Consider the following 72,089-nt stretch of genomic DNA (forward strand, 5'->3'; position numbering starts at 1 on the left):
TTATCAAACTCAATCTTCGAACTGGGCCATGTCTCTCAAGTACTGGGTGTCTAACTTCTTCCTAATGGAGTAGTCAAGACCCCCTCCTACTAGTTCGACCAACTCATGTTTTGGCACTTGTGTAAAACATCTCACTTTCAAGGTTATAAACCTATTAAGATAATCATAGATACTTTCATCCACCTTTAACCTCACAATGGCTAACTCCTTGAGACTAATCTTACATTGTCCCATGTAGAGTTACTCATGGATTCTCTCTCTAACTGGGCCTATGTAAAGATGGAATTTCGGGGAAGGATGGTGAACCATGTGAAACCTTTCTTTGTCAATGAGTATGGAAAATACTTTATTTTTAGATTCTCATTGTTGTCTAGATCTCCATATTTAATCTAGTACCAGGAGATGTGTTCAATGGTGGATTTATTAGTATCACCGATGAACTTGGTGAATTTTGGGACCTTCTAGCCCCTAGGAAATTCAATTTTCCTTACATCCTAATACAATAGGGATATATAGTTTGGCCTAGGGAGGCCTACGTTGAGGCCATTCTGGACCAAAACACATTCGACGACGTTAGTGATATTATCATGTACCCCTACATTGTCTTGTTGGGCTTATCTCACGACTTGATCAGCATCTTGAACCAGAACCATGTCAAGGCCTTCTGGACCTTGATTGTTTTTGACAACCTTATTCTCCAGGGGGTTATCCCCTTAAGGAAAGTTAGGACTAGAGTCGGTGGCGCTGGTGGTGCGGTAGAAAAATCTGAAATCCTACCCATTTGGTGGGTTAACTATTGATAACTCCAATTCGTGTTTTCTATAACTTGGCTAAACATGTAGTATATCTGTTGTGTAAGTGTGTGAACTGTATCATGGTTTCTTTCATTCATTAACTGCCTCATGACTTGAAGAAAGTTAGTGGTTAGGGACAAAGCCCACTGGGGAGGAAAATACCTCATACCTCTTGGTGGTTGTCTTAACTAGCCAAAGTTACCCATGGTGGACGATGAGGGCAAATATGGATTAAAGGGAAATGACTTTGCTATCACATTTTTCAGAATACATTGATGTACTAGGGTGCAGGCTTGCCATCATTGTAATCGGCATGCCAAATGGTTATTCTTTATGAGGTAACAAGAAACCTAAACAATGAGGCCTCTAGTCTCCTAAAATCCGTAGTTCCCTAGAAAAGGTTGGTGTAGTTGACGCTTGTGGTGATGAAACTCCCACATCCGATAGAAGAGAATACGCCTCTACTTGGCTTATGGCAGTGGGCGTTTCCTCAACAAAGGTTGTAGTTGCAAAACTGTCGACAGTAATAATCGTTGGTTGTCCTCCTAGGTTTGGAGTATTACTTTTGGAAGGGGTTTAGTTTTTTTTAGACATTTCGAAAAGTCACTTACCACTCCTCAAGTGTATACAACACAAAGAACCATAGAAATGGAAAACACTACAAAGAAAATAACGTAAGATGCCTCTTTTCTGCAAAAATACTCGCACAAAAGGGTCTCACTAGGCGTGCCAATTTGTTTACCGATGTTTTTAATAAACAATCACGAGTTTGAAAGTCTGTGAGATTACCTTGAAAAATCTCCAAAGTAATTTGTTCAAATGATTTGTGTAAACACACGTGCATGTGAGTTGAATGCAATTGTCGCGTGAATGATAACGGTGTATAAAAAGACTTTAAATGAAGCCAGGTTGTGATAAATGATAAAGTAAATGCAATAAATAACATTGAACAAAGAAAAAGTAAAAGTACATGTTCCGTTTAAGGAGACAAAAGACTAATGGAAAGAACGGGACGCAAACACATACATATTTCTCACTCAAGTGTTTCGCTCATTGACTCGGGTACTCCAGTGGTATGGTGAGTATGTATGAAATTTTTTGATCCTTGATCCCATGTATGAGTCTAAAATTTATTCTTATTACAAACTAACCGTCGAAAACGATTATGAACACTAAGGGATTACTACATTTACTCCACGTTCAATCTTCAAGTTCTCACTAGTGTGTTTACGTGTCACCCTTGACACTTTCTGTTCATAACCTACGTTTAAGTTGTAATTGCTTCCCACTTCTTCATGGACCCTCGATGGTAATTGCTCTAACATATTGCGACGCTGCCTATCAAGGAATCAAGGCTTGTAAATATACCATATTATTTCCTTTACGTCGTTTAGTCGATTGGTCCTCTTGATGGAATACAGGCTTCTATCGAATTCCCTTCTTGAGATTCTGGACATGTTTCCCATTGGTCCCGACCTTAGAGATATATCCCTAAGAGTCTTCCAAACCATATATTCCTATGTTGATGGCTTGGTGGATCCCTTATCATTTGTCTATCGACGCTTTATCATTAATGTTCTTTAAGACACTTCATTAATGCTTTCTCACAGTAAATGTCTTCCCATTGATATTCTTTGTTGACTTTCTACTAGCTGAACAATCCAAGTGTAACAACCCCTTATCATCAAATCTCATTAATACTTTCTGGTTAATATTCTGGAACATGGTATTACAATCTTCCCCCCTTAAAAGAAATGGAAGAATAGATAAATAAAAGGCCGGCAATTTGGAAGAATAGATTATTAAGTATTACTGGGCATAACTACCTTAGTTACATATGTTGGGATGTCAATTAAACTTATCCTCAGTGGGTACCCGCAAAAATTACTCTTAATGGGTAGGGTAAAAACGTATAAAATAGATACGGGTATGGGTACGAGCAATTACATGTTGAATTATAATTCCTTGTGTCGAATCAAGTTGCTCGACGGAAGTAATGAAGTGTTGAATCACTTACGTGTCAAAATGTCGAAGAGTATCTCGACAGTGATGTTAGACTTATCTTTATTTGTTTGTTTAGCTGAGTTAGCTAGGTTAGTTTTTTCCCTGCTTGAGAAGCAAGCAATCCCAAAATCTATAAATAGGGAGCAACCTCTATTATTGTATATACTTGAATTTAGCAGTTGCAAAAGGAATAAAGAATCACAGTTTGTGAGCAAAGAAACTTTGCGTATTCAATTCATTTTCTTCCCTCTCTCGATAAACCCTAACCCTTTTATTTCCCAATTCAATTTTCTTTTCTTGTTTTCATCATCATTGTGCATTGATAAAATCTTGCAACCAAGGTTGGTTAATTCACTAGAGTCAAGAGTGAAGAACAAGAGGGAATTTGATCGGTGCGATTGAATCTTGTTCATCAAGATTGACTCGGAATTCCTTAAAGTTTTTGGTGTAATTCCAACACCTGGTATCTAGAGCATTGGTTGAGTGATTCTTGGAAGCATAACATGATGAATCATTCGAACGAGCATTTTCTGACGAGTCTCCCAATTCTGAAGAATCAGAATTACAAGAATTGGTGCAAGCAGATAAAATGTTAACTTTTGCTATCAAGATCTTTGAGATCTTATGAAATAGGGAGTGACACAACTTGCAACAAATGTGATGGATGAAGAAAAAGTTGCACATAAATAATCGAAGAAGAAAGATTATAAAGCTCTCTTTATAATCCATCAACATGTTGATTCTGGTAATTTTGAAAAGGTTATTTATGTTGAATCAACAAAAGAAGCATGGGAAATTCTTAAAAAACCATTTGGAGGCGGAGAGAATGTGAAAGAGGTGAGGTTAGAAACTCACAAAAGAACCTATGAATTGCTTCAGATGGAAGACAATGAAAGCATAACTGATTTTTTCACTATAGTTACAAGACTGGTGAATCAAATCATATTATGTGGAGAAGTGTTGACATTAAGATAATTTGTTTCAAAGATCTTGAGGTCATTGGCTCCAAAGTTCGACCACATGGTAGTAGTCGTAAAAGAGTCGAAAGATTTGTCACCATTGACAAAGGAAGAGTTTAAAGGGATGCTTGAATCTCATGAACAAAGAAAGGTTGAAGGAGTTGTAGGCAAGTATCATAGTGATATGGCTTTGAAGGAACAATCAATAAGAGAAAAGAAAGGAAAATGGAATTGGCTCGACAATAAAGGTAGAGGAGACTACAACAATTTGACTGGTCGAAATCAGCAAGAAGGAGGCTGGTTGAATCAGAGAAGACCCTCATACCAAAGTAACCAAAGAGGTGGTACTGGTAGTAGAGGAAGAGGAGATGGTCGAAAACCTGACAAAAGTCACATATAATGTTTCAATTGTCTGAAGTATGGTCACTACTCTAGTGATTATCCTGAAAAACAAAAGAATCAAGACAATGATGCAAAGTTTGCAAAGCATGAAGAAGAAGAGATATTGTTGACGATCGCAACAAGAGATGAAGAAAGATTCCATAACTAATGGTACTTAGACTCAGGATGCTCATCACACATGACTGGTAGGAAATATTGGTTTGTCAACATGAAACCCTCAATGAAGAACATGGTAAAATTTACAAATGACAATACTCTAGCAACTGGAGGTATTAGTGATGTTCTGATTATGACGAAAGATGGCAAAAGGTCAGTAATTTCCAATGTATTATATATACCAGGCATGAAAAGCAATTTGCTAAGCATAGGGAAGTTGGTATAAAAGAACTACAAAGTGTCAATCACAGACAAGATGATGAGAGTTATTGACTTAGGTGGAAGGTTAATCTTGAAGGCACCTATGTCTTAGAATAGAACCTTCAAGGTTGAACTTAATGTGATTGAGCACAAGTTCCTTGCAACTATAGATAGAAGGAATGAATGGATATGACACTGTAGACTTGGCCATCTAAATTTCAAAGACATCAGAGATCTGAAGAGAAGAAATATGGTTTCAGGGTTACCAGAAATCGACATTCCAAATGAAGTGTGTGAAGAATGTGCACAGGCCAAGCAACACGAGAACATCTTCAGCAAGGATGCAGGAGGCAAGTCGAATGCAATTCTTGAAGTCATATACTCTGATGTGTGTGGTCCTATCCAGGTGGATTCGATTGGAGGTAACAGATACTTTGTCACATTCATAGATGATTTCAGTTGAAAAATATGTACTTACCTGATCAATAAGAAAAGTGAAGTGATCGAGGTATTTTTCCAAGTTTAAATCTATGGTCGAAAGACAAAGAGGTTGAAAGCTCAAGATTTTGAGAACTGATGGTGGTGGAGAGTATGTGTCGAAAGACTTCGACAAGTTATGTGAGAAAGAAGGGATTATGCATGAGGTGGTGCCACCCTATACTCCACAACATAATGGAATATCATAAAGGAAGAATAGAACCATCATGAATATGGTGAGAAGTATGTTAAAAGGCAAGCATCTACCCAAAGAATTATGGGGAGAAGCTGTGTTGACTGCAACATACATTCTGAACAGATGTTCGACGAAGAAGCTAGAAGGAATCACATCAAAAGAATGTTGGTATGGTGTCAATCCTAGCTTGAGTCATCTAAAGGTATTTGGATATATTGCACATAGACATCTGCAGATTAGTTGAGAAGAAAACTTGATGACAAGTCGAGTCAGATGATCATAATATGATATCATTCGACTAGAGGTTATTGTTAGACGATAGGCCTAGATCTAGAGGGGGGGTGAATAGACCCCAAGTTAAAAATTTATCTTAAAATTTGGCATAGTAAAATTTATGGTGCGGAAGGAAGTTTTAAATATTTCCCGGATAAAAAATCATCTAGCCGAACTTACTATTGAATAGCCTAGATATGCGTAAAAGTGTCAATGGTATGATAATAATCCACAATTTGATTAACAACACTTTAAACAATAAATTGATTACTATACTAATTAAAGGTCTAACTCCAATGATAACAACACACAAAAATTAGTTGAAATAAATTGTCGAACACTTTGCGTGTGATTAACAAAGTTTGGATGTTTGTAAAGTGTTCGTAGTTCTTAGAAATCCAATAACTACCAAATTGTATGTGATGAAGATAATAACAACAGAAATTTCACAAATGAGTCAAAAATTATTATTCAAACAATATTGATCAAGAGATTAAAGTAATCAAAAATTTGATATATATATATATATATATATATATATAGAGAGAGAGAGAGAGAGAGAGAGAGAAAGAGAAAGAGAGAGTACACAAGGATTTGTTTAGGTAGTTCTCTGATCGACCTTGCTATGGGCATATTTGCCTTAATTCGAATTCGAATTGAGATATTAATATTATAAATCTTACTTTGCAAATGTATGTATACAAGAGACGAGAGATCAAATCCCACAAACCATATGCCTTGAACATCCGCTATCAAGATACCACATCTTTTCAGTAGATTCAAGACATTCAAATCTGTAGAATTAAACAAAGGAAATAGGTCCCCAATTTTCATTGGGTTCTTGTAAGTGAGTGAAATCAAGGTTACATTTAGGCAACCATTAAGAGGCTCCTTTAGAAACTAACATCTTACTAAATTTACACTTTTCAATGGTATGACCCTTTTTGCAACAATAATGACAAGATAGATTACGATGAGATATGCTCTTACCATTCAAATACACTCTTAGGTTTTAAGATATTGTCTAATTTGACTCGAAGAGCATTTATTTCTTCTTGCCAATAATGACAAGATTCACAACCAATTCCGTAAGACTTTTCATCCTAAATCTTGTCCTTTTGAACATCTAGCATGGATAGCTTAATTGCTTCCAAATTTCTTTCGGACTCTAAGACCTTAGCTTCTAATTGCAAAAATATATTTTCATGTGAAGCTAATTTCTTAAAAGCATTTAATGATTCTCTATGAAGATTATCAAAATCGTCTTGTAATTGAGAATAAGATAAATCACTAGTAAGCTCAAGTTTAGAAGTATTTACTTGTTTTTTCTTCTTTCCACTAGCTATAAGACAAATCTGGGTCGATTCTACACTTGAAGTGGAACTTTCATCACTTGAGAAATCACTTGCACTCTTACAAACTACATAAGCTCTTCTAGATTTGCTAGACTTCTTATAATGTCGTATTTCTTTGTCTTTCTTAATCATGGGACATTTTGGTCTATAATGACCAATTTCACCATAATTACAACAAGAGCTTCTAAATTTACCTTTTTTATTCTCACAATCTTTTGAAGAATTGGACTCCTTTCTAAATTTGGCTAAGTTTTCTTTAGAGTGTTTGACTTTATTCTTCTTAATATACCTTTAAATCTCTTAACAAATAGCCCAACATCATCATCATCAGAGTTTTTGTCATCCTTTTATTCACACTCACTAGGCTCATTCTTTGAGGACTTGAAACTAGAAGTCTTTAGAGCAATGAACTTCTTCACCATTTCCTTGTCTTTACCTTTCTCTTTCTTCACCTTTTTTTCATACTCTTTTTCATGTTTCTCCAAGCAAGAGAGTTCTTGCTCATGCTCAATTCCAATTTTCCGAACAAGGTAGTGAGATCAAGTGCTTTAAGATCATTCACCTCTTTAATCACGGCGATCTTGGGTTGCCATTCCCTATTAAGACATCTTAAAACCTTGTTAGTAGAAATAAAATTGGAGATAGGATTACCTAGAGCATTCAATCTATTAATAAGATGTGTGAATCTCTTTTGCATGTTGGCAATGGTTTCACAATGCTTCATACGAAAGAGTTAAAACTCTTGGTTTAATGTGTTTACTCTAGATTACTTGACCTCATTAGTTCCCTCATGGGAAACTTCTAATGCATCCCACATAGTTTTGGAAGTTTCACAATGAGAAACATGATAATACTCATCAACACCTAATGCAAATATGAGAATATTTTGTGCTTTCCAGTCATGAGACCACAACTTCCTATCATTATCATTCCATTGAGTTTCAGGTTTTGGTATGGTGACACCTTCACCATTTATCATAGTATTTTCTATTGGACCATTGATAATTGCATCCCATATTCCCTTGTAAATGAAGTTGGCATGGATACGTATACAAGCTTTCCAATAGCCATAATTTTCGCCGGTGAAAATAGGTGCTATATTATACGCCCCTTTAGGTTCAATAGCCATTATCTAATAAGAAAATCTTAAGATCGAAAATAACTAGAGCTCATGATACCACTTGTTAGACGATAGTCCTAGATCTAAAGAGGGGTGAATAGATCCCAAGTTAAAAATTTATCACAAAATTTGACTTAGAAAACTTATGGCGCGAAAGCAAGTTTCAAATATTTCCCGGATCAAAAATCGTCTAACTGAACCTACTATTGCATTACCCAGATATGCGTAAAAGTGCCAATGGTATGATAATAATCCACAAGTTGATTAACAACACTTTAAACAATAAATTGAATACTCCAGTAAGTAAAGGTCTAACTCTAATGATAACAAAACACAAAAATTAGTTGAAAAAATTGTTGAACATTTTGCGCGCGATTAACAAAGTTTGGATGTTTGTACAATGTTTGTAGTTCTTAAAAATCCAATCACTACCAAATGGTATGTTATTACAATAATAACACAAATTTCACAACCGATTCAAAAATTATTATCCAAACAATGTTGATCAAAAGATCAAAGTAATCAATAATTACCGAACCGAAAAATAAAAGAGAGAGAGAGAGAGAGAGTACATAATAATTTGTTTAGGCAGTTTCCCAATCGACCTCTCTATGGGTACGTCTTCTCTCAATTCGAATTCGAATTGAGATATTAATATTATAAATCTTACTTTGCAAATGTATGTATACTAGAGATGAGTGATCAAATCCCATACGTCCTAAGTTTGTTCTTGACTCTAAAACCTCCAAAAATCGTGATCAAATTGATCAAGACACTAACAATGCCGCTTTAATTCACCTATTGTTACTACATCCTTGCACGATCTCCTTGTCTCAAGGCTTTCACCCAGCTGAAATAATCCCAAGCTTTCACTTGTTGAGCCCAAGATTTGTCAACACGGTCCATAATTTCACACTAATCCCTTGCACGACACACCTAGTCCCAAGGCTTTTACTTGATCGGATCCGAATTGTAGAATCTTGACCAAAACCTTTAAACCCTAAAGATATTAAAGGAAAATCCCACCTCGGTTTTCTGATTTGAATCCCTCAAAGATCTCAACCCAATATTCTCGGTACAACAAACCTAATTGGAGGACACAAGAAATGCAAGACACCTTGAGAAAACAATGAAAATATGCAAGAAACAGTCGTATAGGTTGGTCTGTTTAAGTCATATGCCGACCTGTTCAAAGTAATGTGCCAGTCTGTCAAGGTCGTGGGCATCCTATGTGTCAGCCTGTTGAGTCGACGCATAAAACATTAGCCGCAAGCTTTAATACTGCAGTATACGTGCCGACTTATGGCACGGGTATGTCGACCTATAGCCTGAAAACTTTCACTATAGGTAGACCTGTCTTGGAATGTGTCGACCTGTCCTGCAATTTTTCATGAAACTCGATTTTTCATGCATGTTTAATACATGAGACATTTTCAAAGACGTTTCCAAAGACTTGTATGCTTCCTAATGATAAAATGCACATAGAGAATAGGAGGACATCGTCCAATGTACATAAACGCTAAAGAATCCTAATTTTGACATCATACAAAATACTCCTAATAGAACTTAAGGAAAGATGCACTCACTATTACAATTTGTTTGACCCAGTGAACAAACAAGTAGTGATAAGGAAGGACATGATCATGGATGAGCTTAAGGAATGAGATTGGACTAAAAATGTCAAGAAAGATTCAGTGATAATCTTATGTGAAGAACTAGTAAGTGAAGTCAAAATAGAATTTCGACAATAAGTAGTCAGAGGTCAAGCAAGCACAAGCAGACCTTAGAGAATAAGACACATGCATGCAAGGTTGCAAGAATGTGTGATCACATCAAATAATATGGTCGATGATGAAGGTGATCTGGTGCACTATACTTTCTATGCATATGTCGAACCAGTCAATGCAACTGAGGCATTGAAGAATTTGAAGTGGGTGAAAGTAATGAATGAGGAACTGGAGTCTATCGAAGTTAACAACACTTGGTCACTTTTTGAATTGCCTTAAGACAAGAAGGCAATCAATATGAAGTGGGTATACAAGGGGAAGTTGAATCCCAAAGGAGAAGTAACTCGACACAAGGAAAGAATTATGGTGAAAGGATTTCTTCAGAAAGAAGAAATTAACTTTGATGAAGTTTTTGCACCTGTTGCTAGAATTAAAAAAATCAGGTTGGTTGTTAGTTTAGTAAACATAAACAAATGGCGCACGTGTCAGATGGATGTGAAATTTGTATTCCTGAATGGCCCCTTAGATGAAGAAGTCTATGTTGCACAACCAGTTGGTTTGTGAAACATGGCGAAGAAAGCAAGGTATATAGGTGCATAAAACCTTGTATGGACTTAAGTAAGCTCAAAGAGCACTCACTATTACAATTTGTTTGACCTAATAAGAAAAATATACGGGTTCTTAAGGGAAAATGGATTTGTGAAGCGCACAACTGAGCATGGAGTATATGTAAGAAGAAGCAATAGTGAATTCTTATACTATGTCTCTATGTCGATGACCTGTTGATAACTGGAAGTTGCAAGAAGGAGACCGAAGACTTCAAACATGACCTAAGTCATACTTGGGAAATCTCTCATATTTCCCTGCCATCGAATTCTAAAAGAATGTTAGAGGTTTGATGAATGGTGAATATAAAATCCACAATTATCGTCGTGTGAAGCAGAGTACATAGTTGCTTCTCTTCGTGCATGTTATGCAACATGAATGGTGAATTTGTTCAAAGAGATTACATGGAAGAATCATGGAGAAATTACCATGAAGATCGACAACATGTCTGCTATCAATCTGGTGAAGAATCCGATAGCACATGGAAGAAGCAAACACATCGAAATAAGGTTCCATTATTTTCGAGAGCAAGTGGTAGAAGTGAAGTTGAACTTGGAACACTGCAGAACTGAGAATCAGATTGCGGACATAATGACGAAAGGATTGCATGTCGAAGTGTTCAAGAAGTTAAGGTCCATGATGAATGTAGATATATAGCTTAGAAATAATGAATTAGGCGATGCGTTAAATTGTAATTCCTTGTGTCGAAGCAGGTTGCTCGACAGAAGCAAGGAAGTGTCGAATCACTTAGGTGTCAAAATGTCAAAGAGTATTATTCGACAGTGATGTTAGACTTGACTTTATTTGTTTGTTTAGTTGAGTTAGTTAGGTTAGTTTTGGGCCTTGCTTGAGAAGGAGACAAGCCCAAAATCTATAAATAGGGAGTAACCCCTATTATTGTATATACTTGAATTTTGCAATTGCAAAAGAAATAAAGAATCACAGTTTATGAGCAGAGAGAAACTCTGCAGAATTAATTCATCTTCTTCCCTCTCTCGATAAACTCTAACCTTTTTATTTCCCAATTCAATTTTCTTTTCTTGTTTTCATCATCATTGTGCAGCGATACAATTTTGCTACCAATGTTGGTTAATTCACTCGAGTGAATAGTGAAGAACAAGAGGGAATTAGATCGGTGCGATTGAATCTTGTTCATCAAGATTGACTCAGAATTACTCAAACTTTTGAATTTAATTCCAACATTGCCCACTAAAATAAGCATGTATGGGCGCATGTACTTGTACTCTAATACCCACCATATGTCCACATAGTATATATTTATATTTTTTAAATTTTATTATTATATACACATGTAAGCTTTTAATTTTGTTAAATACATAACTATTAAATTTGTACGCATTTTAATATAAATGTTTCTAGATCTTTTAATTCAACAATAATATTCTTGATTTTTTTAAAATGTTATTAAAAATTTAAAATGATATGATAAATTACAATTATTGATAACTTTTTAGTTGAAATATGGATAAATGAGTATAAGTATCAATACTTAGATATTCATAGAATCTGATTACAAGTATAAATTTTGATGCTCATGCAGGTATGAATTCGAATACGGAGATTTTTCCAGATCGCAAATATAAGATCGAGTAGTATAGTATCTTGATCAAACTCACTTTTCCCACTTTTCTTATATGTCACGACTGTTTTCCCTAAAAAAAATTCATTTATTGTTCTTTAAGCTAATGGCATATTCTTTTCATCTAGTTTAATTTTTTATCTTTTTGATGAACAAAACTCATTTTCCATCTTTAGAGTTATTTGAACTTCTGAATAATTTTCCTATTATTTTAATTTTGTTATTTTATAAATTTTTGGAATTCCGATAGCGGGCCCGTTTGTTTTCGCTTTTTTTAAAAATGATTTTTATAGTGTTATATATTTTAGTGTAAAAAAAATTTACAAAGAAATTTTTCATAAAAGTTTCAAATGAAAATTTGGTTTGAATAGTTATTTTTAAAATGTTATTTTAGGTATTTCATCATTTTATCGAAACTTTTTTTGGATATCAAATTTTCAAAAAATTACTTAATTTTGAAGCTATTTCAAATAGCTTTTCATAAAAATCATTTTTAAGATACAACTTTTTGAAAAAATTGTGATTTTGACTATGTTTTAATCTTTAATAATGTATATTTATGTTATAAAATGAACAATTCAATCTTTTAATTTATAAAAAACAAATTTAGAAAAACTTATAATATTTTGAAAAACATTTTTTTAGAATCCATTTTCAAAAATACAAAAAAAAATCTATTTTTTTAAAGCTAAAACAAACTGGCTCAGTATCTGTGTAAAAAATTCATTCACTGCAGATAGCATGGTCATAGGCTCGTAGTAAATAACAGTCCACCATGTTGACATAGTGCCAACATCTTTATTTTACTATTACACATAGTGTCAACATCTTTTTGTTGTCCACATATGCTCTCTTCACTCAAGCAAATTGAAACTTTATTAAATATAGATAATATCTTTCAAGTTATAATTTACACTTTAATTTTTCAGAAAGTCTAACTCAATTCAATTGGTCACATGGTGTCAACATCTTAATCATATCCATAGAGAAAAAAGTAGGTGCACTGTTGGCACTCAAATCACAATAATTGACACTATGGGACCAATTATAACCTCAAATAAAAATAACTTAGAATTATTCGTACATAAAAATATAAATTATTATTTATTTTAAAATATTTTTATTATTTTTTTCATTCCTTTCTCTATCAAATGTTTATTAAACTTTGAACTTGCAAAATGCAGGTGTTTTTACACTTATTTATTTGATTAAATTATAATTTTTGTCCATTGTTTTGTCTAACTTATGAAATCATTTTTTCTATTTATTTTTTAAATAATTTTAGTCCCTCTTGTTTATTTATCACAAAAAAAATTTAATGTGTCACTTTTTTAAATATGTGACATATATTTGATTACGTGGCACTAAATAAAATGTAATTTTTTTTATTAATGTAAATTTTTCTTAATGAAATAAAATGAAAGTTATTTTTAGTTATATTTTGTTCATAAATTATATTATATTAATTAATATAATATTTAAATAACACGTGTGTTGAAATTAAATTGAGTATTTGTTCCATAATCAACAAAGAAGACAAAAAACACAGCGAAGAAGACGATGAGAGCACACCGACGACGACACGATAGGAGCATTTGATTTGAAACTCATAAAGATATAAAATTCTTACACATTTTGTGTTTTTTAATTTTGCATATCCATTGTTATTAAATCTTTTATGCTTTTATAGAGTTTGGTACCAACTATTGCTAACCTTGGACCACACGTAGAACACAAATTGTGTGTTAAGCATTTGTATGAAAATTGTTAAAAGAAATATTCATGTGTACACATGAAAGAATTACTTTGGCAGGAAGCTAGGGCAACAGTAGATTAGGATTGGGAAAGAGTTATGCAAAAAATAAAAGATATAAATTAAGATGCGTGGAAAGACATGATGGAATATGCACATTCCATGTGGGCTATGTCTGCATTCCGCACAGACAGTCATTATGATTTGCAAGTGAACAACATGTCTGAGGCGTTCAACATAGTAATATTAGAGTACATAGGCAAGCCCATCATTACTTTTCTTGAAGGACTGAAGCATTACATAACGGTTAGGATAGTCAAACAAAAGAATCTCATGAGTCGGTTCAAAAACACAATTTGTCTGAAGATTGAACAAACTATAGAGAGGTTAAAGAGGACAGTTGGAGGTTGGACACCAACTTGGCATAGAGATGATGATTTCAACCTCTTTAGTGTCACAAATGGTATGAACACTTATGAGGTGAACTTACAACGACATCATTATGCATGTCGTAAATGGGCTTTTAGTAGCATTCCTTATGCCAATCCATCGTTTGTATTTTACACAACAATGCTGAAGTTGACCCATATGTTTCGATTTATTATAAGTTTTGTTCTTGCTAAAAAACACTAAAATATTGACTTCCTTGTTATCACTCAATGATATGCTAAAATGATTGGTTGGAGTGTTTGTTATGTGTGTTAGTCTCATTTTTTCTTGTCCTTTACCCTCCAAATATCCTCATATTTATAGGTCTCCATCTCCCACTTTCCCTCCTTACCTGACTCTCCATAATCTTCAAAAATACATCTCTTAATAACGTCTCTCGTCCTTATAATTGCATTGTAACGTCCGCCTCTTCATTAATTATAACTCTCCTGCCATAATGTATAATCCTATAACCATTTTTATGTCCCTTCAAATGACATTTTATCCTTGTCATTGGATCCGACTTGTACTAACCGGATCATTCCTGACTTATAGGAGGTCGGCTCCTTCTTGCTCACTCTGATATCCTAACCGAATTCCGATTAGTGGATGACAACACGACTATCCGGTCTGCTAACCTCAACATACTCGGTTGTCATGCCTACTCGGCCTCAAAGAACTCATATACTCAAGTAGGCTTCGTCGATCTCATACCTAGGCTTGGTCAAACTAATTTCATGGGATGTACGTAAGCCTCCATAGCACGAGATCTGAAAGATCGAAGTGTTCAGACAAGAAAAGCCCATAACTTACCTTTCTACTTAGAGTCAAAGCCTTCTTATATTTTTATACACAGCTACTCTTTAATGATGACACGTTTTTCTCTCTCCTTTTCATGATGACTTTTATGGGAACTCCCACTTTATCATTTACCTTTTGATACAAATTATTGACCGTTATAACTCTATTTCTTTTAAAGGTTTGGCTCTTATTCAAACATCTTTTCCAAACAACTTTCTTCTTGAGCGTCTACTAACCGATCCTCCTTTCTTCAAGATTCAGGTATCATTACTTATCTGCTTCTTTTTTCTTCATTATTATTACGTCTTCATATTCAATCGTTCTTACTTCTAGCGATAGGAATATGATTTGGAATGTTTATTTGCGAGAATGTGAAGGTTATTTGAATATAGTGGATTTTGACCGAATTATTAGAGAAGTTTATAACGAAATTCCTTCACCCACTAGTAACACTAATTTGGAGTCTTCCTCCTCAGGTTTTTCGATATTCAAATGGAAGCAACAGGATCTTTGATAAACAAAGAGGTTTTAAGCTACAACCATAGTATTATCGATGAAAGCTATATCTCGAAGTTTCATTCCACTACTTTAATCTCTTCTACTAGAAATGAAGAAGATGAAATTTTGGAGCCCTATATAATTGGTGAAAAGGTGTGCACTATTCGTCCCTAAGAGGTGTTGGATGAATACTTTTATTTTTATTCAGGAGTCATTGAAGAGTTTCAAGTCTGCTTTCCATTTACCAACTTCGAATCTGACTAAACATAGCTACCTCACAATTACGCCCCAATGAATGGGCCTTTATTAAAGCTTTTGATATTGTTTACAACACAATGAACATAGCGCTAACATTAGGTGTATTCTTCTCATTCTTTGAGTTAAAGGGTGAAGAAAGAGGAGATTGGGTTTCCCTTAGTGGAATTCCGGGAATGATCTTTCTGCAAGCTTACACTACTAACTATAACAGATTTAAAGAAAATTCCCCCGAGTTAAAAATATGACAAGATGTCCCCATCTTATGTATGATTTGGATGGGAATCATAGTTTCCCAATCTACTGGTCGGACCACCCTTTACATGTTTTTGACTTTGACTATGATAAATTAAATGATTTGGAAATTAGATCTTTGGCCGTCTTGAATGCTTTCCGGGTAGTGAAAGTAAAATATCTTTTACAGATGCTTGATGACCCCAAACAAATTTCTAATTTTTTGGGTATTCGTCCACATGCTTACTTATTCCTCTAGTATGATATCATTAACCATCCTATTTACTGATCTTAACTTTTTATTTCAGTCGACATGACAAACCTTAAACTCCAAAAGCATTAGAAGCTGATGGTCGAGGCTAGAGCGAGGCATGGGGATCAATCTACTTCCAAGAGTGACCTTACGGGCCTTCAGACCCGTGCCCTCAAACGAAAGAAGTTGGATGTTGCTAAAGTGGCTTCCTTTACATCAGGCTCTCAACCAACATCTATCCCTACTTCTGAGGATTCAAAACCCACTTCCCAAAGAAAATGAAGACCCTGATAAGTGATGATGCCAGTCAAGCCGACCTGACATTTACCGGTCTTTTGCAAGATTCAGGTAGTAGTCATCAATCCAAACCTGCTTCCGAGTTTAAGTTTTGGTTCAACAGTTTTGATGGGTTAAGGTTCCTCTATAATCATTGATGACGGTCCGTCATTTCATATAAATAGGTGAAAAATCGGTGAAAAACAAGCGAAAGATGAGCCAACAGGAATAAGAATGATCCAAGAATGAGTGAAAAATAGCCAAGTATGGAAAAATGGGACTTTGGTGAAAAAGTTTTTTTTAGCGCAACTACTGGAACAATCACACGTGCCATCGCGCGACATTGCATGCGCGATAGAGATGTATGGTTACAACGCGCGTAATGCATCTATAATATGCACGATGGGCACTTTTCAGGGCTTTTTTTGACACGTTCTGAGCTCTTTTTAAGGGGGGATTTTAAGCAATTTGACGAGGGTTACGAATTTTGGCACTGTGAGCACGGTTTTACAGCATCAAAATGTGATTTTAGAGCATTGAAAGCCATTGGAGACCAATCCTTCAAGGGAATTCATATGGTATTTTTTTTTTATTAAATTGGTATTCTAATTTTAACTATGAGTAGCTAAGCTCCTCTATGTTAGGTTGTGTTATGGTGAACCTTATTCAATCTTGTTGGTATTATATGTTTGTTTGACTTTGTATGAAGCATTTGAGTTATAATCTTATTCAGTTGTTTCTTAATCTTAATTATTTTTATTTGAGATACTATGTTAATCTTATATTTGACACATATGGATTACTGACCCTTAGCCTATGTGTTGGACCTAAGGCAAATGTTCTACTTATGCTGGTTGAATATGGATAGGAGATCCCGAGTAGTGGCATATGGAATTAACGTTATGTATATTTCCTAATCCTGCTTATGCTGGTGGACTAGGAATAGGAAGCTTCGAGTAGTGATTAGTGAGTTATTTTGTGAGGGATCAGTTATTAAGGTTTTGTTAATTCACCGTGGAATTATAAGAATAAGATCATTCATACAAGGAATCATACATCAACAAGAGAGAAAAGGGGATTCGATATATAACCTAACTATCTTAATATTTTTGTTTTAAACTCGTAGTTTGTTTTTCATTCTGAAACCTGGACCCCCCATTTACTATTTTCCTTTACATTGCACAATTGTTGGCTTGTTCGAACACAGTCCCTATGGATTCAATCTTTTATTACTATGACACTATCAGTACACTTGACGAGAACTCATCAAATTTTTGTCGCCATTACCAGGGACTGTTGATTGCAACAGGGCAACTCTTTGTGCAACGTGTTTTTTTCATTGCTTTTTGTTTATTTTATTGTTTATCATAGAGCTACTGAGGTATTTTCTGTTTGTGCATGCGCAATTCAGGATCAACATTAATTCCATTTGATCCAGAAATTGAAAAAACCGCACGTGCTCTCAGAAAAGCAGTTAGAGAAGCAGCTCTGGATGACAGGATATCAGAAGACGAACAACTATCAAGTTCATATGACTCTGAAGAAGAAGTCATCATGGCAGTTGCCCAACCCCTCACTATGGGGGACTACTGTAAACTAACTGATGAATGATAGGTTTCTAGGGGGTTTGTACCAGCAGAACCTGTTAAATTTTATATTAACAATTTTGTGCTTTCAATTTAAGAGAAAATTCGTTCGATAAGAACGTGATTAGAGACCCATGGGCGCAACTTACATGCTTTTATGAAACAACTTCAATGTGAAAACCTACTGATGTCACTGAAGAACAGGTTAAATTGAGGTTGTTTGGGTTCTCACTTATTGGAAGGGCAAAAGGTTGGTTACTTTGCCTTCCGAATGGAACGATCCGGACTTGGAAGGAACTGGAGGAGAAATTCCTTGAAAGATTTTTTTACTACTAGTCAGTTTACCGAGCTTCGATCATAAATTGTCAATTTTGAGCACCCGGAAACTGAGTCACTTTATGAATCTTGGGAAAGATTCAAACTTTTGTTGCACAAATGCCCAAATCATAATATGAATAATATGGACCAGATGCTCATAAGATTCATTATGGTGCTTATATGTTGTCTGAAGAAGTAGAATATTGGTGGGATAATGCCAGACAGAGGTTTGAGGCTAATGGTAAAATGATTAATTGGGATGTTTTCAAGGGAGCATTCTTGGAAAAATATTTTCCAGTTGATGTGCGTGTCAGGAAATAGGTGGAATTCCTTGAGCTTAAGCAAGGAAATATGACAGTTGTAGATTATGCCGCCAAATTTAAAGAATTGTCCAGGTTTTGCCCTCACTATAATGGAGCAGAGGTTATGATGTCTAAGTGTATCAAGTTCGAAAATGGATTGTACCCAGAGATTAAGTAATTCATTGGGTATCAAGATATTCATCAGTTCTCCGTGATATTTAATAAGTGTCATATATATAATGAAGATAGTCGTGCTAGATCTTTCCATTATAAGAGTGTAAATGACAAGAGAAATGGTAACCTAAACTATATGGTGCTCCATCAGTTAAGGGGGAGTATGGGACTTCTGTTGAGAAAAAACCAAGTGAGGAAGGAGCTCCTAATTTTGTGAGGTGTTATAAATATGGTGAATTTGGGCATCACATCTCTGAGTGTAAGAGTACGACTATAAACTACTTCAAGTGTGGGAAGCTAGGGCATCGAGCTGCAGATTGAAGGGGTAATATTGTCACTTGCTACAATTATGGAGAGCAAGGTCACATCAATACCAATTGTCAGAAGCCTGAGAAGGATCAGTCAAGAGGAAAGGTCTTTGCATTGTCTGGTACCGAGACTACCAGTACAAACAGGTTTATTTGAGGTATGTGTTATATTAATAGTATTCCTCTATTTTCTATTATTGACATATGTGCAACACATTCTTTCATTTCTTTTGATTATGCTAAGCGATTGGGTTTGGAATTATCGCCCATGGTCGGGAGTATGATTGTTGACACTTCGACTCTAGGTCCAGTGACTACTTTTCTAGTTTGTTTGAACTGTCCATTAACCATCTATAGTAAGAATTTTGGGATGACATTAGTTTGTCTACCGCTGAATAAAATTGATATTATCCTTAGGATGAACTGGTTGAAGTTCAACCATGTGCATATCAACTGTTACAATAAATTTGTGTCATTCCTTGAAATCAATGCAGACAAAAGAGTGTTTGTGTTGGCTATGCAAGTGAATGATGGGGTACAGGTGTTCATGATGTTGGAATCTATGAGGGCAGAAATCTGAGTGGTGATTAATGACCTATCAGTGGTATATTCCCATATGATATCAGTGAATTTCCGCCGTAGCGAGAGATCCAATTTTCTATTGACTTAATACCTCGTACTAGTTTTGTTTCAATGGCTCCATATAGAATATGTGTTTCAGAGTCGAGCGAGTTCAAGAAACAGTTACCCGAGAAGAAATTTGTTCGACCAAGTGTGTCTCCTTGTGGTGCGCCAGTATTGTCAATGAAGAAGAAGGATGGTATTATGAGGTTGTGTGTTGACTATCGGCATTTGAACAAGGTTATAATTAAGAATAAATATCCTTTTCTGGGAATCGATGATTTGATGGATCAATTAGTCGATGCTCGTGTTTTTAGTAAAACTGATTTGAGGTCGGGTTACCATCAAATTAGAGTGAAACCATAAGATATTCTGAAGATAGCGTTCAGAACGAGATATGGTCATTATGAATATTCGGTGATGTCGTTTGGAATGTCTAATGCGCCTGGAGTTTTCATGGAGTACATGAACCGAATTTTCCATTTGTACTTAGATCGATTTGTTATGGTGTTTATAGATGATATCCTTATATATTCGAAATCCGAGGAAGAGCATAAGGAACATCTGCAGGTGGTGCTACAGATGTTGAAAGATAACAAGTTATATGCCAAGTTATCCAAGTGTGAATTCTTGTTGGAGAAAGTGAGTTTTCTCGGGCACGTGATTTCTAGTGGTGGCATTGATGTTCACCCGTCGAAAGTTGATGTTGTGTTACAGTGGGAGACTCTGAAGTCTGTTATTGAGATTAGGAGTTTCCACGGGTTAGCTGGTTATTACTGCAGGTTCATAGAAGGTTTTTAGAAGTTGGCAATGCATTTGACTCAGTTGACTCGAAAGGGTCAAACTTATGGGTGGGATGTTGCTTGTGAAGATAGTTTTGTAAAGCTCAAGAAGAAATTGACGACTACCCTAGTTTTAATTCTGCAAAATCCGATTGGACCTTTTATGGTATATTGTGATGCTTTAAAGATGGGTCTAGGAGGTCTACTGATGCAGAATATCCAAGTGGTTGCTTACGCTTCTAGAAAATTGAAAGTTCATGAGAGGACTTATCCCACCCACAACTTAGATTTAACAACGGTTGTGTTTGTACTTAAAATTTGGAGACACTACCTTTTTGGATCCATATTTTAAGTGTTCAGTGATCATAATAGTTTGAAATATTTGTTCGATAAAAAAAAGAAATGAATATGAGGCAGAGGAGATGGCTCAAGTTTCTGAAAGATTATGATTTTGGTCTGAATTACCATTAAGGTAAAGCAAATGTGGCAGCTGATGCATTTAGCAGGAAGTCCTTACACATGTCGATGCTTATGGCACGAGAACTAGAGTTGATCGAACAATTACGATATATTAGTTTGGTGTGTGAAGGAATGTAACACCCAGAATATTGTTAGATTAATTTAAATATTATTTTAATATGATTATTTGAAGGTAAAATGAATTATTAAATAATATTGGGAATTATTATTATTATTATAGATGTTATTTATTTTAATAATAATTAAATAAATAAAATAAATGGAATATGAAGAGTGGAAGGGTAAAAGTGGAAATGGATAAAAGAGGCCAAGGTGAGAACTCAGAGTGTTTTCACGTATTTTTGCCTTAGAGTCAGAGAAAGGGAGAAACGCTGAAGAGAAAGAGAAGGAAGAGGAAAAGGCCAAAGATTGCTCAGAACTTCCTTCAATCCAAAGAGGTAAGGGGTCTGAACCTTATTAAACGATAATATGCGAGCAAATTCATGATATATGTTGGATTGTTGATGGATTTTGGGGATTTTAGGGAGATTGGGAAAGTTTGGGGTTTTGATGGAAATTCTCCGATCTGTGAGTTTTGTTGAGTTATATGCTTAGAAGCCCGCGCGTCCACTGTTTCCGCACTTAAAATCTTATTTATGCACATAACAGCCAAATGACGTTCGCCATTATGCCTTTGGCGTTCGCCATTTGGGCTTTTTTTCCAGAATAAGAGCGTTTAACGCTAATGGCATTCGCCATTAGCCTAATGGCGTTCGCCATATCAGTTTGACGGACAGTTTTTCCAGAATAAGAGCGTTTAACGCTAATGGCGTTCGCCATTAGCCTAATGGCGTTCGCCATATCAGTTTGACGGACAGTTTTTCCAGAATAAGAGCGTTTAACGCTAATGGCGTTCGCCATTAGCCTAATGGCGTTCGCCATATCAGTTTGACGGACAGCTTTCGCGTTTTAAACTCCCAGATGTGATATCGTTGTAATGTTGTTGTTGTTTTGTTGAGTTGTATGTCATGCTATTAATGATGATGATAACATGACTATATGATGCTGTTGTTGCTATGTTGATTATGATGCATGTTTGGTGTGCATGCATTCATGAAAGGCCGATGCCTAGTGATGAACGGACTGAGTTCCAATGATGTTGTTGACTCCGGGCTTGTGGAGAGGCTTAGTTCCTTGCGGGGAACTCGGATTCTATGGTGATGAATCTGGGAGTGGTGATCCTGTAGTTGGTCACAAAATGGGTATACCGAGTCGTGTTGAGTCATGCATGGGTGTGTGCGTTGCATTTGATATGTTGTTTTGTTGATGTTCATGAGTATGTTGATTATGATGATTATGATGAGCTGTGTTGGCATATGTGAAATATATTTATGTTTATATTTCTGTCGTTATATTATTATTTAATAATGTAATTCTCACCCCTTCTGCATGTGTTTATGTTCATCTATGATGAGCAATGTGCAGATAAAGAGGAGTAGCTATTGTTGAGGTTTGAAGAATAAGTGTAGAGTTATTCTACGGAGTCGAGTCAAATGCTCTGGTCATGTGACACCGGGGTTATGGGATTCGATAGATAATTGGTTATTATTTACGTTGTTTATGATGACTAATATGTTGAGATGCTTTGTTGAGATAATGTTGAAACATTATTATGAATTGTTATATGATGAATGATAATATTTGCGTTGTTGTCCGCTGCGAAGTTTTAATAAAATAAATAATATGTTTTATGTTGTGATGCGATAAGTGTTATGATGTAAGAAATGTAAACTCTTCTACATATTGTACTCTGATAATTTATTTAAATATGTCGTTTGGGTAGAAGGGTGTTACATTAGTGGTATCAGAGCATAGTCAGTCCAGTCGAGTCATAATGTGATGTTTTCCCTGTTGGTCGATTAGTGTAAATGACACTGTCGATATTTAACGATGGTGGTTGTGTTGTGCAGAGTATGGCTGGAGAAAATGACCGTGCGATTGCTGAGGCTTTGGCTGCTATGGCGCAGGCTATGCAGGCGCAGCAGAATCCGCCGGTCGACGAGTTTAAGAATTTGGGAAGGTTTCTGAAGAATAACCCTCCTACATTCAAAGGGCGCTATGATCCAGATGGTGCTCAGATTTGGCTGAGGGAAATTGAGAAGATTTTCCGGGTGATGACGTGTACTGAAGCACAGAAGGTGCAGTTTGGTACGCATATGTTATCTGAAGAGGCTGAAAACTGGTGGGATAACACTCGCCAGAGAATTGAAGTACCAGGTGCTGAGATGACTTGGGAAAGGTTCAAGACGGTCTTTCTGGAGAAATATTTTCCTGCTGATGTGCGATGTAAGAAGGAGATGGAATTTCTAGAACTGAAGCAGGGTAACATGTCTGTTGCTGATTACGCTTCGAAGTTTGAGGAGCTGGTGCAGTATTGTCCTCATTATAATGATGCTGATGCTGAGGAATCCAAGTGTGTCAAGTTTGAGAACGGGTTGCGTCCCGAGATCAAACAAGGCATTGGTTACCAGGAGATTCGTAGGTTTCCTACACTGGTTAATAAGTGCAGGATATTTGATGAAGATAGCAAGGCTAGGACTGCTCATTACAAGAGTCTTAGTGAGAAGAAGAATAAGGATCGTGGTAGTCCTTATGCATCTCCGAATGGTAAAGGTAAGCAGAAAGTAGTAGATGAGAAGAAGCCAAGTGGGGGAGGATCTCCCATAGCTGGTAAATGTTTCAAGTGTGGCGAGCCAGGCCACCGTGCTGATAGTTGTACCAAGAAAGTGCTGAGATGTTTCCGATGCGGTCAGGCTGGTCATAGAGTTACTGAATGTAAGGATGCTGGTCCGACATGTTTTAATTGTGGCGAGAAAGGCCATATCAGTTCGCAGTGCTCGAAACCGAAGAAGGCGGCTACTGCAGCTCATACTACTGGTAGGGTGTTTGCCCTGAGTGGGGCTGAAGCTCCTAAAGAAGATAATCTGATTAAAGGTACTTGCTTGATTAATAATGTTGAATTGCTTGCTATTGTTGACACTGGTGCTACTCATTCGTTTATTTCGTATGAGTGTGCGACCAGGATTGGTGTGATTATGTCGTCCCTAGGCGGAAGTATGGTGATAGATACTCCTGCTAATGGTTCTGTGAAGACTTCTGTTGTCTGTCGAGGTTGTCATTTGACGATCTTTGAGAGAGAGTTCGTGATTGATTTGGTGTGCTTACCCTTGCACCAAATTGATATTATTCTGGGAATGAATTGGCTAGAATTCTATGGCGTGTTTATCAACTGCTATAGGAAGACGGTGCGGTTTTCTGAAGTTGGTGAGAATGATGAGGCAAGATTTCTATCTGCTAGGCAGGTGGGGGATTTTGTGAAAGATGAAGCTCAGATATTCGCTTTATTTGCGTCTCTGCAAGCGGATAAGAAAGTGGTGAGTGTAGATTTGCCTGTTGTCTGTGAATTTCAGGATGTGTTTCCGGAGGATGTAAGTGATTTACCTCCAGAACGTGAAGTCGAATTTGCCATTGACTTAGTACCAGGTACGAGTCCAGTGTCGATGTCTCCTTATAGAATGTCGGCAACTGAATTAGTTGAATTGAAGAAGCAACTTGAAGAATTGCTTGAGAAGAAGTTTGTGCGTCCAAGTGTTTCTCCTTGGGGTGCACCAGTATTGTTAGTGAAGAAGAAAGAAGGTACGATGAGGTTGTGTGTCGATTATCGGCAGTTGAATAAGGTGACTATCAAGAATCGGTATCCATTGCCGAGGATTGATGATTTGATGGACCAGTTGGTTGGAGCTCATGTTTTCAGTAAGATTGATTTGCGGTCGGGTTATCATCAGATCCGAGTGAAGTCAGATGATATTGCGAAGACTGCTTTCCGTACGAGGTATGGTCATTATGAATACACTGTGATGTCGTTCGGTGTGTCTAAATGCTCCAGGTGTGTTTATGGAATATATGAATCGTATATTTCATCCGTACCTTGATAATTTTGTTGTGGTGTTCATAGATGATATATTGATATATTCTAAGACGGAAGAAGAGCATGCAGGACATCTGAGAATTGTTTTGCAGGTGTTAAGAGAAAAGAAATTATATGCAAAGTTATCTAAATGTGAGTTCTGGTTGAAGGAAGTGAGTTTCCTTGGCCATGTGATTTCGAGTGGTGGGATTTCTGTTGATCCTGCTAAAGTTGATGCTGTATTACAGTGGGAGACTCCGAAGTCTGCTACTGAGATACGCAGTTTTCTGGGGTTAGATGGTTATTATCGCAGATTTATTGAGGGCTTCTCTAAGTTGGCATTGCCGTTGACGCAGTTGACTAAGAAGGGTCAAGTGTATGTGTGGGATGCCGCTTGTGAAGCGAGTTTTGTTGAGTTGAAGAGGCGGTTGACCAGTGCTCCAGTGTTGATCTTGCCTAATCCTGGTGAGTCCTTCGTTGTTTATTGTGATGCTTCTTTGATGGGTCTTGGTGGTGTTTTGATGCAGAATGGTAAAGTTGTAGCTTATGCTTCTAGACAGTTGAAAGTTCATGAGAGGAATTATCCTACGCATGATCTAGAACTTGCAGCTGTTGTATTTGTGTTGAAAATGTGGAGGCATTATCTGTATGGTTCCAGATTCGAAGTGTTCAGTGATCACAAGAGTCTGAAGTATCTGTTTGATCAGAAAGAGTTAAATATGAGGCAGAGAAGGTGGTTAGAATTACTGAAGGATTTTGACTTTGAATTGAGTTATCATCCCGGTAAGGCTAATGTAGTTGCAGATGCGCTGAGTAGAAAGTCTCTACATATGTCTATGATGATGGTTCGGGAGCTTGAGTTAATTGAACAGTTCCGTGATATGAGTTTGGGTTGTGAAGTTTCCGCTGATAGTGTAAAGTTGGGTATGCTGAAGTTGACTAGTGAAATTCTGGAAGATATTCGGAATGGTCAGCAAGTTGATGTCGCTCTAGTTGATCATATTACTATGGTTAACCAGGGTAATGGTGGTAATTTTGAGATTGATGAGAATGGCATCCTGCGATTTAAAGGTAGAGTTTGTGTTCCTGAGGTGTCTGAATTGAAAAAGAGTATTCTTGAAGAGGGCCATAGGAGTGGATTGAGTATCCATCCAGGTGCAACTAAAATGTATCAAGATTTGAAGAAGTTGTTTTGGTGGGCTGGTATGAAAAGAGATGTTGCTAAGTTTGTGTATGCCTGTTTGACTTGTCAGAAGTCAAAGATTGAACATCAGAAACCGGCAGGTATGATGCAACCTTTGAAGATTCCTGAATGGAAGTGGGATAGCATTTCCATGGATTTTGTGACGGGATTGCCGAGGACGGTGAAAGGTAATGATTCTATTTGGGTGATTGTGGATCGATTGACTAAGTCGGCACATTTCTTGCCGATGAAGATTAATCACTCTTTAGAGAAGTTGGCAGAGTTGTATATTGAGGAGATAGTGAGGCTGCATGGTATTCCATCCAGTATTGTGTCTAATAGAGATCCCAGATTTACTTCTAGATTTTGGGAAAGTTTGCAGAAAGCGTTGGGGACTAAGTTGAGGTTGAGTTCAGCTTATCATCCTCAGACTGATGGTCAGACTGAAAGAACTATCCAATCCTTGGAGGATTTGTTGAGAGCTTGTGTGTTGGAGCAGAGTGGTTCTTGGGATAGTTATTTGCCGTTGGTGGAGTTTACTTATAATAATAGTTTTCATGCTAGTATCGGTATGGCTCCATATGAATCATTGTATGGTAGGAGGTGTAGAACTCCATTGTGTTGGTATGAACCAGGTGAGAGTGTTGTACTCGGACCTGAGATTGTGCAGCAAACGACTGAAAGGGTTAAGATGATTCAGGAGAAAATGAAGATTTCTCAGAGTCGTCAGAAGAGTTATCATGATAAGAGGAGGAAGGCACTTGAGTTCCAAGAGGGAGATCATGTGTTCTTGAGAGTTACTCCGACGACAGGTGTGGGTAGAGCTTTAAAGTCTAAAAAGCTTACTCCGAGGTTTGTGGGTCCGTATCAGGTTTTGAAGAGGGTTGGGGAAGTGGCGTATCGGATAGCTTTACCGCCATCGCTTTCTAATCTGCATGATGTGTTTCATGTATCTCAGTTGAGAAAATATATTGCGGATCCTTCGCATGTTGTTCAGTTGGATGATATCCAGGTGAGGGATAATTTGACCGTTGAGGTGTTGCCAATTCGGATAGATGACCGAGAAGAGAAGACCCTGAGAGGTAAGAAGATTGCTCTAGTGAAAGTTGTTTGGGGAGGTCCAGCTGGTGAGAGCTTGACTTGGGAGCGTGAAGATCAGATGAAGGAGTCGTATCCGGCTCTATTTGCTTGAGGTATGTTTTCGAGGACGAAAACTTCTAAAGTGGGGGAGAGTTGTAACACCCAGAATATTGTTAGATTAATTTAAATATTATTTTAATATGATTATTTGAAGGTAAAATGAATTATTAAATAATATTGGGAATTATTATTATTATTATAGATGTTATTTATTTTAATAATAATTAAATAAATAAAATAAATGGAATATGAAGAGTGGAAGGGTAAAAGTGGAAATGGATAAAAGAGGCCAAGGTGAGAACTCAGAGTGTTTTCACGTATTTTTGCCTCAGAGTCAGAGAAAGGGAGAAACGCTGAAGAGAAAGAGAAGGAAGAGGAAAAGGCCAAAGATTGCTCAGAACTTCCTTCAATCCAAAGAGGTAAGGGGTCTGAACCTTATTAAACGATAATATGCGAGCAAATTCATGATATATGTTGGATTGTTGATGGATTTTGGGGATTTTAGGGAGATTGGGAAAGTTTGGGGTTTTGATGAAAATTCTCCGATCTGTGAGTTTTGTTGAGTTATATGCTTAGAAGCCCGCGCGTCCACTGTTTCCGCACTTAAAATCTTATTTATGCACATAACAGCCAAATGACGTTCGCCATTATGCCTTTGGCGTTCGCCATTTGGGCTTTTTTTCCAAAATAAGAGCGTTTAACGCTAATGGCGTTCGCCATTAGCCTAATGGCGTTCGCCATATCAGTTTGACGGACAGTTTTTCCAGAATAAGAGCGTTTAACGCTAATGGCGTTCGCCATTAGCCTAATGGCGTTCGCCATATCAGTTTGACGGACAGTTTTTCCAGAATAAGAGCGTTTAACGCTAATGGCGTTCGCCATTAGCCTAATGGCGTTCGCCATATCAGTTTGACGGACAGCTTTCGCGTTTTAAACTCCCAGATGTGATATCGTTGTAATGTTGTTGTTGTTTTGTTGAGTTGTATGTCATGCTATTAATGATGATGATAACATGACTATATGATGCTGTTGTTGCTATGTTGATTATGATGCATGTTTGGTGTGCATGCATTCATGAAAGGCCGATGCCTAGTGATGAACGGACTGAGTTCCAATGATGTTGTTGACTCCGGGCTTGTGGAGAGGCTTGGTTCCTTGCGGGGAACTCGGATTCTATGGTGATGAATCTGGGAGTGGTGATCCTGTAGTTGGTCACAAAATGGGTATACCGAGTCGTGTTGAGTCATGCATGGGTGTGTGCATTGCATTTGATATGTTGTTTTGTTGATGTTCATGAGTATGTTGATTATGATGATTATGATGAGCTGTGTTGGCATATGTGGAATATATTTATGTTTATATTTCTGTCGTTATATTATTATTTAATAATGTAATTCTCACCCCTTCTGCATGTGTTTATGTTCATCTATGATGAGCAATGTGCAGATAAAGAGGAGTAGCTATTGTTGAGGTTTGAAGAATAAGTGTAGAGTTATTCTACGGAGTCGAGTCAAATGCTCTGGTCATGTGACACCGGGGTTATGGGATTCGATAGATAATTGGTTATTATTTACGTTGTTTATGATGACTAATATGTTGAGATGCTTTGTTGAGATAATGTTGAAACATTATTATGAATTGTTATATGATGAATGATAATATTTGCGTTGTTGTCCGCTGCGAAGTTTTAATAAAATAAATAATATGTTTTATGTTGTGATGCGATAAGTGTTATGATGTAAGAAATGTAAACTCTTCTACATATTGTACTCTGATAATTTATTTAAATATGTCGTTTGGGTAGAAGGGTGTTACAAGGAACGTCTAACAGTGTTAAGTTGGGTATATTGAAGTTGATTAGTGGCATTCTGGAAGAAATAAGAGAATGCCAGAAGATCGACTTAGGATTGATTGACCGATTAATGTTGATTAACCAAGGTGAGGGTGGTGACTTTAGAGTCGATGAGAACGGTGTGATCAGACTCGGAAATAGAGTTTGCGCTCCAAATGTACCAGAACTTAAAAATAGTATTCTTAAAGAAGGTCATAGGAGTGGATTAAGTATTCATCCCAGTGCTACTAAGATGTATCAGGACTTGAAGAAATTGTTTTGGTGGCCAGGTATGAAGAAAGACGTAGCTGACTTTGTCTATGCTTGTTTGATCTGTCAGAAATCAAAGATTGAACATCAGAAGTCGTTGAGCCTGATGCAACCGTTAAGCATTCTAGAGTGGAAATGGGATAATATTTCTATAGATTTTGTGACAAGTCTTCCTAAGATGATGAAGGGATGTGACTCAATTTGGGTGATTATGGATAGGCTGACTAAATCGTCTCACTTTATTTCGATTGAGATCGGTTATCCTTTGTAGAAGTTGGTCGAGTTGTATGTTGAGAAGATTTTTAATTTGCATGGTATTCCTTTGAGTATCATGTCAGATCGAGATCCGAGATTCACTTTGATATTTTGGGAGAGTTTGCAGAAGGCATTGGGTACCAAATTGAGGTTGAGTTCTGCTTACCATCTGCATACGGACAGCCAAACAAATAAGACTATCCAATCTTTAGAGGATTTGTTGAGAGCTTTTGTGCTAGAATAAGGAGGCGTTTGGGATAACTATTTGCATTTGATTGAGTTCACCTTTAATAATAGTTTCCATTCTAGTATTGGAATGACACCGTTTGAGGATTTGTATGGGAGGAGATGTAAGACTCTTTTATGTTGGTACGAATCGGGTGAGAGTGTTTTGATGATTAAGTTCATGGATATTTCGCCTATAATGGCATGCTTATGCAATTGATGAAGTTGATATTCTAATTGATGTATGTATATGAATTTACCATGTAAAACATGCCTTTTCTGTATGTATATGCGTGAATAAATCGTACCTGAAGTTTGCCATGCGATTTGGGGCGATTGAGATCGTTTTGGCAGTAAAATTTGACATTCTGGGTCGCGAGCTCGTGCCTAGTTCGCCGGGTCACCATGACGCTTTTTTCCACTATTTTGAGCTTTCCCTTGGCTCGCTTGGCGAAGGCTGATCGCTCCTACTTCCTCAGGCGAGCATATCATAATTTTTTTTGTTGTATGAGACGGTTTTGGCCATAACTTTTGTTTTATGAGTGCAAATCGAGTGTCGTTTGAAGCGTTGAAAATCTAACATGCAGAGCTACATTGTGGTAGAGTATTTTGGGATAAATTATAGATGATGAATTATTGTTATGTGATTGTTTTTTGTGAATCATGTGTACAATAGTGTCATAGTTTTATATGTTAATGATGAGTATTATGTTGTGAGGATTATGTGGTGTTTATATGTAAACATAATGTATGGTTCAGATGTTGGGACTACATGGTTGTTATTATTGTTTATGATTGAAGTTGAGATCATAAATTGATGTTGAGCCATTTGTGAGTATGCATTATGTGCACGTGCATTCATGTTGTCATTATTGTGAAAGAGGTGATTACATGTTTCAATGTTGGTGATCGGTACTGCATGCATAATTGGTGACTGGTACTGCATGCATAATTGAGTTGTGAGGCAAGTTCATATGTGGGGACCGTGATGAACATTAGTCGAGTCATTTAACATTGCATTTGATATGATTACGTTGTTATTATGATGTTATTAATTGATATGGTTTAACTAATACACTCGAGTTATGCTAATTGTTGTGAATGTTGCGTGTTTAGGTTACCCATTGCATTCCTTTACATCATTATATATTTTGAGCGTATTCTCACCCCTTTGTTATTTGTGGTGTATGTGCTCCTTGTGGGAGTATAAATAAGCAGGTAGATGAGTAGATGTTAGAGGATGTCGTTGAGGTTATTCTTACTTTCTCATTTTATGCATCTTAGAAGTCGTGCTCTGATATTGTAACATTGGGGAAACGATTAATGTTTATTTTCGTTTATATTTTCTTTAAATACAAGGACATGAATCAAGAAAGTTATCCTTTCGTGGAGTTATGTTTTATAAAAGTTTTATTATGAATTATTTCTATTGTTGAATATGATGTAAGTTTTGATTTTCCGCTGCGATGAGCCTAAGTACAGGTGAGCAATGTGATGACAAGTTTTTTTAAGTTGTTTTATTTTAATTACTATGTTTTATATATCATGATCATATGAGATAAGTGACACCCTAACTGTGAAATGCGTGACTATTTTACTCTGATTAATTGTATCATTTATGCACGCGGGTTTTTGGGTGTCACAATAGGCATCGTCCAACGCCTAGCCTCATTCAGTGTCATGACCTCCTCTACTTTGGTACTTGGTGTATCCAGGGTTTTTGAATTACTGTTTTGTTTAACCCAATGCCCTTGGTGCTTGTTAGATGTGTCAATAGATTGGCTATGGTGTTCTCTCTCTTAGGGATGTGATTTATATCAAACTCTTCGAATGTTTGGGACATCTTAAGAGCTTTTTTATAAATATTTGATCAACGACAAATCCTTCGTCTTAATTCTCCCTTGAATTGATTGGTGATCAACTGAGAGTTAGTTTGGATAAGTAGATGTGTCACTCTAACCTCTCTCGCCAACTTCATTCCTGCAATTAAGGTTTCGTATTTTGCCTGGTTATTTGTTATACTTTTTAAATGCTTATTCAAATTCCTCCGTTCACTGGAACTTCGTTGATATTCTCACCGTAACGAAGAAATGGGTCGACTTATCCCCTGCACAAGATAAAAAGCAAGATAAGGCGGCCAAACGCCATGGTAACTATTATACCTCTTTTACTATCGACAGACTCCTCGTGTTAATGATTGTTTGTCATTTATCCGGGTTTGTTTCTATACCTCAGTTGGTTAACATAAGTCCCAGGAATTTCCTTACTTGTACTCAAAATATGCATTTGTCTGGATTCAGCCTCATATTGTAACCTCATATTGATGCAAATGTTTCTTCTAAGTCCTCGACATGCTTCCGATCTTCTGGGGTTTTGACTACCATATTATCCACATACACCTCCATGTTCCTTTTTAGGGGCATCTAGTAGATTCATTTGAATATGGTTATATCCTGAGTCGACCTCTGAAAAGCTAAGAAGACAAAAACTGGAAGCCCCGTCAATGAGTCGATAAATATGAGGAAGCGGGTAGGGATCTTTTAGACATGCTTTATTCAAGTCGGTGAGGTCTACACATATTCACTATTTTCCTGATTTCTTCTTCAATATAACTATGTTAGCTAACCAAGTCGGATATTTGTTCTCCTTAATAAAGCCGACCTTTATAAGCTTTCTGACTTCATATTCCACAACTCTTTTCTTTTCTTCTCATTCCTTTCGTTTTCTCTGTGATATTGGTTTGACGGCTGGATCCATGACTAGGTGATGAAACACCATGCCAAGATCAGTGTCGGGCATACCAGACGACTTCCATGTGAATAAGTCCATGTTCTGCCTTAATATCCTGAAGATCTCGTCTTCTTCCTCAGGGGATAGACTAGATCAGATCTTAGTTGTTTGCGATAATTAAGCACTAATCTGTATTGTCTTTACATCCTCAATAGGTGCAAGATTATCTTCTACCGAATCCTCTATTGGGTCGATCCAACCAAGGTCACTTTTACCTGATCGTCTTTGACTGACTCATCAGCGTGACTTCTCTTCTTAAGTTTCAAACTATCTTCATAACATTTCATTCTTATCCCTTGATCACCTTCAATTATTCATACTCGGCCATCTTTCAGAGGGTATTTAAATGTGAGGTACAAAATGGACAACACTGCCTCTAGAGCATTGATGGAAGGTCTTCCTATAATAACATAGTAGGGTTATTATAGGGAAAGGCAACGTTGATAGTTAAGTAACTTACCAGATCACTCTTTGCGTTTTCCCTATTACCAAAAATAGTCATCAACGACAAGTGTCACATCACCTGCATCGGTTCTCCCGAGAATCCAACTAATGAACCTTTAAAGGGAAACAACTCGGTGATATCAACGTTCATTCCCTTGAATGTATCCCAATATATAACATCTACCAAACCTTTTGAGTCGATTAGAACAAGTTTCACATTCCAGTTCTGAATTCGCACTTTGATCACCATTCGGTCATTCTCGTGGGGTAGCACATTTTCAACGTCTTTTTTGGAGAAGGTAATTGTGGTCTGATTGTCTCTCTCTTCCAAAGGTGACTCTTGCCTAATGTGAATTACTATCCGAGAATATCTTTTTCTAGCTAAACTGGTTTCTTATCCTCCTGCAAATCTTCCAGCTATGGTGTTTAATGTGTGACGAGTCATGTGTATTTCATCTATGCCCTTTCCATTTTTCTGCATAGGGTTGCCTGAGCCGATGTCTTCTCGGGGAGGACTTCTTTTTCATGTTAATCCTTCTACATCCTTAACATAGGATCAATAACCGACCTCTCTAAATTAAGGCCTCAATTTATTTTTTTAGTTGATGACAATTTTATGTACGGTGTCCTCGAATTCAGTGGTATGCTCATCATGCATTTCCATTGAGAACCTGGGCATACTCATATACCACCTTAAATCACCCTCTTTAAAGGTCTCGACTATGAACTTACAGTCGAGTGAGTCAAAATCCCTTACTATTTCCGTTTGGTTATTAATGGCAATGATATGCTCTTGTGGATCAGTTTTACCATTGAAAGATATTAGCGATGTTGGTTTGAAGTTCTTCGGGACTTGATCATCCTAGATAGCTTCAGATAAAGGTTGGGAGTCTATAGGCTCCTCCCCTATACCCCTTTCCTGAAGACTCTTGCATTTGCAAAACTTGGACAATATCTTGCAAGGCTTCATTTTGTTGATGAAGTGTTTCCACCACCGCGAGCAACTTAGCCATATTTGGTGGTAGGGATGGATCGCTTTGACTGGAAGATGATCCCTACATCGTCTAGCTGAAGTGTTAACGTTTTTTATGATAGTTTTGTGTGGCCTAGGCATGTTTTACCGAGGCCCCATGGTGGACACCATGTTCTTGCTAAAAAATACTAAAAAGTTGAATTCATTGTTATCAGTCAAGGAGAGCCTAAAATGATTGGTTAGAGTGTCTATTATGTGTGTTAGTCTCATTTTTTCTTGTCTTTTACCCTTTAAACATCCTAATATTTATAAGGTATCCATCTCCCACTCTCTCTCTCTCTCTCTGTGCCTGACTCTCTATATTCTTCATAAATACATATGTTAATAACGTCCTTCATTCTTATAATTGCATTATAACGTCCGTATCTTCACTAATTATAACCCTCCTACCATAATGTATCATCCTGTAACCGTTTTTTATGACCTTTCAAATGACATCTTATCCTTGTCATCGGATCCTACTCGTACTAACAAGATCATTCCTAACTTATAGGAGGTCGACTCCGCCTTGTTCGCTTTGATATCTTAACCGGATTCCGATTAGTGGATGACAACACGACTATCCGGTCTGCTAACCTCACTATACTCGGTTGTCATGCCAACTCGGTCTCAAAGAACTCATGTACTCAAATAGGCTTCATCGATCTCATACCTCAGCTTGATCAAACTAACTTTCTGGGATGTACAAGTATTATATTTTGTGTAATATGAACTGACATTTATATTGTGTTGCTGCTATACTGAACTGACTATATATATGATTTTTTTACTCAATAATATATAAGGATTCTTAAAGCTAAAGAAAAGTAATATAATGTAAACAAGGTATCAAGCCGATCTGTCCTTTTATAGAAATTTTAACCAAAATAATCCAAATTTTCAATAAAATTCTCAAAATAATCCTGATTTTAAAAAAAATCCCAAAGTACCCCATTTTTAGGAGGAGGCGCCAATTCAATTGGCGACTCCTCTTAAAAATTGAATGGAGACGCCAATTGGATTGACTAGGGCACATGATGCAGCCAATCCAATTGGCGTACATGTATATTTTTACAAAGAAGGCGCCAATTGGATTGACACCTCAGTGTAAAATGCATTTTTTTTGGTTATAAATAGATGTGTTGTGTGAATCATTTTTCTACATCTTATTTCATCATTTGGAAATCATGTTTGGTGTTCTTCATCGATATAGATAGGTGATTTATGTGAGAGACAAACCTCAGATGCTGATGTTGTTTTGGAACATCACTACCTTCGATCAACTGAAGAGGGAGCTGGTTCGTTGGTTAGATTGAAAAATACCAGAAGGGAAAAAAATTAGAAGTATTAAGAGACTCGACAGTATCTTTGGTTGGGTGCGAACAAAAACTGATAATGATAGGGAAAGGATGTTCAGTCGAGATGACATCACTTTCATTGTTGTAATCAGTTAGAAATATTTATGTTGTTGTGTCCTGGTTGACGACAGATACTACATAATCTTATCATTTTATCTGTCGAATCCATTTCTGTCCTGATACGTGTGTTGTTTGACCTTCCTTTTTTCTTTCTACGCATCTCGTTGTTGTGCCAGACTATATCACCTTCGTATGGAGGCCAGTATTCCTCCATTGGTAGCACCGATAAGCTTTTATTATATACGTTCATGACGGTGACGGCCTTGTACACATCAGATAAATGGATGTAAGCATCTTGACGAGTATCTGCACATGCTGCAATGACATGGGAGCAAGGAATGCAGACGACCTGGAATTTTCCACAGTCGCACCAACTTCTGTTTAGTCTAACTGCATAGGCTAAATTTGGTCTCCCCTCATTGTGGTCCATTGTTCCCTGGACGCTGAAATTTTGCCTATGACGGTCAAAGAATGTTACAGCGTGTGTGCTAGCTTTGATGCTCTCCTGTTTCATGACTTTCATGCAACACTCACTAAATACTTGCCAAGACATTAACACCGCACTCCATCTTTCACCTCTGGTTGCGAACGTAGAAGCCAACCTATAATAGGCCGATCTTACCAAGGCGGTTATTGGAAGATTTCTAATTCCTTTGAATACCCCGTTCATGCATTCCACAAGGTTTGTTGTCATGTGGCCCCATCGACGACCTCCGTCAAATGCCCTTGTCCACTGCTATACTGGTATGTTATTCAGCCATCTTCCTGCGTCTTCATTAGACAGTCTAATTTCATCACGATAATATTGAAATGACGGCTAAGTTGGAGCATACCCAGCATTCACCACCTTCTTGCGAAGATTCTTATCTTTTATTGCACGCATGAAGTTTTGTGCAATATGTCTAATGCAATAGACATGGGTAGAAGGAGGATCATGTCATCCGTTCTCATGGTTGTTGTAGGCACTCTCAATGGCAGCATGTCTATCAGAAATCAAACAGAGATTGGCTTGGGGAGCCACATGCGTTCTAAGATGTCGAAGAAAGAAACCCCATCCATCAGCCATTTCACCTTCAACCAGAGAAAAGGCAATAGGAAATACATTGTTGTTGTCGTCTTGTGCAACCGCCATAAGCAAAGTACCCTTGTATTTTCCGTATAACCAAGTGCCATCAATTTGAATAATAGGTTTGGAGAATGCGAAACCTTTGATGCATGGGTCAAATGCCCAAAAGAGACGGTGAAAGATTCTATTACCTATAACACAGGTTCCGTCTGGCATCATTGCTGGCAATGTCTCCATAATTTCCACAGTTCCTGGGACATATGTTTTTAGTGCCCAAAAAAATCGTGGCAATTCTTTGTATGAATCCTTCCAGTTGTCAAATACCTTTTCAAAAACCTTTGTCCTTGCAATCCAGGATTTCTTATAAGATGAAGTATAATTATATCTTATTCTGATATGGGATATAATTATACTCACCTTCACTAATGGGTCTTTATTAACCAACAAAAGAATATGTTGACATATCAATGCAACGCTTAATTTACGGTGATCTTGTTCAACGTTAGTTGCAATGAAACTGTGAGGTGGGTCTATTGAAGTTATCTCCCAAGATTCATTTTTCTTTTTGTAAGACGCAGCCAACCGAAACATACAAAGGATGTTACGACATTCGATGGCATACCTTCTCGAATCAATGTGTTTCACTGTAAAATCAGCAGAGTTGTTCATGTGGACATTTTTGATAGCTCGCACACATTCTTCTTTGGTGCGGAACATGTCTCCCACCTTTAATTCGCCTTCTGATCATGGATACGAGTTATAGAAAACATTGTTGGATGTTTCATCGTCATGCAGATGCATGTTTGTCATATGTTGAGGCGGATTGTAGACATGACTAGGAGGTATTGGCGGCGGTTGATCATCATTTTCAATGTCGTTGTTCAGCATATGATCGACCTGTATCTCGGTCTCCTCTTCTTATTTATCAACGATGTTCACTTCTGCTTCTTCTTCTGGGTTGACGCCATCTGAGTATTGTGGATCAAATTCACCAGATTCATCCTGACTGGTTATTTGAGACTGCTGAGATGGTATACATGGTTGAAGAGTAATATACAACTCAATACAATTGCAGCCTGAATGTTCATGACTAACAAACATGTATTCAACATCTTCATTATCCTGTACCTTAAGCAGGAAAAACTTGCATTGATTGTTCTAAAAAAATATTGGATTTTGATACGTGATCTTTGACACAATACCCGATCCTATACAAGATTGTATTCTTTTTTTCAAATGCAAGAAGGTTGCATTTCTCTTGATCGTAAGTCGAATGGTATCGGTGTTTCGAAAACAAAATCTATATAACTCAGACTCGTATGTTTCACCATTGCAGTGAATATTGACACTATATTTCGGTGAAGATGACATTGGGCAGATGAAAATTATTTTCTTGCTGCAGATGAATGTGGGTTGAGTGTTGGATGTTGATAGTAAGACACTTAAATAGGTGAGTGATTTGTCTCACATGCAAGCTAGTTCGAAGTGATGTGTCACACATGCAAGCTAATCCGAAATGATGTGTCAAACATGCAAGCTAGTCAGAAGTGACATGTCCAGCATGCAAGAGAGATGAAAGCCACGTGTCACACATGCATGCATACACTCCAAATGAATTGACGCTTCCTTACAGTCCTTGCATATGGGCGCCAATCCATTTGGCGACACCATGTCTTGCATGCATGCAGACCTTAAAACCAAGCACTCAGACCTAGGTGTGTCATGCATGTCCCTATGGAGGCGCCAATTTGAATGGCGACACCAGGTACAAAATGCACATGGGCGCCAATTCATTTGGCTACCACATGCAAACATAATTTTCCATGCTCCAAACTTTTGCCTATAAATTTATCCACACCATCAACACTTCTTCCACACCATCACTCACCACTTCTTCTACAATTTCAAATCTTCCATCTGCAACAACCTCTTTCATCTGCACCAACCGCTTTCATCTCCAACAAGATGTCTATATATTTACTTATGCACAAAAGTAAATTGTTTAAATTGCTATATATTTACTTACTTCTTTAACGATTATTATCTCTAACTAATATTTTTACCTTTTTGGCGTAGATGGTCGACACGTGATATGAGTTATAACAAATGTCCTAGACATTGTATTATCCAGTGTCACAATCTGTTGGATCACCTTCGACCGACAGACGTAAGGATAATAACCTCATTATTTCGTTATAATTTGTTAACTTCTTCTACCAAGTTTATAATCCAAGTTACTTTCACATTTTAGTTCATTTGGCGTCCGTACTTAAATTTGGATCATGACCATGAGGTCAACGCTGAAGACGCGGCCGTATGGACTGCATGCACACCGATAATAAGATTCACAATTATGGAGATGCACAACAGTGGTCGTGTGAAGTCGCAGTTTGGTATGCCCCAAAACATCCCAGATCCCCCAGCAAGCCTAGGAGAATGGCATATGCGCAAAGTTAATGACTAATGGAACTTCAATCCATGTCAAAACTTCACAATATCTGAGTGTCGCAAATGAAAGCACCGCCATCACCATGTCTTAACTGACGCAGTCATTCCAAATGAAGAAAAACCAAGTCGTACTTATATGACTTGGTACAAATCGGTTAGTTTTCAGTTCATCTCCGAGGATATGTACCTGTACGACCCACGCCAATAAACTTACACACGAGACACCTCAACATCTAACGCCTAACAACATTATCAGACCGGATACACACAACCCCCTGTCCGTCAAACTTTCTGTTCCACAAACACACAAATATACAATCAAAACATGACATACACCCAACCCCAATACCAAGAGCATACCTCATACCACGACCAACAAATTGATGATCAACCAGAGACCCAACATCGCTTCACACCCAACACACCACCCTACCAAACCGCCTTAGCCAGAACACCCAACGATCATTCAACACCAACCGCCCCTCCTCCTACCATAGCCAAGAAGCTCAAACCTCACAAAACCAAAACCTCAAACAACCATATCTCTACCAAACACTTCAACAATCTTTCCAACCTTTCCTCGACGCATCACTCACACCCATGTTTCCCTTCAACCGTCTCGGTCGCCCACCAATGAGTCAAACACAACCCAACTACTCTGGCATGGGTCATGAACTAAGCTATGGCGATACACCTTCGATGCATACTAAAGACTATGACGATTTGTCTCACTATCTCAACAAGCCATCTCCTGTAGTTGGTAGTGATGCTCTTACCCCCTCAGATGTTCAAACACCAGTGGTGAATCTTCAATGCGGGTTAGGGTAGTTAGGGGATGTGGGACCGGAGGTCGGTTAGGTGATCCTGGTCATCACTATTAGGTTTTTTTGTGTAAATGGGAATTTTTATTAATATCAATTGGTCCTATTTCGAAATTATGTATCATGTAGACCGTTTAACAAAAAAAAAATATTTTACACTGAGGTGTCAATCCAATTGGCGTCTCCTCTCAACTGATACACATGAGCGTCAATTGGATTGGCTGCACCATATGCCCTAGCCAATCTAATTGGCGTCTCTATTCAATTTTTAAGAAGAGTCGTCAATTGGATTGGCGCCTCCTCCTAAAAGTGGAGTACTTTAGGATTTTGTTTAAAAACATGATTATTTTAAAAAAAAAATTGAAAAACAGGGTTATTTTCGTAAAAAATCTCCCTTTTATATCCATTGTGAAAAGAAAAAAAAATAACCTACGGGCATATTAAAATGTAGAGATCTTGAATTGACTCAAACTTTTAAAGATTTTATATAAGAATCTAAAATTATTTTTTAGTTTAATTGTGGAAATTTTAACAAGATACCTTAAGTTATATATATATATATAATATATATATATATATATATATATATATATATATATATATATATATATATATATATATATATATAATATGATGTAAATATATATTTATAAGTGAAGATAATAAATTAATTTTATATAATTTAATTAGATTTAATAGTATTTTTTAATATAATATCAAAAATCTTATTTATGAACGAGATCATCCCATATATATATATATATATATATATATATATATATATATATATATATATATATATATATATATATATATATATATATATATATATATATATACTAACAATAACATGAATTCATTGGCTTTGGATTATCCGTTGAATATCAAAATCTCCTAACTTTTTAAAAAGTTTGTAAACTCCTAACATTTTATTTAACCTCTTGACGTTTATACCCTACTAGCATAATATCCAAAACTTATGAATAAACAAAACCAACATTCAACAATACTCATCCATATTGGATATTCTTGTTAAAACACTCATCAATCTATCATCAAACTTATCCTTATCTAACATTAATTAAACTATAATCAATTATAAACAAGTAAAGCAATTTCTGTAGACTCGACCCCTCCCAAAATAATTATTCACAATGTTAACATTTACCCACAAACGACCTTCCACGATCACTAAACGGCAACCTCTGTCCTCCAAAACGACCCCACCTTTCACTCAATTCCTCATCCAACTACTGTCGCACGCCACACACGTGCCAATCTCGTAAGAACTAACCTTTCGCTCGCACACACGTGTGGAAATCACACTCTCACGCGTCATAAACCCATGGCAAAACCGAAAAAGGACAATTAATATTTTTAAACAAAAAAGAAAAGAAAATGAATATGCCGAAGCATCTATATAACTATAGTACATGTAAATTATAATCTCACATTTCGAACCTATATAGTATATCCTTCTTTAATACTTTATCTTAGTCAAATTATTAAATTCCCAAAAAATTGAATCAAAATCGCATAAACTCTTAGATTTTAAACTCAATTGTTTCCCTCGAATATTCTCTACAAAATTTTAATTATTCTTATCATCTATATATAATCAAACTCTCACAGTTACTTTTACAAACAAAAAAACCATAACTCGAATTTATAACTCTTTGAATCAGTTACAGTTGCTGAGATGAATTTTGCTAGAAAGAAACGAGTCACCGATCCGTTCGACGAAGAAGCCAAAGCTCGACTTGTTGGCGGTAATTTCCGGCAACTGAGTGGCATTAGCAGCGGAAGCGAGCATTCCGGTGACGGAGAATTCACTTCTTCACCGTCTCTGTCTGAGCTTGTGCATGATTTCCTCGAGGAGGATAATGAAAACGAGTATGACTCAACGGAAAACGATTTCGACTCAGAGCGGGTTGACTCGGTTTCGGAATGCTTGGACTCGGTGGAGGATCTGCTAAAATTAAGAGGTGAAAATGCTGATGCTGACTCTTACCTGAACATGCTTCGCGTGCATGTTTCTGAAGCTTCGGTTAAGTTTGCATTTCTGAAGGAAGGAAGCTTTTCCGTTTTCAATCGAAATGTGATGTCGTTTTTGCATGAGAAGGGGTACAATGCTGCGATTTGTAAGACGCGGTGGGAATCCTCCGGCGGATTAACTGCCGGCAGCCACGAGTTTATCGACGTGGTGCGATCTGGATCGTCCACGTTGCCGACTAGGTACTTCGTTGAGCTCGATTTCGCCGGACAGTTTGAAATTGCGCGGCCGACGAGTCGTTACACAGAGATTATGAGTTACGTTCCTGGAATTTTCGTTGGAACATCGGAGGAGCTTAAACGCACCGTTTTGTCGCTGTGTGGTGCTGTAAAACTGTGTTTAAGGAGTAGAGGGTTATCGATACCTCCTTGGAGAAAGAACCGGTACATGCAAAATAAGTGGTTTGGACCGTATCGTAGAACTACGAACCCGGTTCAGGGGAATCCGGCTCCAGGTGTTGTTTCTTCTTTCAGTGGTGCTAAATGTAGGTTAGTTGGATTCAACGACGCCGTTTTGGAGACTAGACGCAGCGTTTCATTTGTCCGGACAAGATAACTGATTGCGAAGTTTTGAATTTTGATAAATATATTTATATTTTAATTTAATTTTATAATACAGTAGTTTTGGATTGAATTGGATTGAGGCGAGTCAGATACACTGTTAGTTACATTATTAAATTGAGGGGAAGTTGAATGAAAATGATGGAACTTATAAAGTTGATTTTTATGTAGCAAATCTACATCGTCTATTCTCTGCATCAAATAGAAGCTTATTGCATATACTTGCATGCTTAAGCATTCGGGAACTTTAAATTTTGTCGGATTGAAAAATCCAAACACTTCATTTAACAAATGAAATTTAAAAATCAAGGACGATGTTACATGATAGTGGAATGAATGAAAGAATGAATAGGCTATTGGGTTTTGAAACTTCTTGGTAGAATGAATAAAAAAGTTTTATCTAGCCACTTCCTCCGACTTTGATCTAACTTCTAGAGATGTTTATAACATGGGTTCGACTTACGAAAATGTTGACCCAAATTAAATTAATATATAAATTATCCGATTCATTCATTTACGCGTATACTCAATCCAATCCATAACATCCATATAATTTTTGATTTGGGTATCGAGTTTGAATTTTGCAATCCACAATAATTATTAGAACAATCAGTTTATGCAATTCCAAGATTAATTTATTGTTTTTTATTTTCTTTTGTATCGTTTCCAACTTATGTATTTTATAGAAATAACATGTTTTGTTGAATTTTATAATATTATCAAGTGTTATCCTGTGTTGATGAATTTTATTAGATATTATATAATGTGTTTCCTCGAATTTGAGTGTTATAAATGAGCATGATTGTATTGAGTTGTGTTATATATATATTTTAGTCGATCAAAAAAATCCTAATAAATATATTTTCATTTGAAAAACAACCCGTGAACCTAACTCAACTCAACCCATAAATGAACGGGTCGGTTCAGATCGATTTTGACAATAAAATTGCGGGTTGAACGACGAATCCAACTCATTGAAGTTTGAACGGCTAGGATAACGGGGTTAGACCAAACCCGGTCCAACTCAACCTGCGTACACCCCTACTAACACTCTACATTTCTTATATTTTTACCATAATAGTTTTGAACAATATTATAATTTAGTTCACAAAAAATATTTGAAGAATTCAAATTATTGAAAAGCTATGTAGATGATCGTATTTTTAAAATTTTCTACCACATTTTTTTTATGATTAGTAAGTAGCATTTTTACTGTGTTTTTTGATTATTTTTTTTAAAAACCCATGTGTTGTATGCATTTTTAACGGGATTTTAAAAAAATTTGATAAAAAATGCATACTTTGTACCGCACTTTATGAAAATGCCAGTAAAAAGGCATATATGTTTATCGGATTTTATAAAAAAAACCAATAAAAATGTATACATTATACCATATTTTTTTTAAAAATCGGTAAAAATGTATCCTATTACCGGTTATTTCAAAAAAATGAGAAAATAAGTATGAATTTGTATTAGAGTTTTTGAAAAATTCGATAATATGCTGATCTTTTTCTATATTTTTTCAAAATTCGGTAGGTTATTTATATTTGATTTTTTTACTAATGAGGACTAGAGGAACAAATGACACGATTGCTTCTCAACAACGTGATAGAGTTGAAGCTACTGCAGCTACGACTCGAGCGAGGCGAGGTAACATAGAAGACTCACATCTCTGTGCAGGAAGCGGTTGGTGTTTCGTGCACGCCACACTACTCGACCTAGAGGGTTTATAGCTCCTGTTGGATAGACCATAGATGTTGATGACGAGCTTGTTGTTCGGGATGTCCAAGCAATAATTAAGGATTTCATACAAATGGTGGTGGAGTCAAATGTGCCACATCCTTTTGAGACGACAAAGGTGTCATATCCTTCTAAGATAGAGGCTCTAACTACTATAGATGTTACTTCGCATACAACTACAAAGGTGCTTGCTAAAGATGATATGAATGTCACTCCTCTGATTGAGGTCACTGCTTCAGCATCGATAGAGTCGTCTGTACACACAAATGTAGGGTTTCTTGGAAGGCCTAGTGACTAATTTATGCTCACTGGATCTGCCAATCATGTGACATTCAAATTATGACATGGAAATGTATGTATATCATATGTCGATTATGTGACTTTATTTATTATTCATACGTTGAAAATAACAGATGTTTTTAACTTTGTTTGTTACAAGACCGATTGTCGCTGAAGGTGTTTACCCTTGGGGGAAGTTGAGGAAGTTCTCATATGTCCTAATGGCACGGGAGGTCAGGGAAATTGCCGAAGAGTGTGGTCTTATTTCACTAGTTGACTGTTTGCTGACCATGCTCGATGGTCAACTATTGACAACCTTTGTTGAGTGATGGCACAAAGAGACAACCTCATTCCAACTTCCATTTGGTGAGATGATGATTACATTGGATGATGTCTCCTCTTTGTTTCATATTTTGATGACAGATATTTTCTTCATCGCTCATCTCATTATCCAAGATCTTGCATGTATGACTGATGTACATGACTTGGGGGTTACATATAAGCAGGTGATAAAGGAGTTTAGATTTAACAGGGGTACTCACTTTTTCCTATCTTGGTTGTGGGATAGGTATGGTGATCTAATGCACCAGGGTATGTATGAGGGAGTCGTTAGGGTATACATGTTACATCTTGTAAGATGTATTATCTTAGAGGATAAGTCTCATGTATATATCGATACGACGAACACCCTTATTGGTCAAGGTTTGGGTAGATCGCCATATAAGGACATCCAACATGTAAAGGTTCATTGTCATCTTCACGCTACCTAGGTGGGATAATATGAGGGTGTGATATAATAAGGTACCACTCCAAGGACCCTTCTACACACTTCGTAGGGAATTAAACATTCGAGATCGTGCCATTAGAGATCGTGCATCGAATGTTTAATTCCCTACGAGTGTGTAGAAGGGTCCTTGGAGTGGTACCTTATTATATCACACCCTCATATTATCCCACCTAGGTAGCGTGAAGATGACAATGAACCTTTACATGTTGGACATTCTCATATTGAATCTTCTCAAGTTGTGGTACCTTCTGATGACATGTCGCCGACTTCACCGCCTCCACATGGTGCAGATGACGCTCAACGCTACAGATGATAACATTCATTATGGATAACCTCATGGATTTGGTGAACCCAGATGGTGAAATTTATACTTTGATATCACAGGAAACACATATAGCTCGTGTGTGTGTGTGTGTGGGGGGGGGGGGGGGTATTTATACCTTATTATCATTTTTGTATTATTTGTATATTATGTGTAGTATTACTCAGACATTTGCACAACATTGTTTATTGGATTCTATAGGTTTCAACATATTGATTATAAGGTCAGATGATTATATACGTTCCAACATATTGATTATGTTGTCGATAGGTCTAGAAATTGTCGCATCAAACTTGATTGATCCCCTAGTTATCCTATGGTGATATGCTTTCCACAGAACTTTCAAATCGACATCGGTCTTCAACTCAATAAGGTTATATTTCACACTTCCATTAATATCAATCTAGTATGCACAAAACTCGATCTTACTCACGTTTATATTCTTAGTGTCTGATAACATATTATCAACTTGGATCTCATAAGGGCGAGGCATACGGTCCCCTCGGGAGCCGAAACTCTACAAGAGGTTTCACCCCGTTGAAGTACATTTCTGCCTTAAACAAAAACTGAGGCATTGTAAGATGTTTTTCTTAACAACACATGAACCATATTTATACAACTTTGGATTATTCAAGACCACACAAAATGATCAGTGCAATCACAGTCGTACAAAATTGTCGCCAAAATCTCAACCCTTCAGTTAACACTATTAAATTTTTCTCTAATCCAAAAAAAATCCGGTAAGTGACGATTGTTTTGAAAAAAAAATTGGTACTTGTTAAAACATCAGATTTTTTGTCTTTAATAAAAAAAATCTATGAATATAGGTACTTTTAAAAAACCGGTACGTGCCATAACATACCATATTTTTTACATATTCGGTACATCGGATTTTTCATATACACTACCAATTTTTTTTTTGTACCGAATTTTTTTTATTGTTCTACTGAATTTTTCGTCCGACTCTTTTTATAAATTTTTGACAAAGGTAACATAGGTATTACAAAAATATATGGGGGTGTCAGGTCAAGATGGGGGGGGGGGGATAAATTCTCATTAGTGGATGAGTCTGATTACAAAAGAAGGATACAATTGCTTTATATAAGTAATTAGGCCAAAAGTAAACTATCAAACTAAGCCCAAATAAAAGTGACAACCTAAAACCTAAGTAAATAACTACCTAACTAAAAAAAAATGAAATGTTAGTTATAATTATAATACCCCCCATAAGGTTGGGGTAGATGGAGTGAACACCAAGCCTAAAGAGATTAAAGGAGAACAACTTAGGTTTAAAGGCTTCGTAAAAATGTTCGTAACTTGTTGAGAAGATGACATAGGTAGTAGCTGGAATAAGTCGAGCAGGAGCTTTCCCCTAACAATATGGAAATCCAAGTCAATATGCTTGGCGCGGTCATGAAAAGAGGAAATTATGGTGATGTAACGAGCATATGCATCATCACAATAAAAGAGATAAGGTCCAACAAATCCTTGAGAATGTTGGTTAGCCATTAGATTTCATAAACATTGATGACATGACGCGGTATTCTGGACTTGTGAATCTATGAGAAATTGTTGGTTGTTTCTTTGATTTTCATGGAATCAAAGAATCTCCTAAGTATATGTAGTAGTCGTTGATAGATTTGCGAGTGTCGAGGCTTATAGCCCAATCAGAATAAGAGAATGCCTTGAGTTACTTAGGAGAATTGGAAGGGAAGAATAGGACTTGAGTTTGGGAGTTCTTAAGGTAGAGTAATTATCAAATGGATGCATTATGATGAATATGTGTATGATGACTCATATGTTGGTTGCGTTGTTGAATAAAAAATGCAATGTATGGTAGTGTATTGAGCATGTATATAAGTTAGCCAACAAGTCTCCTGTAGGAAGTGGGATCTTCTAAAGGAGTTCCTTCATTGGTTATCAACCTTGTGTCTTTGGAAATGGGAGTGAAGGTTGACTTGTATCTTAGTAGGCCAACATTGTAAAAGATATCCAAGGTGTACTTTCTCTAACATATGTCTATTATGGAACTGCTCCTTGATACTTCCAAGCCTATGAAGTATTTTAAAGTACCAAGATCTTTGATATTAAAATGGTGTTGCAATGTTACTTTCACTCGGTTGATAATATCTAGGTTGTTGCCTGCAATAACAAGATCATCAACGTTAATGAGTAAAGTTGTAAATGTATTATGAGATTGATGGATAAATAAAGAATGGTCTGTAAAACATTACTTGCAAGTTATTGAAGAAATTAGGGAGGTGGGTGGAATTAGTGAGGTAGGGGGAACTATTCATGATATGGGTGTTTAGGCATGAAGGATAGATATGATTCCTTATCCTCTTCCCTTTTTATTTTCCTTTTTCCTCAATTAATCAGGGGTTTGAAGCTTGAAAAGGTTTGAGCAAAATCTCTTTAAGGCCTTGTGATATATATGAATTCATTTTCGTGATCTGTTGATTGTTGTTTTTCATGTAAATTTGTATGCCTAATCCTTAATTTCGATGTTAATGAGTATAAATGTTGAATTGATAAAATATGTTGATGCCTTATGATAAGGCGAGAGTGTAGATATTGAATTAATAAAATATGTTGATGCCTTATGAAAAGGCGAGAGCATACTTGTTGAATATGTGATGTTTGGTTCATATTGTTCATGGTTGATGTTTATCTATGCGCATTGGGGAGGTTGGGACTCAAATAGGAGAAATAGTCGAGTTTCAAATTTATTTCGATAGAGACCAAAATCATAAAAATGCAAAAAATCGTAGATAGACATAGAAGGGGATTTACCGTCTTGTTTCATGCGTAACTTGAGTTTCATAAATTCGTTTGGGTGCGGTATGTTGTATTAGAAATCTAAAGCGATAATATTTCTTTTGAAATGAGAAATTGTCTCTAGGAGCGCTAAAATAGTAGCCATTATTTGGTTTCTATACCAGAAGTATAGTCAAATTTCAGTCATGTGTTGGTTGTCTTGTTTCACGAATAACTTGATTTTCGTAAGTCTTTTAAGAGTAAACTTTATATCTTAAGAAAATAGACAAAACTTACCACATATTGGACTTAATAATTATCTCATTTCATTAAGTTTAATTAGAGAAATACTAGTTATAAATATGATGCAACATTATGCCCAATGTCGATACCAGTTTCTATTGTTCGACTAAATTGTACCAATTAGGACCTTAAGTTCAAAAAGAAAAATTATAGTATGGCAATAGACATTCTAACTTTCCAAAACATATTCACTTACTTGATTTACACTCCATTTGATATTTTAAATAATTGTTCGAACCTGAGGTATGACTAGTAGAAAACATTACGTCAGGTTCTGCACTAGTTCCTATTATTTGATTAAACTTTACTGGTTGAGATCTTAAGTCTTAAAATAAAAATCATAGTCTTGAAATAGACATTCTAAGTTTTCCTAAACATATCCATTTTCTTGATTCCGACTATATTTGATATTTTAAATAATTATTCGAATATGATGTATGACTAATAGGAAACATGATTTTTGGGTTATTTTGATAAGATGCTATATGAATTAAATGTGCTGAGTTTTGAGTAATTTGATATATTTATAGCTGAGTTTGATATGTTTAGACTTGTATTTAACTAAATGAGTTGAGTTTGAGTCATTTGATATGTTCAAAGTTTTGTTAAGGAGTAATTGAGTTAAGATTAGAATGTCTGTTGACTCTTAACCTATGAGTAAAAGTTGTTAGAGTTAATTGTGAGATCAGTTGTGCTATAAGTATGCCTTGTTGAGTGTTGATGGTTGTTTGATTCTATTTTTATATTGTTGATGAGCATTGTCGAGAAATTACATAATTTAATTTTTATGACGAGTTATGATAAAATGTTGTGCTGTATTGAGATGTTAGTTCAGAGAGGAACCATCATTGTGGCCTTATGTTTGCAATGTTCATGATGAGTTTTAGGTTCATAGAGGAACCGATAACGAGTATTTGAGTTAGACGTTGGATACAAGTATTGAATTTGTTTGTTGCATTCATACATCATGCATATTAGAGATAGGTGACAAACTTCAGTTTAATGACTAGTCCCAGGTTCATATATAAAACCTGTGACGAGTCTGATGGTGACGGGCTTCAGTTCAGTGACGAGTCTCAGGTTTGGAGGTGAAACCTATGATGAGTGTTATGGTCCAAAGATGGAACCAGTTTCAGAGAGGAACCAGTGACAATTTAATTAATCAGTAACATACATTCGATATCTGAAAACTTTGGTAATACATGCATTGGAGTAGAGGATATGAGATACATTCCATACATAACCATATTTGTGATTGATTATATGTGTGGATGATGTATGTGATTGATGAGTGATATTATATAAACTATTTTTTATTTTTATACACTGTTAACATATGTGAATGTATTCTTACCCCCTATTTGTTTTCCGTGTTGTTCTTTACATTTGTTTGCAGATATTCAGGTAGGGGAGCTTTAGCTTATTGCTTGTGTGAAAGGATGGCGTGTTGGAGTAAGCCCTAATAATCAATCAGTATTGGATGTATATGATTTTGTATCATGGCCTTGATATATATTGTTTGTTTATATGTATATACTTATTAGCAATTGTATTTATTGTGTTACTTGTATTTGATATAATAGAGTCCTTAGAATAATTAGTTTGTTCAATGATACATTAAGTGTGACTTAATCATGAGATTTCATTAAACATAAGGACATTATTCTTAAAGTATCCATAGTTAAGTTTTATTGTGAAATAGGACAATAGTAATTCATAGAGACTATTATATGAGTAGAATGATGATTGCATCTCACAAGTCATGGATATGAGATATCAAGTCGTCACATAGGTATAAATATCGAGAGTAATATTTATACTGGATTGACCCATCATGAGAATACAACATAATTTGTTATGTAAGTGTCATAAGTTATTCTCATAGTAATAGTGATGTATACCACCCTTCGACCTAAAACCACTATGAACCCCAGATGTGGAATCGAGTACTTTATTGCCAATCAAACATTGTCCGTAACAGGATGACCATAAAAAGGATTTATGAGTACTTTACAAATCATGTTGAGGGACATGAGTGACCTAGATGAGATTTGCTTCTCCCATATACACGGGAGTAATATCTGTGAGCCCATTGATATAGTATGACTATAAAATGCATGGTCGTGCTCAAATAAGTCGATATGAGATATTAGACTTATTTGTTGTTATCAAGTATACTCGGGGATCAAGAAATAAAATATTAGACTATACAATGGTGACACATTCTATGATTTGTGTTCAATATAGATATAAGGGCAAAATGATGATCGTACATGTGATCATTATCACATAAATGTCATGTCAGATCAGACGATATTCTCGTCACTTGGGTAGCAAAGATGTTGTAATACCCCGTATTTCCTTAAATACCCAAATTCCTATTAATTGAGATCAATTGAGTTCCTATGTGCTCTAAAAGTTATCAATTGGGATAAATAGAGTAAATAGTGAGTTCAGGTTGACTTAATTAATATTAATTAGGACTAACCTTTTATTAATTTAGACATTTTGGTAACACTAATAATGGGCCAATAGCTATGGTAGAACAAATATTACAAGTTTAGTGCCACTTGAGATATTTGTTGCTACTAGTAACCACTTTCTTACCACACATTTCTCATGGCCACTTGCAACTAGTCTTGGACTCACTCACACCACATGTTATTATCATATACCACCTACCACATGCCATTTGGTTTCTCTATGTATCAGAAAGGTTAGTGGAGAAAAGAAGAAGTTCAAGAGAAGAAGAGAAAACAAGCTAGTAGAGAAGAAGAAGAAGAAAAAGAAGAAAAACTTGGAAAGATCAAGAGCTTGGAACCAACATCATCATCTCATCTCCAACAACTTATCCTCTTCTATTTCTTGAGGTGGATTCTAGTTAGAAACCCTAGGATTTCTAGAGATTAGGGTTGTAGAATCATAAATAAATCATGAAAATCCATGTTATATGATGAATATCTCTCTTGCTTTTGTTGATTTCCATGAACTTCTGCTTTGATGTGTTCTTATGATTGTTGTGATTACATGAATTGTTGTGGTTGTGGGTAAATGATTGGTTGTGGTTATGACCTTGAAATCCTTATGGTTATGAACTTGGAATCCTTGATATATATATATATATATATATATATATATATATATATATATATATATATATATATATATATATATATATGTTTGTGTGTGTGTGTGTGTGTGTGTGTGTGTGTTTGTGCGTGTATGTGAGCATGTAATATGATGGGTTTTGTTGGAAGAAGAAGAGGATGGTTTGCTAGAAATGAAGTAACAGAGGAAATGATGTTCTGTGAAGTGGAAAAGTGAAAATGTGTGTAGACCAATCGATTGGTCCCTGTCACCAATCGATTGCACAACCCTTTTGTTTTGCGGAAAATGTAATTTTAGCAGGACTAATCGATTGACAGTGTATTACAATCGATTGCACAAACTTTCTGTTTTGGAACAGTGGAAAATTTTAGTGAACCAATCGATTGACACTGAGGATCAATCGATTGATCCATTGCAAACTTTGAAAAACATAAATGTGAGAGGAACCAATCGATTGGGCTTCCCCAACTAATCGATTGACTTATGCTAAAAACTTCAAAATCCATTTCTTAAGTGTTTCTAAGTGCATTCTTCCAACCATTAATCAATTGTGATGCTATGCTTATGTTGAATACATACTAGTGGTGAAAATTACACGATGAATCTAGTAAGTTAATCTAGGATTGGTATTAGGCCATGAGTTAGGTTTATAACTTAGACAACATGAGAAAACGGTATTCATTCGTACGACGCTTATGTGGAGGTCATGGATGAATGGTTGCTGTGTTTGAGAATGAGACGCATTATATGGAACATGCCATGTTATTGTTTGTGTATTATGGTAAATGAAGTCACCTGTAATTGATGGGTCTTGTTATGAATTGTGGAACCGATCATGTATTCAGAATGTGTGTTTTTTGTGATGGTGGACATCTCTATTTGGTATGCTTAGACGAGTAAGCATTGGGATGTGAGACCGATGATTCGTGCCTCAATTGGGTTTGAGTCCCAACCACGGCGGACGTGGGGGAAAGGTGGACACCTAAGTGTGTTAGATTCCCATACGGTGAAAAAGACCCTAAGTGGGTTAGATTCCCATACGGGTGACAGTTGCTTGAACTGGGGATTAAGCCTCATAGAGGACCCGATATCCACCGCGAAAATCGAATCATACAAGCATGCATGAACCGGGCCTAACTTAGACGTAAGTCCGTTTGAGAATTGATGTTTCGTGATCTGAATAATGATCGTGGTTGAGTTGTGAGAACTCAGGTGCATGTTGCCATACATTGCGAGTTAGTTTCCCCATCGCTTAAGTCTTCGTTCCCTTGTTGACTTGAGTTGGATATTGATTAGAAAACCCTGTAGAGCCGAGTGAACCCATAAGATAGGGAACCCACTGAGATTATTATCTCACCCCCATGTTGTTGATTATTTTTCAGGTGGTTCTGAGCAGGCGAAGGGTAAGGACAAGATAGAGTGATGTCTTGATTACCTGATGACTGGATGACTTTTCTGCTGTGTAGATATTTTTGGGATCATTGTTTAATGATCTAGCTCCTAGTAATTTTCTTTTGAGCATTTTTATGTACATTTTATACCATGTTATGTTTCTTTTGGGCATGTATGTATATGTACACTGTGCTGCTAGGCGCTTATGTATTTCAGTACCAGTTTTACACTAAATATAATATGTATTATAGACATATATTATATGTGGGTGTTACAGTGATGTGTTGCTAGATACCGCTCACTGTTTATAATATTAAATAATTAATTTAATATTCTTGCGAACATTACGAGAATCTATAGGGTCATACACATTGAGTATTGATAATGGAATTGACGATTAAATTAAATAATATTTAATTTAATTATATGTTCATAATATATAAATTGTTTAATACATTAGCACATATATAATTTATTTGATTAAATTTGATTTACTTAAATAAATGAGAACTGACTATTGATTAAATTAAATATGATTTAATTTTATTAATATTTTATTTGATTTGATTAAAAAGTTTAATTAAATATAAATAATATCTATTTAATTAAAATAGTTTTAATTAAATAAGATTGCGTTTATTTTGGAAAATCCAAAATAAGAGCACTAGGGTTTTAGTAGCTCTCTATAAATAGAGAAATTATTTTTTCTGCCAATCATAATTGTCAATTTTCTCATAATAAGAGATGACTAACGGCACGTTCCACTTTGTATTCATGTTGACTTCATAGAGACATTGATATTTTTCACTTTCGTGATCAAAGTTAAAACATATTTCATGAAGTAATTCATAATTCTTATATTGTGCTTCATTTGTGATTAATTATTTAATTAAAATATGTTCATCGGAATTGTTCTGCTATGAGGTTAAAATTTTGAAAAACTCATTTTAAATCTATAACAGTTGTATTAGAGTCTGATTCTGATTAATTATTAATTCAAATTTATTTGATTTTTCATAATGTTTATATGTTGATATATTCGAGATTATGCTTTGCGAGCGTTATATTTGACTTAAGTGTTTGATTCATAAGTTTTATTCATCTTTTGTAAATACCGATATTTGAATTCTCAAATCATTTTAACATTCAAATTGGTACTTTTTCGATCAATTAGTGGTGTGTGACACAACTGATTTGAAACAATTTATTCTTTTTCCATATATTTGTTTTGGCTTTAAATCTCCACGATTTAAGTAACCATTTTCTTTATAAAATCAATTTCAAGAGATTTGTCTGCTACCGATGTCATGATAAAGCCAAAGACATATGTGCCTTTTGAAATCGTTTCAAAGTTTTAAAATATGTAGTATGTTTTTTCTGCAAGTGTGTATGTAACCTTTTCCGTTTTGGTGTTGTAAGTGTCGAAGTAGTATATCATGTGATATCGGTAATAGTCATGTGGTATTTGTTGGCGTAACAATTACTTGACCTATTTTATTTTAAGTTTTATATAATAATAATAATAATAATAATACTAATAATAATGTTTATTATTTAATATTGAATATTGACATCAAATTTTGTATAATTTGGATATTTTTGTTATTCAGAATTCGACATTTGTATGTGAAACAAAGATACTTTGATTATCTAGAATTTATGCAAAAATAATTGATCAATTTATATAAGATATAAATAGTTTATGATGCAGTGAGTGTATTGTGTTATTTCGTCCATTCAATTAGTGTAATGAATGTTATATATTTGAATGATCAATGTTCATTCTGCTTCGGAATTTCACATTTGTATGGTGAAGCAATGACATTTCGATCATTATGTATTAATAGTAGGAACACGTTTGCATTAGGGTTTTTAACGATACAAGAGTTGTGTCTTTAAGGTTTGCAAAAAGCATCAAGTGGTAATGTGTCAATATTTATAAATTTTGATAATATATTATTATTTATTATTTACTAATTTATTACTCGGTTATGACCTTAAATTTTTGGCATTTGTTTATTTTAAATACGACATGTGTGTCGTAATTTATTTTATTTAAATACGACATGCATGTCGTGTCATTTAATTATTCTATTTATGCATTTAAATATTGTAACAACTCAAGAATTGAAGAGAAAAAATACCAAAAGATGATACCGGTGTAGAAGTTTGAGAAACTTATTAGTGGGTCAAAGAGTTGTAATAAATTAGTTTATTTAATTCTTGCATTATAGGTGATCATAACCGTATTATCAAATTGTGTATTATTTTATGTATGTGATTCATGATATGTATGTCTATATGTGAGTGTATGAGATACACAAATATGTGAGACCAAACTTTAAAATAAATAAAAATCCTTAAATTAAATATTAAGTTAATTGCTTTCCAAAATTTATCACTCATCAAGACTAACATCGAATAATGTAGGTTTCGCCTAACGCGATGTGCATGTTTTATATTAGTAAGTTGCGATGGGATAAATGTAATATTCAACTGCTAAATTTTCGGATTTGACTTAACTAAACTAACTATAATAGGATTATATATGTTTAGAAGTAAGAGTTGAGAATAACCCATATGATGGATTAAAATAAAGAGTTATTCACTCAACTGATAAAATTCGAGAGTTGTATTAGATACAATTGGAAAGAGTTCCTACCTAAATAACCGAGTTTTATGTAATCCACCTACACGAACTTAAAACAAAGTGAAACATAGATCTCGACCCGCTAGAAAATCTTCTAACAGGATTTTCCAAATCAAATGTTAAGGGTCATTTGGTTTGAGTCAAAATAGTGGGAGTATTTTAATAAAAGTCCTTATTAAAATGATTTAATTTGATACAATTTTTTTCCATGTTTTGTAGTTAGAATATATTTTTCATTTTATTTATAGTTTACTGTCAAATGTCCTTATAAAGGATGTAAGGACCAGAAAGGAGTTTCTAAGTTGATACATAAATTAAAAATTATTCTCAAGCACGAGAAAAATTGTATTTTCTCAAGCAACCAATTCCTAACAGTTGAATATAACTAGATTCGAAGAACGATACTTATGAGAAGGATAAAGTTGAATGTCTATATATAATATATCTCATAATTGTAGTCGTGACAGAGAATGATATGATCATTAACCTCGAGGATTTTCTTTTAAATAATTTTAAATAAGAAATACAAGATATGAGAAATGTAAAAAATTTCAAGGTCTTTTCTATACAAGTTAGGAATCCAAATGGATCTAAGATAGTTTTGAGATTTAAAATTTGGATTTGTTATTGATCAAATAGTTGATCACAAGTTCTATTTAAGATTGCCTCAGATAGGTAGATTAGATTCATTATGAATGAATTTTAAATATATCTACAATATCTTGTTGAAAAGAAAAGAAAGAAGTTTGTGATGCTAAATAGATTAATTATAAAAGAAATGAGATTCATTTTATATTCCTTTTAATTTTAGCAGAAAAACACGATTCTAAAGGAAGACAGTGATTTCATGTGTTGAAAGAAGAAAAATGTTAATGTTTATTAAAAGAGTATAAGTAGAAGAAAGAATTAAGACTTTTTCTTCATACATTTTGTTATAGAAAGTCAAATTGTCTACTTCTACATCATGTGTATGTGATACTATATAATGATCTCACATTTATAAGAATGTGAATAGTCTTTACAGAAGCAGGACATTGATTATAACTTGAGTCATCTTACGTCTAGAATGGAATAATGAGTTTTCATTGACTATAAGAGCTTATGGTTAGACTTAGATTATAGCTTTAAATGAAGCCAAATAATTGTTATTAAGTTTAATTTAATAAAATGAACATTAATTATAAGTCTTGTATTTACAAGATGAGGAACACATGTTTTGATAATGGACAAGTGTTGTTATGATTATCCAAAATAGTAGTTTCAATACTAAATTAAGTAGTGGATTCGAGTTCTATGATCTTGATAAGCTCATCTATAAAAAATGCAGGATGGATCAAATAAGATTTGAACCTTCTGTATATCAATGACATTAATGTTTAGTCCAAATAAGTAAGAGATAAATTTTTAAAGTCTATGTGAATAGATTGTTAGATTCATTTGATAGATGCAAGTCTTAATTTTGGAAGATATATTCAATGTCTCAAATCATCGATTAAATTGAAAGGACATATGATATATCTTGATTATATACATGGGTGATGTATATGAGCCTCTAAACATATTTGCTAGATGAATTTTGTTTCTCTTACTTCATTTATATTACTGACAAACTCAGTAATTATGACTTTGTGCATGTGACACGAGTTAGAATTATTTTGAGAAGAGTTCAAGAATGAAGTAGCAGAAAACAACTTGAAAAAGTATTAAGACCATACAAATTGTTTGTTGTGGTAAATACCTATATAAAGAATATAATGACCATTGAAATCGTATCATGTTTGAAATTGTTCGATCTAATATTGCTCAATTATATCTTTGTGACTCTTTTTTATATATATACAATATTTTACATACAATTATTCATATCCATAACCAATTTCATTTAAAGTAGTCGTAGAGACGCCATATTTGATATGAAGGTAAGAGTATCCAGTTTGTCTTTATGATTATTTGGGTTGTAAGGTTTATTAAGTAAACTTGATCACAATATAGATAAATATGTATTTATGGATGTATCCCAATGAAAGTTGATGACACATATTGTATAACACTTTATAAGACAAAATTGTTTTATCGTTAAAACTGGAGTATTCATTTAGAGATATTATGTATCTAAAGGAGCCAATGAGAATGATATAGAACTTGAAGAAATTTAAGCACTAGAAAATACATATCTTTGTGAGAATGGAACATGAACCCATTCAACGAGGGAGTTGTTGTTCTAACATTGGTTCATGTAACATGAGATTCGGAGAAGATCATAGATGATCTCGATTCTAAAAGGTGTATTAGTTATCTAAATCCATTTATGGATTAGATAAATCCTTTGTGAGTTGAATCCTTTTATTAATTAAGTTTTATGAAATCTTGGATTAATAAATGTAAAGTTTAAATCTTATGCAACAAAAGGCTAGTGGGAGCATTTGCATTAATCTAGTATAGTATGTAGGTGACATACTAGTCATCAAAATAAAATCCCTACAATGCCAATGTAGGACATGGTTAAGAAATGATTTTGATGAAATGCTTAGGCGAGGTTTCCTAAAAGGTTAGGAATTGGAATCTATAGAGATAAAAGGTTTATGAATCTCAATCCTAGCTCAAGTACATATTCCAACAAAGTGTTGAGACACTTAATATGCACAATCTCACATTAAGATTATTGTATGTGTGGGATGATGTTTTTGTCTAATAGACAATGTCTTACATCATTTGATGAAAAAAAGGACACAATAATATGTATTGCACTAGATGCACCATATGCCACGAGCATAAACAATAAGTACCAAAATGATTGAAGTGTTCATCACTAGATCAATATCAATAAGGTTTATGGATTTCTTAAAAGAACATGGTGTTCCTTTTCTTGAGAGTAGATGAGAATAATAATTGTAAAGGTGTTACAATGATTTTACTCAAAAATTTATGAACTATATATTCATATCACGATATAAATTAAATATTATGCTTGGATGACAACTATGTAAGTTAAAAAGGCTTCTGAAATTTTCGTTTCAAATACAAAGGTGAAATATATGATTTGGACCGCTTTGCTAGTTCTTGGGAAGAAATTTGTTTTTCTTGTATTGCAGATCTTATTGATCTTATTCACAATGATAATAGGTTAACCTTGCAAGTTCAGAAAACTAAATCTCACTAGCGTTCCATGTATATATATTTTGACACTTCAATTTATTTTGATAGAAGATCGAAAGTTGAAATTGGAAGAGATGTATATTACCAACACATGAAAGGTTTTCTTATACCCTAATAAGGTATCATGCTTAGATGATGCTTGATGCATACAATGGGCAGATAAATGTTAAGATGATATTTGATTGACTCTAGTGATAATGGGAGATTGTTGGAGTAAGCCCTAATAGTCAATCAGTATTGGATGTATATGTTTTTGTATCATGACCTTGATATATATTGTTTGTTAATATATATATATATATATATATATATATATATATATATATATATATATACTTATTAGGCATTGTATTTATTGTGTTACTTGTATATGACTTAATAGATTCCCTAGAATAACTAGTCTGCTTAATGATACATTAAGTGTGACTTAATCGTGAAACTTCATTAAACATAAGAACATTATTCTTAAAGTATCCATAGTCAAGCTTTACTGTCAAATATGACAACAATAATGCATAGAGACTATTATGTGAGTAGATTGATGACTGTTCACAAATATGAGATATCAAGTCTTCACATAGGTATAAATATTGGGAGTAATATTTATACTGGATTGACTCACCATAAGAATGCAATACAGTTTATTCTATAAGTGTCATAAGTTATTCTCATAGTGATAGTGATGTATACCACCCTTCGACCTGAAACCACTATGGACCCCAGATGTGGAGTCGAGTACTTTATTGTCAATCAAACATTGTCTATAACAGGATGACCATAAAGATGGTTTATGGGTACTTTACAAATCATGTTGAGGGACATGAGTGACATAGATGTGATTTGACCCTCATAAATACACGAGAGTAATATATGTGGGCCCCTTGATAGAGTATGACTGTAAAATGCATGGTCGTGCTCAACTAAGTCGATATGAGATATTAAACTTATTTTCTGTTATCAAGTATACTCAGGGATAAAAGAATAAAATATTGGACTATACAAGGGTGACACATTCTATTCTTTGTGTTCAATATAAATATAAGGGCAAAAGGGTGATTGTACATATGATCATTATCATAGAAAGATTATGTGATATCACACAATATTCTCGTCACTTGGATATGAGTGATGTGTTGCTAGATACCACTCACTGTTTATTATATTAAATAAGTAATTTAATATTATTGTCAACGTTACGATAACCTATAGGGTCACACACACAGAATAATGAAAGTGGAATTCACGATTAAATTAAATAAGATTTAATTTAATTATGTGTTAATAGTATTTAAATTGTTTAATACATTAACACATATATAATTTATTTGATTAAATTTAATTTAATTAAATAAATGAGAATTGTCAATTGATTAAATTAAATATGATTTAATTTAATTAATATTTTTTATTTAATTAAAAATTTAATTAAATATAAATAATATCTATTTTATTCAAATAATTTTAATTAGATAAGATTGGACTTATTTTGGAAAAGTCCAAAATAAGAGCCCTAGGGTTTTAGTAGCTATCTATAAATAGAGAAGTTATTTCTCCTGCCAATCTTAATTGTCAATTTTTCCAGAACAAGCGACGGCTAACACCGCGTTCCGCTCTGTATTCGCGTGGACTTCGTAGAGACAATGATATTTTCCACGTTCGTGATCAAAGTTAAAACACACTTCAAGAGGTAATTCAAAATCATCTTATGTTTCATTTGTGATTAATGGGTTAATCAAGATCTGTTCATCGGGATTGTTCCGCTAAGAGGTTAACTTTTTGAAAAACCCATCTTAAATCCACAACATGGCATAGTGAGTTTATTTATCATTTTCGAGTTGTTCAGTTTTCACATGTCGCTCTGATAGTGTAACACTGAGATGAGAATATTGTTTTCTGTTTTGTGTTTTGCAAGTTGTTTAATTGAACCTTTTATAATTTAATGAAGTTGATATTTTTTTTATGAGACAATTAAAGTTGAGTTGAAAAATTATTTATGCTGCTAAAAAGTGATTTGAGAAAAATATTTATGATGTGAAAATGTGACACCCTATTTTTGAGTTAATTATTTTTACTTTATTTTATTAAATGAGTGTTTGGGGTTTAGGGTGTTATAGGCATAACCTAACAAAAACTCAAAAGATATTTCTAGTGGGACTCTCAAAAATTTAGTTTCTTAGGGAGAGGATTAGACCAAGAAATCAATTGAAATATATAAATTCTTGTGCAATCTCTCTTATTTCTCTCTATTTACTTTTAATCATTTGCTTTCTTTTATATTTATTTCCTTCCATTTTCCGTTTCTTTTATATGTGTTTTTAACTATACTAACACCAATTGTTGTTTTTAGTAATTAATCTTAAGTTAAATCAAGAATTTTGAATACCACAATTCATATTTTCTCTTATGTTTAGAGCCGCTTATTCAACAAATTACATGTCATTGGAAATACAACTTCAATTGCTTTCATCAAAATTGTTTCAGCTTATCCAATATCCAACAAAATTTTGTGTCTTCTCATATAGGCAAATGCAATAGCAAATATCAACTATGTTTTTGTCATACGAACAATTTCAAACAAATCTTTTCAATATTGATTTGTCTTGTACGTGTTGTCTATAATCAATACAATAAAAAAACTTTTAACAACTTGATTGAATCTGGATGGGCAAAAATAATATCTCTCACAATACATGAGTCATTTTTTCTTATACTATAGAAAACATGATCTACATATTTTATCATATGTTGTAATTAGATTCTAGATCTACGATCATTTTTTGTAACTTACTCATATGTTCATATATTTGTGTGATCCGAATGACATTTTCCAGATCACTTTCTAGCAAAGAAAATAATGTATGTTTAGGTGGAACATGATGCTTTGTCAAATCGACATGTTTTCGCTCATTTGCACTTAGATAAAAAAATGTATGACCTTCAAATGTACCAGGTAAACCGTGGTTGTAAAGTCCACGTTTTACATGAATTTACCATCCAAAACCATCTTTAGACGACGTTAACCTTATTTTGAATAGATAACAACATTTTTTGGTAGCACTTCATGTTGCATCATCGGTATCTAAACGAATAATGATAACAATCACCTTATGTCTAATTCAAATATCATTAATCCACCTTCTTAGCTCTTCTCTTGTATCACATTTAAGTGTAATTGAAAATGTATAAGTAGTATCTACACATATATAATTTTTACCGCATATTTGTAAAAGGATCTCCATATACATGAAACATTAAAAAAATTTAAAAATACATATCATATTACTTATAGGTAAAGTAATATGATGAACAACCATGAAATTGATCGGAAAACTTAAAATCAAGTAATCCGGTATAACTTATAATTTTAAATAATTATTGTGCAAGTTATCTAATAAATGAATCTTCATACCAGAATACTTGATAATAAGTTATCTGGTGAATTGAAAATACGCAATACTCTTTGTTTAAATTAATTTGATAAACTAATGTAGAAATTCAAATTCATCAATTTAAAAAAAGTTAAACGCAAAAATAAAAATTGAATAATAAATTATTTAATATACAAAATAAATAAAATAAAAATATTTTAAAAATTGTAGAGGCTACGAGTATAAGATAAAGTTCTCGTATCTTAATTCAAAAAATAAATCAAAACCTTTACATTGATTAAATATATCGTTAACAAGCAATGTAATTGAAAATTAATTACCGGTATTAATTTATAAGTAAAAATGAATATTTTATTTTTATTAAAAAAATTAAATTTGTATCTTTTTTGAAAAATATTATTCTGAATCGTAAAATAATTTTGATTAGTTATTGTTTATAGAAAAAATAAGAGAAAAGTTAAACTAAATACAAATTATATTTAATTTTATTTTAGAAAATAATTTTTCTTGAATGAAATAAATTTGATATTTCTTATAATTTGTTAAAAAAAATATTATTTTTTTATAAATTGATACGGAGGAAGTATACAGTAAATATATTGAATAAAAAATAAATAAATACTTTTGCAATAATTACTTAATTATTTTCTTTTTCAACAATTCAGCCAATATTATTAATTAAATATAAACTCTTCTATTCGCAATAACGACTCGTGAAAGTGGAAAAACTCTTTTCCTTCATTAACTTTGTTCATTCCAACGTTAAAGAGACTTTGTCATATAATTCTTTTGATGCAATCACCGAATCTCGCTCCAAATTTTCAACTTGATTACAACACTCACTCATGCTTCGGTTTCTCTCTAATGGGTCAAATCTTTATCAGCATTTTACATTTATCCCAGTTATTATAAAATCGTTGCAAGTTTTCACGCCTGCCACCTATTCGACAAATGTCCCAGCCGAAAATGAGGTTAAATTGAAAAAATTTAGAGATAAATGGAAAGATGCCACTGAAGTTTTGAGTAAATGGGGTTGTGATGAAGACGATTTGAAGAGAATATTTCGCCGTTGCCCCGCATTGCGTGATGCCGATCCTTCTCAGGTTCAATCTAAACTTTGCTTGCTTAGTGATTTGGGTTTAGGGTCATCTGAGCTAGTGAAGATTATCAATTGCAGGCCTAGATTTTTCAGGACACGGATTAACCATAAGTTCGAAGAGAGGCTTGACTCTCTTGTGTCATTGTTTGAGTCAAAGGAAATGCTTCACAAGGCCATTGCAAGAAACCCTTCATTGTTATGTGAAAATAGCTATGATATCGAAGGTATTGTTGCACAATATGAAGAGTTAGGTGTACCGAAACGGGACTTCATTAAAATGCTGATTTTGCGGCCGACAATCATTTCGAGGACTTCCTTTGACGATGAGAAACTTGAATATATAAGTAGAACTGGGGTTTCGAAGGATGCCAAATTGTATAAGTATGTGGTGACATTAATAGGCATTTCTCGTGTGGACACGATTCGTGAAAAGGTGTTGAATCTTGCAAAGTTTGGTTTTTCAGATGATGAGATACTTGGTCTTTTTGGGAGGTCTCCTAATATTTTGACCTTGTCGACTGATAAGGTTCAGAGGAACATGACTTTCATTTTAGGTACAATGAAGCTTGAAGCTAAGATGATCTTAAAGTACCCGTATCTCTTGTTTGCAAATATGGAGACTGTTTTGAAGCCAAGAGGGTTACTAGCAATGAAGATACAAGATATGGATTCCAAGTTGAAAATACCCTCAATACTTAAGGCATTGAGGATGTCAGAGGAGAGGTTTTTAAAATTGTTTATTGAATGTCACGAGAAGGAAATTGCTGATGAATTAATGGAGTTTTATACAAGGACAAAAGAGTTTAAGAGATTAGCAGCTTCATCAAAGACTTGTACTACTAGAGGTTTCCCTTTTTGAACTATATCTATATGCTGCTGAAGTAGATTTCTGTTTTGTGGTAATAATTTTTCCGACGCTTAGTATTAGTTTCTCTGTCTGTCTAAATCATAATGAAGATTTTTCCTGTTAGTTTTTTTGTGACAGGTGAGCGGCTTACTTTTGAAATGAGGAAATAATTTATATTCATATTGATGTAAAATATAGGCCGAATGTTCTTACAAATGACAATGCACTAATCCTTATTTATGCTTATATTAGACTCCTATTCCTAATTAAATATGTAAACGGATTGTGCTATATAAGGGAAGTGTATGTACAAAGTTTTTAGTGAGAGGTTCTTGGTTTGATTTTTTGTGAAATATAAATCTGAGAGAAGTCATAGACTTGTTGCTCTGTCTGTCTTGAACATGATTGTCTCTGATAGCAGTGCACCTGTGAATTTCATTAAAAATTAGAAAGAGAACGTAACATGCTAACATAATATATGGTAGAATAATGATGTGTTGATATATTTTAGACATTCTAACATTCATAAACAACTTAAATTTCTGTATATGGAAACAAAAATGGTCTACACATATGATCAAACCTAAAGAGCTCTTACCGAAAGAGCGTGTTAGATTTAGACATCGTAGAATATTAAGGATTGGGAATCAACACTTGTAAAATCCAATCACTGGCCATGGTTTTTGGCCAAAAAACTCTGTGCCTGAGTATTCAAACTTAATGACATGGTAGGGGGATTTTTCAAAAATTGCTAATTGGGTAGGAGGCAAAATAGATATTGATCATTTAAAATTACTTCACATTTTATAGATTATTGATGGATAAATTTTTTGAGGGGCCAAAACTATAGCAGGGAAAAATTTAAATTTTTTCAAAAATCACCAATTAGACAGGGGCGGACAAAACATGTATTACCCCTTTTTAAAATTATTCGGTAATATATTAAGTAGTGTCATTGAATTCTTTTAATATATATATATATATATATATATATATATATATAATATATATATATATATATATATATATATATATATATAGGATTCGCGCTTTTAATGCATCATATTTCAATGTTTTTTCAGAGATGTCATTCTTACGAGTCTTGAAACTAAAACACTTAGTATTATGTGCGAGTGATTTAACACGTTTGAAAGAGTCTACTTCTTTTTGCATGCTAGAGTATAGTTCTTGAAGAGTCGACGTCACTTTTCTTTGCGTCATTTTCTTAGTTTAGCAGTTATCTTATTCTTTGACACTTCGTTTTCCTACTTCTGAAAAGTTAGTCCATTATGGATAAAAAATCACAGAAGAGTGCCAAAATATCCCAGAAGACTGCTTTATCTTCTTGGATGTAGCGTGTCTATTCTTCTACCATGTATTTATCTTCTTGGATGTAGCGTGTCTATTCTTTTACCATTTATGTCTTTGCCATAAATGGAAATCTCGATAGAGCTTTTCTTGAAGTTGACTCAACCTTTGATTATGGTGTCTTGACCCCTACCGAGGATGAAATGATATGTAGTGAGTATGGTGATTGTGTCATCCCCTTTTATGAATGCACTTTCTCTGTTATGGGTCTCCAACTGCCTTTCACTACTTTTGAGATAGATGTTCTTAAGTAGCTAGTGATGGATCCTTCACAGCTTCATCCAGCAAGTTGGGTGTACGTGAAAGTCTACCAATATTGTTATGAATACTTGAAGGGAAAATCTTTTATGACCCTTTTCTTAGATATATTTCGATACCAACATGGTTCTGCGACTCGTTAATAGAGTAGAGGGTTAATTTCTCTGACGCCGAATATCTAAAGCTTTGGAACTCTTCTTGAGTTGCAGACTTTCGAGGATTTCTTTTTGTTTACCCTTATCCACCCAGACGCCCACGCTACAATTTTCGTTGTTAGGACCAGGGTGAAAGGTAGATATATTGAGTTATTCCCTAAGTATTGGATGGAGAGCCACTTCCTTATGGGAAACACGGTGTATGTTTATAAGGAGGAGGATATTACTGCCTAAGATCTGTATCAGAAGAAACAACTGATGAGTTACATCAACGACCTGGTTTACCTCGGAGGTGGCGTACCCTAGAACGAGGCAGATCAGAGACGCTTGTAGTGCCTCATTGATGTTCAACTACTAATGGAGACTCGTTCCCGAGAAGAAAGAGAAATTATTTTTTGTAAGCCCCCAGAAACTCTTGGTTTATTTGTGGATTCACAACATTGTTAGACGATAGACTTAGATCTAGAGGGTGGTGAATAGACTCTGAGTTGAAAACTTGACAAAAAATAGGTTTAAAAAATTTATGACGCAAAAGCAAGTTTAAAACATCCCGGATCAAAAATCGTCTAACCGAACATGCTATCAAAAAACTCGAATATGCGTAGTAGTGACAATGCTATAATAATGATTCACAAATTGGTTAACAACAATTAACCACAACTAGTTGAATGCAAAGTAATGCGGAAAGTCTACTTCCAATGATAAATAAATAAATAAATCAATTGAAGCAATTTGTCGAACATTTAGTGTGCGATCAATATTGTTTGTTGTTTTATGTGGTATTGTTGATCTCAAAATCGAATCACAACCTAAAGGTTTGTGATCAACCTAACAACACCAATTTCAAAACGTAATAAAAAATTATTATTCAAACAATTTGACCAAACAATCTATGAAATCGAGAATTTGCAAACCGAAAATAAGAGAGAGAGAGTGAGAGAGAGAGAGAGAGAGAGAGAGAGAGTACATAAGGATTTGTTTAGGCAGTTCCCCAATCGACCTCGATATGGATGCATCTGCCATCAATTCGAATGTGAATTAAGATAGTGTAATATATCTTACTTTGCAAATGTATGTGTACAAGAGAGATGTAGTAATCTAACCCTATAAACCCTAGGCTTAATGTTGATTCTACTTCCCTTTCTTCCCTTGATCAAAGCTCGATCAACTAACCAACAATGTCGCTTCGATTCACCGTCTCACGCTACTTCTTTGCAAGAAATCCCTTGTTCTTTAAATCTTTCACTCAACTTAATCCCAAACGCGCACCTTTTAAACCCCAAGATTTACCAATGCGATCCACCGTCCCACGCCACTCCTTTGCAAGAATCTTCTATTCTTCAAAGACTTCACTCGATCGGATCCGGATTGAGTAATCTTGTCCAAAAACTTCAGGCCCTAAAAGACCTTGAAGGAGAACCCCACCTTGATTTTCTGATTTGAAACCCTCAATGTTCTCAACCCAATTTTACAGTATAAAAAACCTAAATTGGACGTTATCAATCCTAATCTAGATGACACCCAATCAAAAAATGATTATGTGTATGCATATAAGAGAGGTAGAAGATGATGAGAATGCTTTGAAATCCTAGTTTCGTATAAGTTTTACTCACTAGAAACCTTACTAGTAAAGATGCATGTACCAAGTATATATATGTAAACAAGTGAGAAGCAAAAGGAATGCAAAATAAATAGAAATAAATGCATTTTTTCAATATTTTGATCCATAGATCGACATATACAAGTCATGTGTCGACCTGTACATGTTATGTGTCGACCTGTATAGGCGACTGTCGTACCCCAAAATTTCTCATACCCTTTTCACTTTTCATTTGACCCATGACTTGAGATTCATCTACACATATATATGCTTCATCCATGTGCATCATACATCCATGCTAATACAAGCATCAATAGATTCAAAGCTTGGTTATTTCAAATCAGGGTTTTGTTTGAGTGTTAAAGTGTGGTTCATCACATGAGGGTAAACCCAAATTCCACGCCCGTTGGGGTCTTAATTCATGGAGTTCACATCATGACATTCATTTATATATTCCAAACCCTAAATCTTGGTGTTTGAGCTCTTGGAGATTGCATCATAGTATTCATTGTGCATAAACCATAATTCATTGGGGAGAGATGTTTGACTATCATACCATGCATCATCCATGCTCCACATGTCTACATGGTTTATATTTATTTTGATTCAAACGTTGTCGAGCACTGATTCATACGTCTTGATTCATCGGGGATTAAACAGTAGTATGTGCTTCACGTGAATAATCCCTTGTTTGCAAGTCTGTGAAACCCTAAGTCATGTCTCACTTATGACTTTGGTCACCTGTTGACTTTTTAGTTAACCAGTTGACCAGAGCCAACCATTCACTTCTAAGCCTATTTGACGTTGAGATCCATTAACCATTAATCTTGCTTTCCATTTTTGATCTTTCTTCAATCAACTTTCAAATGTTAATTTAAATTGGATATTTGAGTTTCCAAGCCATTGATATATTAAAGGTCCATTTCAAAAGTGTTATATAATAATTTTCAAATCATTTTTGATTAACTTTACCATTCCAAATGTTTCTAATATTCCATTTTAAGTTATGTTTTAGTTCAATTTGCAATTTATAATCACATTTTGATTTTCGTTCAACTTTCAAAATCCAACTTAATGTCATTGTTTCAAATATCCATCCAAATAAAATTATACAATTAATATCATTCAAATTATGTCCCATACAACATCCAAATTAAATTTTAAATCCATTTACAAATTTACATTAAAGCATCCTAAAAACCACTTCATCATTAAACCTTTTTGGTTCACTTCAATAAACCTTTACTAACATCAAAGTATGTTAAGCTTATTGATAAAGATGTTATCTACAATATATGTTCCCTTTTTTTACATGACCTCGCCATAAACTGAAATACAAAGAAAATCCTGGCCTTGAAGATTTGGTCAACTAAGGAGACATAACATATCATAACTAGATTTACAACAATCTATAGCATTCACATTGTTGCTAACATTCAATCCAAATCAATTACAGGCTGCATCCAAAGTCTTTTTAGATAATCCAACTTCTAACCGTTTCTAGATTTAACTCATTTACTAACAGAAAGTGTTGCTAACACTCACAATTAATTTCACAACAAAAGATGATTAACCAGATTCAATCTTAATTTATAGTTCAGCATAACCATTTTAGTAACAATTAAATACTTAGCATAAAGGATTGATTATAGAACAACTGCCTTGCCAATTTATTCTTGTTGGAGTACGATATTGTTTGTTACGCTCTATCGCTTATAGCAGCTTCTTCAATTTACCTGGATAAACTTATGTTGTTCCCGTCGACGAAACCCTGGAATCCAACACTGCAACGTTACACTTAACACTAAACATTTGATTCATGTTCTTGTGTGAAGGATCACCATCGTATTTTTTGTAACAGCCCCAGTTCCAATTTACCTGCAATTGAGGAAAATACCATTAGTATAAGTCCAAGTTCATGGCCAAGAGGTATTGCCCTTCATCGACACCCCAAGATCTTTCCTAGATTTAAGTAAATCAATATAAAGTGCTTTTGTGTCTGCTTTATTTGATATGCCGCCAAATCACTAACTCACTACAAGATAAAATAACCCACCAAGGCCAATCCATTTAACAGACCTAGGTAGAGTCCACAGTAATTGATGTAATTGTTCAACCAAATTAACCTTATGATCTAACTGGCTCCTAACTAACCTACCTTAGGAATCCAATTGTACTTCACTATAAGAAAACAACCAGGACCTCCCAAATAACTAATTCAAAATGCTTATTAACTAACTCAAACCAACATGTCATATAACCTGCTCATACTTGATTTGTAATTCCTAAAACATTTCCAAAATTCATAATTCATAACCATAAGAAAAAAAGCATAACAGAAGGATAAAGAGAGCTCAACCTGTGACTGGTTTGCTTAACAGAGCCAAGAAGAACAAACCTAAACTAGACTAGACTCGCTTAGGAAGAAACGTCGTTCCGCAGCAGAGTCGTAAACTGTCACTATCGGGGATAACGAGAAACCAAAACGACTTTCCAAACTAAAGTCGGATTAGAAGAGTCGCCACGGAATTTTATTTTATGTGCCTCCGTTGGAGAGGCGAGGGAAAATAATCGATAAAACCCTCAAAAAGACAAGCGCACAGGAAGCGCTATAAAAAGGATAGGGTATCGGTCTCGCAACCGAGATTTGGGTTCGGGAGTTAGTTACGCAAGGGGAAGGTATTAACACCCATCACGTTCATGGTATACCATGGGAACCATTCGGGTCGTTTTTACGTACATGGAAATTTATCTGTTATTGTTTTATTTTTCAAAAGAATGTGTGAAAGAGACGAGTGTTTTTGTTATTATAGTGCTCGCCAAGGATTGGGGCCTTTGTGCCTATATATCACTCACTCAGGGATGAGGTATCAGAGCTCCGTAGTTCGGAGTAGAAAATGTTTGTTTGTGGGTTGATTTCACCTTTGAGAAAAGGGTTTTAGGAGTGGGTGCCCTAAGGCACAAAAATAAGGTTTGATAGGTTGTGTTAATTTTATCTTAAACAAGGGTTTATAAAAAATGTTTTTGATTAGATTGCACTAAAGTCTATGGACGGAGGTGAATATTCTAGACAACAAGTCAAGCGTCTTGCGTCCAAAATAATCAAAGTGAGGGTAGGAATGCTTCATTCTCACTCATTCCCCACTATTTAAGGCTTGTGGTGCACAATACTAATCGTAGTTATTATGTATTTTAAGTTTGATTAAAAAAAGGCCACTTGACGTTGGATCAAGGGTTGGTTTATTTGATTAAGAAATGTAGCTTATGCAACATGAATGCAAAGTAACCGACAAGGAAATAAAAAGGGTCTCATTGTAAGTTAGCCCAAGAGAAAGTCTTGTGTGTGCAAAACTGTGACATATGCTAAACAAAAGATATTAGTCTTACAAACATGTCCCCCGAAGGTGGTGCCATGATGCCATGATGCCATTCTTACAACCGGAATGTAAGTTACATATGAAATCCAAGTGTTTACAAAGTATCACAAAGAAAGTAGGGAAATCTCTCCAAGCTAAGGTCCTAAATGAGACCCTATAAGTCCAAGTGATTAAGTGTTTTTTGGTCTTTTAATTTTATCATGTTTTGGTTGTTTTTGAATGATGACAATAATAAAGCACAATAGTAAAGTATGTATGATGAGTTTGTACAATGATAATGATGATTAATATGTTTATAACATAATAAATAAATAATGATAATAACAATGATAATATCAATAACAAAAGGTTAGTAGTGATCAACGTTAAAACGAGTCAAAGTTAGGGTTATGGGCAAGTTCTGAGGATTATCTATCTCTAGGTCAATAGATTCAAAATATGGCGCATCGATGGATAACTTATCACTGATGCAAAGTAAGGAAGATGATCAATGGATCAACTTATCCTAGATTTGCAACAATGAAATTTGTTCAATCTCAAGTCCATCTATCAATAGATTGACAAAAAGAATACTATGCCACCCAAAATTGAATGGTTGATTTTAATGTTTTTAGCAAGTTATATTGAACCAGATGAAATATTAACAAGTTATAAAGTAAATCAAAGTTAACAAGTTAGATGGTTAGTGTAAACAAGATGTGATAATAAGAAGTTAAAGAGTTAGTATGAACAAGTCAAAAATGATAAATGAAATATAGAAGGGTTAGTGGGTTAAATTAAACAAACAAAGTGCACATGTATCAGATGAATCCAAGTTAACAAGATTGGACTTCTACCACAAGTCAAATGACCAAGTTACTCGAAATAGGGGCAACCTATCCATACTTCAAAGTACCATGGATGGAATCATGATCATCTAATGGTAGGTTTGAAGTATGGAAGGTTTTTACCAATCTTAAACCAAACATATCATGGCTTAAGTGATTTTCATTAGTCCTTCACTTCAAAACCTCATAAGTCCATAAATAATTGCTCAAATGAAATAAATAAGTTCATCATTAAATTCTAGAGGCAAAAATATGGGAGATTGATGTTCAACA

At 34.9% G+C, this 72,089-nt stretch overlaps 3 protein-coding genes across 3 annotated transcripts; all 3 read left to right on the forward strand.

The window, feature by feature from the left end:
• Positions 1–20,098: 20,098 nt before the first annotated feature.
• LOC127138155 (uncharacterized) lies at positions 20,099–29,581 on the forward strand. Its single transcript, XM_051064552.1, has 2 exons — positions 20,099–20,460; positions 29,014–29,581. The coding sequence occupies exons 1-2, from the start codon at positions 20,099–20,101 to the stop codon at positions 29,579–29,581; spliced, it is 930 nt and encodes a 309-aa protein (XP_050920509.1).
• An 11,658-nt stretch (positions 29,582–41,239) lies between these two features.
• Positions 41,240–42,577, forward strand: LOC127076550 (uncharacterized). Its single transcript, XM_051018232.1, has one exon. The coding sequence runs from the start codon at positions 41,489–41,491 to the stop codon at positions 42,395–42,397; it is 909 nt and encodes a 302-aa protein (XP_050874189.1). The 5' UTR covers positions 41,240–41,488; the 3' UTR covers positions 42,398–42,577.
• A 20,405-nt stretch (positions 42,578–62,982) lies between these two features.
• Positions 62,983–64,477, forward strand: LOC127076551 (transcription termination factor MTERF2, chloroplastic). Its single transcript, XM_051018233.1, has one exon. It carries the CDS (start codon positions 63,131–63,133, stop codon positions 64,241–64,243), a length of 1,113 nt encoding a protein of 370 aa, XP_050874190.1. The 5' UTR covers positions 62,983–63,130; the 3' UTR covers positions 64,244–64,477.
• The last annotated feature ends 7,612 nt before the right edge of the window (positions 64,478–72,089 follow it).

Source organism: Lathyrus oleraceus, chromosome 4 (genome assembly GCF_024323335.1).
Source record: "Lathyrus oleraceus cultivar Zhongwan6 chromosome 4, CAAS_Psat_ZW6_1.0, whole genome shotgun sequence".
Taxonomy (NCBI): domain Eukaryota; kingdom Viridiplantae; phylum Streptophyta; class Magnoliopsida; order Fabales; family Fabaceae; genus Lathyrus; species Lathyrus oleraceus.

Bases quoted from the DNA above. Each gene is read 5' to 3' on its own strand.
- LOC127138155 (XM_051064552.1), top strand. From the start codon at position 20,099: ATGTCGTTTGGAATGTCTAATGCGCCTGGAGTTTTCATGGAGTACATG. The intron at 20,461-29,013 runs GTTCATAGAAGG...TCGTTTGGGTAG, and splicing joins TTAGCTGGTTATTACTGCAG to AAGGGTGTTACAAGGAACGT.
- LOC127076550 (XM_051018232.1), top strand. From the start codon at position 41,489: ATGAATTTTGCTAGAAAGAAACGAGTCACCGATCCGTTCGACGAAGAA.
- LOC127076551 (XM_051018233.1), top strand. From the start codon at position 63,131: ATGCTTCGGTTTCTCTCTAATGGGTCAAATCTTTATCAGCATTTTACA.